Source organism: Cinclus cinclus, chromosome Z (assembly GCF_963662255.1).
Source record: "Cinclus cinclus chromosome Z, bCinCin1.1, whole genome shotgun sequence".
Taxonomy (NCBI): Eukaryota; Metazoa; Chordata; class Aves; order Passeriformes; family Cinclidae; genus Cinclus; species Cinclus cinclus.
In genome coordinates, this window is record NC_085084.1 from 10,179,550 (window position 1) to 10,251,638 (window position 72,089).

Sequence of the window (72,089 nt, forward strand, 5' to 3'; positions counted from 1 at the left end):
CAGAAAAAGGAAAATATCACCACTCATGGATCCCAGCAATGTTCCATTGCTTCTGTCATTGATGGTGAAGGTTCCCCCAAAAAGCACAGGATCCCATGGGTAGAGGAGATGAATCCCTCTGCAAACAGCCCTGTGACAGTTCCCTGGAACTTCCTTTGAGATAAGAAAAACTACTTGCTTAGAATGACTCATGTTAGAAAAATGCAAGTTCTTTTTTTTCTTTTTAGAATATTATTGGTTAGGTTTGGTTCTTTATAATTGGTTATCCCAAACAAAGAAAGATAATGTAGTTGGCCAAAATGTGTTAACCCTGTTTTCCATTGGTTTACTTGTAATCCCCCCAAACCCTATAAAAGTACATATGTGATCCCCCATCTTTGGATTTGTTACCTGACCCCTTCACAGACAATAATAAAGCCTGTGGAAAAAGTCTGAGCTGCTCTCCCGGTCTTTTTATGCTGGCTGTAAACTACAGGTTTCTGTGAGAAACCATGAAGCTGAGTGCCTGAAAGGCCAGCGCTCACAAACCTTGGAACTTTCCCCTGCCCGACAACAACTGGGCAGGGGACACAAGAAAAAGTTACACCCATGGGTTAATGTAAGCTCCAGCCAGGTAGGAAAATCCAGGCACCTCCGTTGCAGGGGGAGGAAGTTTGCCATTGTCTCTTGAAACAGACTCCACATTCGTTGCATCACACGTAGTCCTGTGGTGAAAGGCCTCAGGAATGATTCTGGGGGGCAGTCTGGATTAAGGCATCTTCTCCGCTGCCCCTCAGTGAATGTCCCTTGGATGTGGCATTCCTGGGGTTTGGGGGCTCATAGCCAGTTTGTCTAAGGAAGGATGGGTTCACTGGCCCTGAGCAGTGAAGTTACAAACACACCCAAACTACTTCCCCCCACCTCAGCTGGGGGGGAAATCTGTGCAAACCTGCTCCCAGCAAATGGGTCTGGGGGCTGTGGCCTTCCCCACCCCAAAGCAAGCCAAAGATGATTCTTAGCACCACTGCTGGGTTTGGCTCACACACTTTTCCTCATGTACTTCCTTGTTTCAGGTGATTGAAAAATAGGTTTTGCATTTATCTAATCTCAGCAGTTTGACTTTCAGTCCAGAGTCCTATACTGCTGCACCAGAGTTCCCCAGGCAGTTCCTGACGCTGGGCTGAGAGTGGCTGCTCCCTGACTAGACCAACAACGTAGGAGGGAAACAGGAGCAAACCGTTAAGGAAACACACCGCAACAAGCTTTTTTATGTGTTTTTTTCTTACAATGTGTATGATAATTGATAAAAGATTTGTGTTAATCATAAAAGCATTGGGGTTTGTATAAACCAGAATACTTAGGTCTGAAATTAAGCATGGACATTAGATAGAGGAAAATAGATATGATTAAATCATTCTGTTTAAACCCTTTGTTATGAATATTGTGTTTTTTAGTAAATTTTGTTTGATACTAGTTTGCAAAATGGGGGTTTACCACGGCCTGAAAAATATTGCAAAATCAGATTTCCTGCCTTTGTGTAATTAATTGCAGCCTGAAAGATTTTGCAATACCAAATTTCCTGCCTTGGTGGAATCAATTGCAACTTCTCTGTTAAGACAAGACCCCCCAGGTCTTCTGTTCCTTATCTACCAAAACCAGATGACAAACTGTCCAGAGACTACAAGGAAAACCATCCTATAAAAAGGAGCTGCAAACCAAGATTCGAGGGAGCATGGAACGGGCGGTAACACCTCACGTTCCCCAGTGCTGCGTGCTCCATCTATATCGAATAAAGCAATTTAAATTTTGCTAAATATCAAGACTTTGTTTCTCATTTATAACAATGAGCAGAACTTTTTATCAGTGTTTGAGGTATGAATTCTTTCAGCCTCTGACTGCTGCCCAGGGCATTGGTGGAGTCATCACCCTTGGAAGGATTGAAAATACATGTGGATGTAGCACCTAGGGACATGGCAATATTGGGGTAAGGGTTGGACTTTATGACCTTAGAGGGCTGTCCTGGTTTATAATACAAGATATATTTTCTATTACCATCTGAGAAGGGTGATCATCCTTATCTCTGTGGGAAGTATCTTCTGTTAATGGGCCATTGAGTCCTACTGTATAACTGATAACATTACATCATCCCATTGGGAGATGCTCCAGCCAGGTGGATGAGCCAAGCCTTTCCTCCCTAGATAAAAACTGAGGTTTAGAACGCCAAAGGCAGCCTTTTTCCACTGGATTCCAGAGGAAGACCAAGGCTTTTTCCACATCATCGCTGGACCCTTTGGAGGAAAACTGCACCTTCTACAAGACCACTGCTTCAACTGAACCACATCTGTAATCCAGGAGGACTGTAGCCACCATTTAATGGGACTGCACCAACACCCTGAGTGACAGGGTATCAGGTTGTATTCTGACTCTGTCAGTGGTTTTATTTTGTACTATTGCATGTATTTTATGTTTCCTTTTTCTTTTACCTGTTAAAAATTGTGTTACTACTTGAAGTCCAACTGGTTTTGCTTTTCAAACCAGTACAAAGGCTTTGCCAACCTAAATGATTTTATGATTCCTCCAGGGCATATCTACAGTATAGCAGAATGGGACTAGGGGAAGGAAGAGATTTTTCTCCTTTTCTCCCATCAGGAAAGTGGAGAGAGGGACAGCTAGAAGTTTATTACGGCATTGCTTTCACTGACTATGCCACTTATTGGAGCATGTTTTTCTGTGGCTTTCCTGTGGCTACTTTTCCCTAAAACAGAAATTCAGTTGTTTTAAAACCTGCTATTTGTCTCACAGGTTTCAAAGCAGAATTTTGTGTTCTCTGAGCCATATTGACATAAGATGGGTTTTGTCTGTATTTTTCAGTGTCCTGAATAATTCTTGAAATGAAAATAATTAAAAAGAGGTAATATTAGACATTTAATACCTTGACTCAGGAATTAGATTTCAGTGTGCATCTGTTGTTTAATAGATGTGAGGCTCAGAAAGGCCTGCGGTAGAGAGAAATTTCTATGAAAATATCAGGAGATGGTTGATAGGTATTTTTGCATGTTTGGAGAAGAAGAAAAGACCTGCAAATTGTACCAATCCATATTACACTTGAAGTCTTATCCACATTTCTTCCTGAAGATGTAGAGTGAATCAGCCCCAAACACTTGATTGGAGTAATTACCTGTGTTTTCAGGAGTTAGGGTGTGCAATTTCTGTGCTACATTCAGAAGTTTGCTGATTAGTCATTTTTGTTCTGAAAACTTGAAAACCTTAAGCCACTGTACTTCCTCCATTAAAGGTCTTCCTTTTTAAAAGGTCAAAACCTTTTGAATGGGGTTAGCAATCATTTCTGTGGTAACATTAATTGTTTTATCAGCAGGTTGATCTGGAGCTCTGCAAACTCCCAACCAATTCCTATTTGCACTTGTGAGGGACACCCACAAGTGTTCACAAAGACGTAAAAAATTCAATCAGTATTAATTTTACCTCTCTTTAAGTGTAATTTTACTTTTTGACCTTTCAAATTTAGGACAGCAGAAATTTCAAACAGATGTCAGAAAGAGGGCACTCTACATGCAGAGATACTAGAGGCAGGAGAAAAAAATCCAACAGCCTTTGATTTTGATTCATATAGTATATCTGTGGAATTTTGCAGGAGTTTCTGCACTTAGTGGTCTAATTCTGATTAAATACAGCTTATTCTTGTTAAGATGCTCAATCTAGATACTATAAAGAAAGCCTGCACAGGATGGTTAATCCAGAGTATCCATTTGCATGTTGGTCTGATGGGCTGCTTTCAAAAGCAATCTTAAGATCTGACATGAGTATACAGAGTTTATTTCCTGATAATGTAATTTTGTGAAATGTAACTGAGTACTCTGACAGTGAAAAAAGATTTCCGTATTTATTGACTGTATATGTGTTTTGTTAATTAAAGTTTGATGACTAATACTGACATATTTGGACATGCAAGCAGTTTTTATCCAGGTGGGAGCAGTCTTGTTGCATTAGCTGGCACTTTGCAGATAACTACAAATCCATTTTTTGAGCAAAGTTCTGGTATGTGGTTGAACAGTAGGTATGTGAAATTACAGACCAATATTTGCGTTCGTGTCATCACTGTTTTCACTTCCCCTCTCCATACTTACACACATATACTTTTTCATTCCTGCATATGCACGGTAGGTAGTTCTATCAATCATGCATCCTTACATGTACCCTTGTCTCTATAATTTATGCAGTTATTTATTTTTCCCTGGCTGTTGTGGAATAAATAAACTGCTCTATCTTTACACTTAAGTCAACTGGGTATATTGCACAATATTGGAAAAGTACAGAAGCACAGATTCATTTAGATTTGAAAAGGCCTCCAAGATAATTGAATCCAACCTTTGTGTGATCACCACCTTGTCAACTAAACCATACCAGTAAGTTCAGTCTTTTCTTGAACACCTTTAAGGATTGTGACTCCACCACCACCCTGGGCAGCCTGTTCCAATGTTTAATAACATTTCTCATGAAGAAAGTCTTCCTGATGACCAACTCAAATCTCCCCTGATGCAGCTTGAGGCCATTTCCTCTTGCTGGTTGCCTGGGAAAAGAGAACAAGGCCAACCAAGCTACAAGCTCCTTTCAGGGAAGTTGTGGAGAGTGATAAGGTCACTCCTGAGTCTCTTTTCCTCCAGGCTGAACAACCTCAGCTACTCCTCATATGAGTTACACTTTAGACCTTCTCCAGGTTCATTACCCTTCTCTGGATTCACTCCAGCACCACATGACTTAATTGAAGTGAAGGGTCCAGAGCTGGACGCAGCACTCAAGGTATGGCCTCACCAGTGCTGAATACAGGGGGACAGTCACTGTCTTGCTGCCCACACTGTTGCTGATACAAGCCAGGATGCCTTTGGCCTTCTTGGCCTCTTGAGTACAACACATTCTGTCCTGCTCACTGTTGAGCAGCACACCCAGGCCCTTTTCCATCAGGCAACTTCCCAGTCACTCTTTCCCCAGCATATAGCACTGCATGGGGTTATTGCAGCCAAATGAGCAGGACTTGTCACTTGGCCTTGTTTAATGTCATACCACTGGCCAAAGTCCATCAGTCCAGCCTGTCCAGACCCATCTGCAGAGCTTTCCTACCCTCCAGCAGATCAACACTCCCACCCAATTTAGTGTTGTACTTTCTGAGGGTGGACACTGTCCCCTTGTTCAGATAATATTGAGCAGGACTGGCCCCAGTGCTGAGACCTGGGGAACACCACTGGTGACTGATCCCCAGCTGGATGCAGCACCATTTACCACCATGCTCTAGGCCTGGCCATCCAGCCAGTTCTTAACCCAGCAAAGAGTGCTCCTGCCCAAGCCGTGGGCTGCTAGATTTCCCAGGAGAATGCAATCACAGACAGTTCAAAGGTTTTGCTATGTCCACATAGACAACATCCGTAACTTTCCCTGTGTCCACCAGGTAAGAGATCTGGTAATAAAAGGACATCAGGTTGGCAGGACCTGTCTTTCCTAAAATCCTGCTGCTGATCCCCTGGGTGTTCTGCAGGTGCCAAGTGACCACACTGAGGTGGTCTGCTCCATAACCCTGCTGGACACAGAGATCAGGCTCACAGGCCGGTAGTTCCTCAGATCTTCCCAGCCCTTCTTGGAGAGGTACATCACACTGGCCAACCTGCAGTTATCTGGGACCTCCGCAGTTAACCAGGACAGATGATAAATAATGGAGAGTGTCTTGGCAAAGCTTTTTTACCAGTTCCCTACATACCCTTGGACGAATCCTATCTGGTCCCATAGATTTATTAATGTCTAAATTGCTCAGCAAGTGACTGGCTACTTTCTCTTGTATTATAGGGCTGTCTATTCTCCCTGTCAGGGGCCTGGTTTCCCTAAGAATAACTGATCTTACTGCTAAAATTGGAGGCAGAGAAGACATTAAGCACCTCAGCCTTTGTCCTTGCTGACATGGTCCCCCTCTGTGTTCAGTAGTGTATAGAGATTTTCTTTGTCTCTCCTTTATTTGCTGATGCATTATAAAAACATTTTCAAAACATCTTTCACACTAGTGATTGACCAGATTGAATTCGAACTGAACTTTTTCCTTTCTAATTTTCTCTGTACATGACCTAACGACATCTTGTATTCTTCTTGAGTTGCCCGCCTCTTCTTCTAAAGGTCATAAATTCTCTTTTTTCTCCAGAGTTCCTCCAAAGGCAAACTCACGCTAAGTGACAGATTTAGCTCTTGGCTGATTATGTGTACTTCAAATGCTTAATTTGTACTGTATTAATTTCCAGCACTATAAAATAAATATGCATAATCTGAAAAAAAAGGGTTTGCAGGGAAAGTTAGGATGGTTATAGTATGTAATGTCTAGACACAAGAACTTCCATTTGGGATAAGAACAAAAGTCCACTTAGCTCATTATCTTTTTCCTGATAGTAGTCTTGGCATTTTCAGGGGGAAGTAAAATAAAATAAAAAGCATAAATGAATTGTTCCCTAGAATGCTTCTCATTTTCCAAAAAATAAACCATGGAAAATCTTCCTTTACTCCTGCTGGATACTGTAAACTTATCATCATGCTTAATAAGACAAATGCAGTTACACCCTTTTAACTTATCTAAACCATTATGAACTTACTGAGGATGTTTGCTTTCACAATCCTATATGGCCAAAAATCACGCTACTTAATTACACATAACATACTCATCATATGCCCTTGTGAACATGCTGTCTCATGGTTTCTTTTTGTATATAGCCTGTGCTTGCAATGCTTTTGAGTGAAAGAGAGCACAGGTATTTTCCTGCAGATCTGCTACCTCTGTATTATTCACACATAAGGATATAATCTCTCATTAATATATTTTCCAAGCTGAAAATTCGTATTTTATGTAGTTTCTCCTTTCAAGCTCCTCCTGCCCATCTTGTTCTGCAGTCAGAACAGGCAGACTAATATGTATTGCACTGTAAAAATGCAACTGTAAAGGATGTAATAATGATATTTTCTAGCTCTCACTTCCCTAAAAAATGCTACCAGAGCGTAACGGTACCATAGTTGCAAAAAAGTGACTTGGGCCTCACAGGATGCTGCATTTTCACTGTGAGATTGGAAACCCCATCCTGAGGAACTCTACAGAAAACAATTAGTTGTGCAATGTGCTGTAAAAACAAAATCATTATTTAGACCAATTATGTTTATCATGCAAACACACTACCTTTATCACTTCTAAGCTTTCCTGCACAGTTAAGTCTTCTATTGCATTATTTTGTGTCTTTGGTCAGAGAAGTAAAACCTACACAGCTAATGGTGATCAACCCCTGCTCCCAGAAGGAGGCAACATTTTGTAACCTAAAAACACTTACAGGTCATTGTCCAGGTAAGTACAGACAGATACTTGCAGCTGAAAACTTCGGGCAGACTATGAATCAAACACAGAAGCACAAGGAAGATAGAAAGGACAATTAGAACAGCACACTTTGCACCTTTCAGAAGCAATGAACTCAGTTCAAATTCAGCGTTCACACAAGTATTCTCATGTTAGCCTTCAAGTATCTTTAGCAATCAAAGGGTTGAAGAATGGATCCAAAACATTCTACCATACCTGCTGGAAGAGGAGGAAGAAGTACCAGCAATAGAAAGAATACTTTTAACCAAAATATCTGCTCACAACAGAGTTTTCTTGACTGTATCTACATGGACTGCAGAGAATGCAGCATAGATTTACCGATAGCAGGTGCTCTGAATACTTAGTGTGAAACATTAAGTAAACATGAATACAAAAAATGTAGCCCTATGACTAAGCAGTCTGAATGCCCCAAAATCAGGGACTCCAGGAAATTGGAGTTCTATGTATCAGTTTAGATGAAGCAGGTAAAACTTTGCTGCATTGGTAAATTTCCACTGAATTAAGGAGGAATAGGCTATGTCTGCCAATAGAGATGAACAATATCTTTTTTGCTGCTTATAGACTTAATGATCTGATTGTTTTAAAATCATTCCTCCTTGCTGTTCCTTGGGTTCTCTTACTCCAAGTATTTTACCTCAGGAAATATAGGCATTGTGTTTGAGAAAGGGTTAGGTATGAATGAGCCACATCGCTGGTTTGCTCTCCTTACTGTGACATGTGCATCAACTATGTCAGCATAGTTTCCCAGTTCTACAAAGATTTTATGTTGATTTTTGCTGAAGAAAAGAAAAAAAAACAATTTTCAGGGAAAGCAGACACTCTGGATGAAAAAGGTATGTGACTTAGTTATTATCTCAGACTGTAAACTTCACAATTGCTTTTTAGGATGACATATGTGAACCTAAAGTGAAAAAGCTTATTTAAAGAAGTGTTAACCCTCCCACTCCCATTGCAACATAGTCTTAAAAAATGTTTATAAATATAGCTCACAGAATTTAAAGCAAAGTAACCAATATGTTTATGCTTATTGTTTTCCAGAGAAACAAATAACAGAACAAAGTATATAACACTCTATTTTCTAAGTAATTTCTTTTCCAAAGCAGGTATAGCATTATCAGTATTAATTACAAAGATGGCTACAAGATGGAGGACTTCCAGATAAATTGTCTAGGACAATTGCATTTTCAGAAATATTTTGTTCATCCTGGCCAATGATGACAAAAAGCTACTTACTTGTACAAAACATATATTGTGTAGTAAAACCAATGACATTTAATCTTAGTTTTAGCATCTCATGCTAGGCTGTGTCCAATACTGCAATACTAGCAATATTTCTCTTAAAAGAAATTGTCATGAAAAGGAACAGTAGAGCATAGCTCTTTCCTTTCATAAATCTATTTAGAAACTAGACTTTATTAAGTTATTTTTGAAATTGTCACATTCACCAAGCACCTTAACTTCTTAATAGCTTGTCTGCTTCTGGTGTAAAAACGCATCTTTTTGGAATAAAGTGATTATTTTATTCTCAAACTCTGAAACTATTAATATTCGTTGGAAATCCCCCTGTAACTCTCAACAACCAAACAAACATTCTGAGCAAAAAGTATAGAAAGGTGAATAGATCCATTCTGACACAGCCCCTATGCAGTTTTGTTAGAGAATATAGATGGAGCATAGATCTAAAGATACATGATTTTGACACAGAACATGCATTTCTTGTAGGGTTTTGCATGATTGTCCCCATGGGTAGAATTCACAGGACATGTATATAGGGGAGTTAAAATTCCCTGTCCCTAACTGAGCACCTGAAAGCCAGGCATTATTTCACCTAGCTCCTCCTCTGCTAGGGACAGATTCAGATGGCTTCATTCCAAATGACACTGACTCCAGAGCAGTGATGGACTTTCCCTGACAGAATGTGCCAGAATATATTGCTTAGCTTTCAAAGCAAGCACAAATAATCAGTAAGGGACCTTGAGGCAGCTGCTGGTAGTTAAAACCCTGATTCTTTCATGTGTTACATTGTGGAATAGTGAAAACTGAACACTATTTAAACTAATAAAAAAATGCACAACAGACACTGTATCACTAAGAAAGCCAGTAACTTTACTGATTTCTCTGCAAAATACAAATTATACCTTATTTCCGCAGGAGAACATTTTGAAATTTTCCCATTTTTGTTCACTACAGACAGCTGAATTAAGTCCCTTGAGATACACAGATGTGATTTAACTTCGCTATAACATCTTGTCATCTAGTGGCGACAAAGTCCAGCTTATGCCGCTGTGAGCCTCTACTTTAATATTTGTTGCAAATGCTTGTATGCTCCCATTTACAAGCTATTTTGTTATCACCATTGTTTTATGGAAGCAAATCCCCATGAAAGAGAAGAAAAAAAGAAAAAAAGGATACAACAAACCATCTGAAGCAATCCAAGTGCAATGCCTGCAGTAACACAGATTTGATATTAAATACACTAAAGACTTCATTTACTGCATTTTCATTTTTAATTATTTTTAAAAATTTCTTAACTGAGCTTTTTTTTTATTTAAATCAAACTGAGGTATGGATCAGTCTGAGGTATGAGAAGGGAAGGTAGAAATGCAACATGTGATTATGAAAATAATCGAATGGTTACTTTTGATGCAGAAAGTCTGTAGCTCAAAGCTTGGATTGCTCCACATCTTTGGTTAAAATATATTAACAAAAGCCTTTTATTACATCTACAGTCTGAAGCATTCTAACAGACACCAGTGTTCCATCAGTCCTTCAAGAGACCTGTAGTGGCAGGAAATTAATGCCATATAACTGATGACATCACAGCAGATGGCACAAACAGGAACAGATGAAGTATGCCATGTTTAGGCAACAGCCTTTATTGAGGTTTCAAGTGGCTTTTAACAAACTACAAAGCATCTACCTTAAAGGTGAAGGAAGAAGGAAAACAAAACAGCTGTTAAACTACAGATGAAAGTGGGTTTATAGGATTGCAAATATAATACTAAAGGGTTGATGTCCTTGAAAGCAGCCTGTGAGTTCTATTCTTATGCTAGCTTTACCTGAAAAAGATCTGAGGATAACAGTTAATTTTTACACTTGTCATTAAAAATTGTGAAATCACTCTTCTGGGAAAAATATAAGCCATTTTGTTATAAAACACAGCTTTTGAGAGACACTGAAATGACCAAAGCTTTACTGTGAATGGCTCAATGCATACAATATATATGTTGTGCAGAGAGGGTATATCATATAATTGTTACCAGCAATTAAACACTAACTGAAAACATCTTTTAATAGAGATTAGCTAGCTATAACAATACTTGCGGGTGTCTAGAATGCCACTTCAGGTGTTTGAATTTACAATTAAGAATGTTGCCTAAGGCATCATATAGCATGGGTTAAGGTAAAGTAAATGTTAATACACTTTCAGGGCTCTGCCCCAAACTCCTTAAATACAAAGGAATCACACAATAAACCCAAGTTGACTTTTGCAAATACAATAAATGGTAAGATACAGATAAAGGAACAGGAAAGGTAGACAGTTATAATTTACAGAAAATGACTTCACAATCAAAGTTGTGCTTCTTATCATTAGATCAGTTTGCAAATATGCATTATCCCCCACAATTTTGCCAGTATAAGTTGGTTGCCCTCTGCAGCAGGAACAAAAGGGCTGACTGGCATTTATTTTCATGTGATTCTGTTCTACTCGTGTTTATATAAAAAAAATCACTCAGAGTTAATATAAATTGCCCAGGTAATACTTTTCATGCTACTTTCTGCTTTTAGTTACTTGCAGTAATGTATTACACTGCATTTTCCTTGTATGATATCTTTCATTTTTTTATCTGTTGCTGAGGCAAATCGCAAGGTAAACTATTAATATGGCTATTCTTAGTATATCAATAGACCTAATCCCCTTCCCCACAGAGAAGTTTCTACTATATTACTAATAAAATCATATTTTTTCTTGAAATGACAAGGTATATTTGTGATACATTTGCATATTTTTGACACATTAAAGTTTAAAATTCTCAGAAGAGAATATGAGTACAAGTTAATCTGAGGATGAAGAAAGTGGTTTAAAACACAGGGGTTTAGTGTTTTAGAATTGATCGTGGGCCCCATATTACCTGTTGTTTTGTTCTGAGTTTTTAAATTTATTTATTTAAATTTATTTTTAAACATGCGTATCTTTGTTTACCCTGAAGTTTGCTACACAACATAAGATTGATGCATTAGTAGCACAGTATTCTGCTTAATGGGTTTCCAGATTATGTACTAGCTCCTGCACGGCTGAAAATGCCTGTAAGGCAGGCTTCTGTAAAGTCATGGTGAGTGAAGAGCTTATGTCCAAACGCACACTGTAGTCTGACTATCATTCTCTACTACAGAGAGGTACACTCCAGCACTGAGCAGTGCGCAGCAACTGCATGCAGAGGTGGAAGAAAGAGTGTGGATTTCAATTCAAAGTACTTTGTGTTGATGTTCCACTGTCACAGCTATATACTTCATCATAATGTCAATGTATGTAATTGAGACCTAGAAGGACTCTTGAAGAAAGGAAAAATGTTACACTTTTACTATAGCACTAACATTTTGCTTAAATGCTTTTTTTCTCCAACAGAAAGATTAAACTGAAACACTTGAATATACCATTTTTTTCTCTAAGATACAAGAGGGACAAAGAGGGACTTGAAGAAAATGACACATTCCCTCTGATCAAGCTATCTTAGTCAAAGGAACAATATGAGGCTGGAGAAAATGCGGATGCTGTGTGCTGAAGCAAGTCCTGGTCTGGTGTAAACACACAGGGAGCGTTGCTCAACAACGTGCCGAGTGTGGGAAGATATGAGAAGCCCATGAGGACCAAGGACCACATGGCCAATATGGGCTGTGTAAAATCAGCTGATTTTCAACCACCCTTTAACTGATGATCTCTTTAAGAATTCCATGTCAGCGAGAGGGGAGGAATCTATATACAACAGGCACTTTTGTGCCGATCCCTCCCTTTGCCTTCCTCTGCTGCTTCGGCACATATTTACCTGCACTCATGTAGCTGACAGCCATTAGAGTTGCATGTTCAATTCTGACAGGCAGAATATCAGCTTCATTAATGAGAAGGGGCCAAGTTGCACCACTTTGTCATTTAACCCATGGAAAACTACAGGATATGCAGGACATTAAGTAATAGAAGGGCCCTTAACTTGTTACAATGCACCAAACAGCATGAAAGAACTAATCAGTATATACAATGGATGGCAGTTCACCCAACTGATTGTAAAATGATGTATTAAAAAGATTTAAGTTGTTACACCATGGGTAAAGTTTAATTGTTTACAGATCAGTCTTTCAACAGCTGACTTTGATCTGTAAAAAGCATACCCAGTAAAAGAAAACCAAAAAGAAAATAGTTAAATGTGCAACTGCACAAATATAATTCCCCACTATCAAGAGAACAAAAACTTTTGCTATTACCATAATTATTATATATATTAGAAAGCTATGCACAAGCATGTTAATTTCACAGATTTTTAAAAAAGATTCTTAATACTTTATATAATTAGAAATACACATTTCAAAAGCAAAACTTCTGCAAAGAGAAAACAGTTATGTTGGTTAGCAAAGCATGGAGTTTCTCAAGGCTTAGGGTAGTGCTTTCTATACAAAAAAAGTCCTTTCTGTTTGTTTCTTCAGGACTGTTTAAAAGATTAGCAAAGCTATCAAGCAAAAAAGAACACATTTTGGCTTAAGGAAACTACAAAAGCCACAAATGCTTTGCAAACTCTGTCTTACTTTTTAATATGAAAATAAGCAAAATGTAATGTACATTTTTTATACCTTTTTATTTAATAAGTGATGCAGACCCAGAATTTTTAAAATTAAGTATGTCAGCCCTCGAACTCAACATTTCTATAAGTATGGTCCTCTTGAAATGGTTAGATCCTTTTTAACTGAGTGCCATACTCCAACAAAATGCCTGCATGTTTGTGAGCAATTTCAGTATATTAGGTGACCCAGTCTGTTTCTAGCATCAATTCATGGCCACCCAACTGCTGGATCTGTCAAAACATCTGTACATTTCCTATATGTTGCATAACAGCTGCTTTCTCTCTCAGTAAAGATTGCCATTTCTGGCAACTGTTTTCATTTTGTCTATTTACATGTAAGTAACGTTGAACCTGCAACATGACACTATCTATTGCAACATACATTTTGCAAGGGAGCACAACAGTGAAAAGAAGTTAGCCATAAAATCTATTTTGTACAAGTGTTCTGTTGTACAACTCATATGCTAAGCTTATCTCAGCACTTCTGTTTATCCTTATGCTGCATCATTGAGGCAAGTTAAAAGTACTTTTACAAAACAGAGTACCTGACTTTTTTTTCCACACACGGCACATATAATGCATATCGACCCTTCCCCCCTCCCCCCTCCCATTAAGGTATAGCACACACACACTGCAAGAAAAAAAAAAATCTCAACTAATAGGTAATAATGTTATCATGTTGCCCATCCTTCAGAGAGCCTCATGCGCTTGACAGAGGGGCTTTCCCTTTCGTCCGGCGAAGGTCTGGTGAGTCCAACGGGGGAATGGAATTCATTCCGGTGATCTTCTCGGTCACTTCCATCGTAGGAACTGCTACAGCTGCTCAGACTGTCAACAGGAGATCTCCCCGCCTCATGGCGCGTGTGCTGTTGGTATCTCGATGGTGTGGTGGTACGGTCTCTAGGAGGAGAAACAGGTTCTGACTTGATGTTCAGGCTTTGAGTAGAAGGCAGGGAGAGATTTGTACTCTGAGATAAATGAGTGCTAGTGCAAGCTCTGTAGGAGGAAAGGAAACCCAGTTACAGACGGAGGAGGCATGGAGCCCCCAGATATGCACAAACACATGAAACACCAGTGTAAAGGCTTGCAGAGCACCAATGCATGCAGAGATCATGGGCACCGTTTGAGCAGAATTCATTAATTTCAGGAGATGACAGCACCACAACAGATGTGGTCAGCTTTAAGGGACAAGCCCTCAGTTTGGAGAGAGGTCTCACTTTCAGTCTCTCTCTCATTTTTAAAAAATCAAGTGTCATTACAAATTTGGGAAGGTGAGCCTATGCATTGTTGCAGCCACCTGCAGGTTTCTGTATAACTAATACTTGTGTGTGTGTTATGCATTGGCTGAGGCAGGGGAAGCATGGACTTTCTGCTGGGTTTAATTCAATAAAATAACTGGATTTATTCAAATAATGCATTAAAATAATTTGAATGGACCCAACTATTCTTATTGTGTTTTGTTTTGACATGTGACTTCAGATGCAAAACAGAAACAAAAAAATCTGGTCTGGTAATTTTTATGCTTTACAGAATCGATTTGAAATTACTGGTCCTAACATTGACATCAACAAAATAGCACAGGCAAGCAAAGATCTAGATATGATTTTAGGGTTTAAATTTGTGAATCCGTAATTCAATCCAGGATGCATTTGGATAAACTACAAAAGGGAACCTTAGGAATAGTGGAAGATGACAGAGGACTACACTGTTTGCCCATAGGAAAGCCAAGCTCAAGGGGTGCTACTAGCAGACAGACTGCTATGCTGAATCTTATTCAAAGGTAAGCTATATAAGTATTCTATGTTTTTGTATTGTTTTGTTTTGTTTTTTGTTTGGTTTTTTTTTTTTTGGAGGGGGGTGGTACGTGGTGGCAGAGGAAAGATGAAGCAGGCAGGGAGGAGAGTGAATGCTGAGAATACACTTTATGGGAGAAATGAGACTACTTTCATCTGCACATTTTGTACAAAAGCACCACCTCCTGGCAAATCCTGACTTCTAGTGACTTCTAGTTATTAAAACAGAATTCTCAACATGCTGTTCCCATTATGTTCTACTTCAGGGACCATTTGCTAAGTTAGTGTCTTATTCTAGAAACAGAATTTCAAAGTTTCTACTCTTTTATTTATACAGGGGTAGGAAGGCAGTAGGGGCAACAGACCGCCTGACTTCACAAGATTTTAAACCTGAAGGGATATGCATTTTTAATGCAAGAAGATGTAATATTGGGATTTGGAAGGAATTTCTAAGAATGTAGAAGACACAGGTACACAGCTGTAGACTTTTCACTTACTGAAATACTCTACTTCCCCTAGTGTCGCATCACCTGAGAGCTGAGTATTACTTAATATTTACTACTACTTTGATGAATGTTTTTTCTTCTGACAGGTTTAAAATAAAACTCTATGGCTTCAATATTGAATGGTATCATCTGCTTTTATCAGGAATTGCTGCAGCGTGTAATAATGCATGGATCTTGTTAGAAAACAAAAAAAGGTTGTTGTACCTCCAGTTTTTTCATCACCCTTCATTTCTGTACAGACAAATTTGTCAAGTAAGCAATGAGCCCTTTCCTAAATTACAGCGTTCATGAGTAATAGCCTTCACAGTAAAAAATGTAACCTTTTTTCTAAAAGGATATTTTCTTTATATTACTTCTTTAAATATTAAATTAACACATATAGGAAACTGTAAATATAAAACTCTTCCATTCGAACTGAGTGAAATATTCCACTCTTCCTGAAAACTTGGTTACAACAGTTCAAAGAGAATTAAATATACATTTATTTTCTCTTCCAGTGACTTTATTTTTGTGTTGCTTAGGAGATCCTAGGATTTCACATGAGTAAACAGTTTGTCAGTTTAATATAAAGACAAGATTACATAGGATTTTACATGCCAAGTTTTTAGGTAAGCCTGAAAGTTCTATAATGAAGGATGGTGGAGCCTCGGGATTTCATTTAGAAGTGTTTGATTTGGGCAAATGACATGCCATTTTGCAGAGCTGGGGATAATTAGAAAAGATTCAAATAGACAAAAATAACTACATTCAGTCAAATTTGTTCACATGGAACATACTGGCATTTTACTGTGCGACAGCACCCAAAGGAATAACTCTAGAGGGATAAACTGAATTTCAGTTGTACTGGAATATTACCTTTAAAATAGTGCCTCATGAGTGAGTGAGAATGCATCTCTTAAGACTTTTCTACAGATTCCTTGTGAATCAGCAGCAGTATTACATGATCACCTAGCATAAAAATTAGCAGCAGGTTTTTTGGGGTGTTTTTGGGTTTTTTTTGTGGTGCATTTAAAAAAGGATAAATAATTTTGGGAGGTTAAGACTGAATTTTTGAGGTTTAAAATAGTATTAAAATAATATAAACAAATTGTAGCACCTATTTTGATTTTTCTTTCTAAGCATTGCCTTTTGCTGCTGAAATTATTTATGAAATTTAATATCTTTTTATTTGATTATAATTTTCAATTTTTTATTAACTTTTTCTGAAACATTTTAATGAGAAGCTCCTCTTAGCTAAAATGGTCATCTACACCAGAAACATACGGTTACACATGCGTGTGAATGGTGAAATAATAGGTACTAAGATGCAGTCTTTAAATCTGTATTCTAAACAGACGATTGACCTCTATTTAGAATGGGAGGTGCACAATAAGAAATGATAATTCTGTCTGCTGTAAAGTTCCTGTATAGGTATGTGTGAGTGTAGAAGCAGCTTTTTGCACTTAAATGTATCAATGCATATTTCGCAGTGCTGCTTCATGTAATTACGTGAATTGGGCCCAAGAATGCCATATTGTAATCATGTGAAACCTTCACTAAATTCCCTGGTAGACAAACAGGTTTTGGATATGGAAAAACTATTGAGAAACTAGAGAAAATTATTCCAAGGTTTGTGTACAATTATGCGCACTAAATAGGGTGCCAGGCAGTCCACGTATGCAGACATCATAATCTTTTTCCACATATGTAGGAATCGAACTGGCTGACATCCCAAAGCCAGACCAGTGTTTTTTGGTGAGGAGTTGCCCCTCGGCCCCAGACCTTGGAGGGTATTTGTTTAAGTTTACAACAGGTCCTAAGAAAGTTGTCAAAGGTTTTAAAACTGTTCATGGTAAAGCTTTATAACCCTCATTTCCCATTGGTTCCTCTATTCCCAGTTATGTCATCCCTTTTCTCCTCCCAGTTCTGGAAAGTTCTTGTATCCTTGTACCCCCACTGGTTTATGTTCACTGCATTGTTCCACCCATCCTACCTTATTGGCCCCTGCCCTATATTGCTCCTCCCTTGCACCACTTTTCCCTTTACCCATTGGATTCTCACCCTGGACCCACCTCTCATCATCCCTTATAAATACCCTGGATTTTCCCTCAGCCTCGTCTTCTACCCTTAACTCTTACAGTGTCTGCGCGTGTTTTGGGCCTCGTCCCACATTTTCTTTTATGGTTATTAAAGTATTTAGTTCCAGAGCTGTGGTGTGGACCCGTTCCTCGTTTTGCCACCTTAGCCCTGATATCAGGGGACCCTTAGAGGTTGGTTGGGGAGACTGCCCTCGAGTCTTGAGCATTAAGTATTTAAAAACCCCGACACATGTATTGTATGGAAACACTTCATTGTACGGGGAAATGAAGAAATTGTATATTTTAACTTGGCATACCAGTCCCTGTTGAGGCCAGTGTAGTTAAAATCTGATGTTTATTCAGATTATGACATGGAGAAATGCTGGTTCCTATCTGGTTTCCACAGGAATATCTACACAGCTCTGCTGAAATACATATGATTTTTATTCAAAACAAGAAAATTAGCAGAACTGATACAAATTCATTAAACATGATGTAACTGTTTTCAAATTTTTCAGTAAAATTAGAGAATATTTTCCTATGTCTAGCTATAGTTATTATCCAATCAAAAGTAATTGTAGCTAAGCAACAAATTTGTTGTATAAGGGTCACAGAGCAAGACAACATTATGCATGGATTTGGACAACCTTTTATTCATGAGGGTAGAAGTTTGGAGAAACTTATCTCACATAAATAATTATCTAATACTGAAGCACCTTAATATTAAATATTGTTTCTCTCCCTGCATTAGTATTTTAGGAAAGCAAAAACTTGCCTTGTGGATGTTACTTTCAGACAAAAAGATTGTCTCTTAGGCTAGGAAATGTGAATGCAAGAGAACATATTCCATACTATGGATTTGTGCATTAAAAATTTTGATAATTTATTATGAAGTTTGGAAAGGACTTCCTTTCTGGTCATCAGCAGTTAACTTCTGGTAGCCTTTTTATTATGTGCTAAATAAGCACTAAGAGACATTCATTTACTATTCAGCCAAATCCCAGAGTTTTGGGACTGATATTCAATAGAATTTGTGCATGTATTTTTTTCAGATGTAGAGGCAATTAAAAGACCATGACAATACTATTCTGTATTTTAACCCAAAAAGTTGAAATGTCTGGCTTGTTTTAATGTCCCAGTCATGTCTAAACAGGCTCTACATTGTGGTGCTGTTCACCAGGCTTGACAGAAGGCCCAAAGCTGGACAGACAGGGAAAGTGAGCTACTTCCATGTCCTCATGTGTCTGCCCTCTAGTCTACCAGCACTAGTGTGGCTCCTAACTGCACAGTCAACTTGAAGAACTAAGAGCTAGGTTGCAGAGATCTCCAATTACCTGCAAGATGGTTCTGACAGTGCTACTGAAATCTCTGAGGACTTATCTGGAGCAAGAAAATACTTCCAACCCTATCTTATTCTACTACTAATCACATTCTTGTCATTGAGGAAGCAGAGCCGATTTTCACCTTTAGACTTTGTTGAAAAACAACACCTGAAGGAGACCTGGAATGTCTCTTCCATTAACTGTTTTCTTATAGCTTTTTATAGCCTACTGTAAACAACAAGCATCTCACAGCTGCCAAATCTTTTCAGTATATGGCATCAATAAGCACTGAGATTTACGTTGTCAAAACCTTTCTGGATGTGTTTTCTCAAGTATGTGAATATGACTGTAATTTTGTTTCATTTTTAAAATCTTTTTGCAAATTCTAAATCAGGTTGACACGGACTGAATATGTTCTGTAGAATTTCAAGTTTTTTAAGTAATCCAAAAGTTAAAACAGATGCTCTTGCATGTAGAACTAAGTGAGTAAAATAAAGGCTTATGATTTTCTGCAGTGATAGACTTCCCCAGAACTGTCTTTGAAGCAGCTTTCACAGCTGATTTCACTTACAAATTGCTGAAATAATAATAATGATGATAATGATAATAATGATGATAATGATGATAATGATGATGATGATGATGATGATGATACTACTACTACTACTACTACTACTACTACTACTACTACTACTACTACTACTACTACTACTACTAATAATTAGCAACTCAGAATGTATTCCACAGCCACAGCCATCACACTTTGACATTCTGTGATATGAATCAGAAAGAGATCACAATGTGTGACATATCTTATGTATAGTTAGTTCAGGAGTTAATTTATACCTTTTTTAAGGCTAACCAAATAGTTTTAACACATTCCTTGGTATGGTACCAACTGTTTATACAGTGATACCTGACAAGTGAGCTTCCAATTCATTAGAGAATTTATGACTTTAGTTGTACATTAAGTCCAAATGCAGCCCCAGGAATAGTGCAAACTCGAAAAGTGTAAGAGAAAGATATTAAGACTGTTTTTTCTTTCTAGCACAAGTATTTCAGTTGCATGTTTTAATGGCATTTGTACCTATATATACTTAGTTCTACAGAAATGAGGTTTAAAAAATTTGTTTCCTTTGAAATGTTTGTATAGCTTTCCTTGAAAGCCCAAATTATCAACATGGTAACGACATTAAAATAAGTTACAAAAAGTGGTCAGATAAAGTAGAAGAAGAATTTTGAAGTTTAAGCCACGTTTGGAGTATTAAATCGTTCCACACTATGTCAACAATATTGGAAAAAAAATTGCACGTGTAGAATGCCTCTTTCTGAAAAAAAGGTTTTCCTTTCAAATGCATATGAATTAAATTTTTTTCCTCATAAATACACTGCTACTGTTTTCAGGTTCTATTTTTATAATGAAATCTTTTAAAATTCCAACATGTCTAACTGTACATTAATCATACATTCTGTGGCTGTGCCACACAAATGCATGCCTATGGTCCTACTCAATAGAAGTCGCAGATACCAGAATATTTGAAAATTGTACACCTGTTCACTTAATTGAGCCAAGAGGTTGCTTGTTCTGGTGATTTCCCTGTGTGAATTTTCACACTTCTAAAGTTCCTGAGATGACTGAGCACCGCGTTTCTTCAAAATTTGAATAAATATTGTAAAATTAGCCACTATGCACTCCTCAGCGCAGGCGCATCACAAAGAGTTTTGAGAGCCCGCAGTTCTTCAGCCTCATCATGCTATTTTCTCATAGAAATAAACTCCAAATAAATGAAATTTGAATTTCAGAGTTGAGCAGAAGGGAGTATATGATTATTATATGAGGTTAAGGCTTAATCTTGGGTCAATTAATTATGTAAGTTTTACTTTATTAAAATTTTCTAGTTTATTGTAAATGTTTGTACAACTGTAATTGGAAATTAAAAGCATAAATAGTAAATATGGCATCAGTAAAATATAGGTGTTTGGTTTTAGTAGTGAAATAGAGCGCTATATAAAGAAATAAAACATAAACAATACACCACTGAGAAAATGTCATGAACACAGAATATTTCATTGCAGCTCACTAGCAAACTTTCCATGAATTATTATTTCCAGTTTTGCGAAATCTAGTTTTTACACACAGTAAATATGTTCTGGTATGTTATCTTGACATATTTCACATTTGAAGTTACTAGGGAGACTGAAGGTACTGTAGGACAGTAAAATTAAACAAATAAAAACATTGCTTACCCCAATTGACTGAGGGCAGCTGGTGGCATGTTGTGTAGGTGTTGCTGTTGCCAGCCAGTCACAGAACCCAGATGAAGAGCGCTGGCTGTATTAAAACCAGAGAGAGATGATATATCTGCACTACTCAGAGAATATTCTAGTTTTGAAAAGAGAAAGACAATAATTAAGAGAGAATTAAAGAGGAAGTAATTAAGCAACAACTAGCATTTTCAAATCATTTTGTGAGCCTTTTAATTTTAATTACACCAATCACAATAATTTGCAGCAGAAAAGGTAAATCTTCCTCTTCCCTGAACTCATTAACTTGGGACCAAATAATGCACTAATAATTATTCTGTAATCTAGCAGGGCTTTACTGAGTCTGGCAGATCTAAAGAATTCTTAGCCTATAAATTCACCATAACTACAAGTGGACTGTCAGAAAGACTTGAAAAATGCAATATTTTGGTTACAGTCTTTCTTGCAGGACCCAGCAGGCAGCCTGCTTTTGAACAGTATGTGTTCTCTAAATGTGCTGGATCTGTGTGTGGCTGTGTGCACTCTGTTCAGCAGCAATACACAGCAGGAACTGTGAAGACACCTTGAGGCTTCATTTCTGCACCCTACTATGTAGGGAGGTGTGATAACCAACAGAGTTACTGAATTCTGGTGTGGAGATAGTGAAGCTGCTTATTCCTACCACCGTCATGGCTTTGGCATGGTGCACTCAACTGCATAAAATTATATCCACGGAAAACTAAGTAAAATAGATAAGTCTGAAGTTTGTGACAGGTACAGAATAAGCAAATGTACTGCAAAGGCATAACAGCTATGAAATGTTCAGTTTCACCCAAAGAACATTAGCTAATTAATTAATACTGAGATAGACACTTGTCAGCACCTTGCTCCCTTCCCCATCCTTTGCATCCTGTGCCCATACTTACCAGTGCCATATGTTGTGGAGATGGCTGATGGGTATCCTCCCATCCCTTGCCCTGGTAGAGTAGGAGTTGCTACAGAAACCACTGGAGTAGCCAATGACTGAGCGGACTGGGAGTTATTTATCCTTTGATTCTTTTGAAATAAGTAAAATAAACGTATTATTGACCAGTTTTAAGTCAGTTGAGTGTGTTTGCTTTCTGGGAATATTTTGCACATGAGAAATACAGACTGTTACGAATATCTAGAAATTAATTGTTTAACATGTGGCTTTGATGGCAACCCTATCATTTACAAGCTTTCAAGAGACCAGTTGTCACCATAGCAACCCATTACATCAGTATCTCCTAGGTAACTCAACTAGTAAGATAGCTTTTATTGTGGGTAGAAGAACAGACCACGTGATAAACTAATGAAATATATAAGCTCCATTCCCATTGTTTTCCTTTTCACTCATATAAAACCCCAAAAAACAAAACAAAACAAATAAACAAACAAAAAAACAACAAAAAACAACCAAACCCACAAAGCAAAACAAAGCAAAACAAAAAGGTAAAAGAAAAACCCTCAAACCCATCTCTGCTGGGTTTTGAAAGTGAGGTGCACCCCCAGACTGCTGAACACTGAACTCTTACCAGGAGATGGAGCTCTGACTACTTTGTTTTTGTGCACTAAAACACCCTTCAAGGCTATTAGATTGCATAGCAGTCACACATTTATCTTTAACTCCAGGGCACTAGGTGTTGCACTGTAAAAATTACACTAGAGAACTCTAATTATGTGAGTGGAAGGAAAAACCAGCTAGAGAGCCACCAAAAAAGATGTCATAAGGCTGCACCATCTTCAACAATATAAGTTTACATGCTCTTCATGCACCACCAAAAAGAAAATTTAATTCTAGCATGCATAATTTGAATATGTGCAACAACTGCATCTGGCATTCTATTGCTACGTTTAAAAATTGCAGTGACCTTTTTTTTCACAACATAGTTATTACTGTAGTATTTTCCATTTTATTTCAACCAACCTTGTACCTACATCATAAAAAATAGCTGGTTTTCTTTTCTTTGTTATTAAGATGAACATCATTATCACTTACCAGAAGCAGATCAACATCCTCAGACTGATTGCATAGGAAAGGAGTATTAAAAATTAGTGAAGATAATTATTCACCAGGATGCACGTTTTAGCTTAGAGAATATTTTCATATCATAGGGGCAGCAAATTAAACACCTTCTGAGCATATCTTGGAAAAAATACACCTCATAGATCTCTTTTTTGTCCTCCTAATGGAAGGTTTGACTCAATTGTAGGAACAACCTACCCAATTTTCAGCACAAGAAATTTTTTCTTCCACAGTCCCATTGTTTGCAGACTGTCTTGCTCTACCTGACCACTTACAGAATGTCTAGGAAAATAACATTTTTAAGGGGCTTGGAATAAATAATTTGATGCAGATAACTTGTCACTGCCTTGATCAAGTATTGTCCTATAGGACTATTTGTCACTTTTTCACTTAAGATGTAGTATCACATTTATGGTCAATTTTAGTTTGATTATTATTTTTTTTTTGCATCAGCTGAAGAAGCCAACTTGGAAGCTGTTTTAATAATTCTTGTTACAAAATGGAAAACTGCATCACTCAAAGTACAATAATTTCAAATTATATTCACTTTTAATGTTAAGTCACTCAAAACACCTTTACTTGGAAACAGTAATGAACTTCTGAAAAGAAACTACAAAACATGGACATGATACCTTCCCAATTCAGCCTTCTAGTATAGTATATTGCCTATGTTTCACTACTCCTGGCAGGAGATACTGAAATTTCATACTCTTTTTTCTCTTGCTCTATTTACTCCCTCTTATCATTACAAAACTTGGACCTCACAGTGATAGAGCTCAAATTAATTTATTACTATTAATATGCCATCTGCTAAGAGCCTGTGTGGCTAAATATTTCAGAAAAACATAATAGGTTAGAAGTACTCAGGGTTGAATTCAGCCTTTAAAACAACTTCAGGAAAGACTCCACTGGGAAAGAGATTGCAGAAGGTTAGACTGTGCACAGTAAGGACACAGTTCCTATTTTGCAACTCAACAGACAAAAGGTAGGAAGTAAATAAGACTTCAAAAGCAATCAAAGAGGCTTAGCCTACATCCTCAGCTTGATGTCAAGCCCTAGTCAGAAAAAACAAACAATCAAGGATTTAGTTTCCTGAGCCAGCACTGAAATTCCTAAATAACTCTTATCCGAAGGAGATAAAAAGAAGAGCCTTGAAAATACATTACCACTGATGGCATGGTACTCTTGCTGCCAGGTGGAATAAGCACACGGAGGTCTGGTTTACGGTTGTTCATTCCTAAATTCATTGGAGGAGGAGATTTTGCTTGCATATTCTTGTTCAAGTTGCCAGGTGAGACCAGCAGACCTGGTGAGTTGCGGGGGTTGCCATATCCATTTCCTGTTAAGATAAAAAAGAGGAAAAAAAGAAAATAGAGAGAGAAGTTTAATAAAGTCCACTGTTTTTTTAAACCATTCTAAAATTGTGAAATCAAAAACTCATGGTAGATATCTGTGTCATGCATCTTTACAGGAAAATACAACATGTGCCATATTTGGAACAGCTGGTCTTCAGATGCTTTCTCTCATGGCTGCTGACATGTCAGTGATGTGCTGGAATTAACTCACTACAATTTTGTTTACAGCACTGTGGTATATAGCACAATGTGCTGTGCCCTTGTAGCAGCCAATGTCTGACATTTGCCTTACAAGAACCAGGAAAGGCAGATAATTTAAGTAATAAAAACTGTCAAAGCTATTTAATATTTTCTTGACAGCTGCAGAAGATTTGTGCCTTTCCTGACTCAGCCCTTTGCAGGTCATGATTTTGTTTTGCTTTTAAACAAAGGATGAGTATAGGAAGGTTATAATTTCCACAAAAGGTGAAGACCAGAAGGAGTCATAAGTTCTTTGGGCTCTTTTTCACTACACTTCTTGGACCTGGTTCTGTAAACACTAAAGCCAATGGGAGCAAGATTATAACCTTATTTGGAAAACACCACCATGCCTTTCACTAGCACCTCTGTTCTGCAGGCCCCAGGAGCAATTCTGACAAACAAATTCTTCCTTTATCTTTTTTAGAAAGGGGTGTTCTCTCACCACACTGCATTGACAACTATGTGTCTGTAAGCTTACTGACCTACTGTTCCACTATTTTGTTCACCTAATTTCACTTCTTACCCACATAAAATCTAGGGAAAAAGCTTACTATTTCATGTAATGTTGAAATTCTGTCTACAGAGTGGCGAGCCAGGTACAGAGACTGCCCAGTCATAGAGAGGACATATCATGAAAACTAGTATGGAAAGAGAAAACCTGCATGGATAAATAGCAAAGTAACAAACCCTAGGGAGGACTTTTCTGGGCTCAGCTTTTGTTCATGAGTTGCAACACACAGCCTGAAATTTGTGTGAGAAGGTAAACTAGACAGTGTGGCAGAGTCCTCTGGCCCAGAAACCCTGGATCTTCAAATTTCCTTTGTAGTCCCAAAATCAGTGAAGACCACAGTATCTCAGCCCTTCCCCCCTCAAACCCCAACATGAAACTGGGTTGTATCCAAAGTGAAATTGAGTTTATAGCCCTAAAGAACATTAAATGGATTATGGAACTAAATTTGATAATGCCTATGAGATGTGCATAAAAATGACAGTACATGACAGAGATTTGCTCCTCTGGTTAGGATAATGAAGTGTGTCCAAGCATGACTAAGATTTTCAAGCTTTTAATCCTCAAGTGCATCGGCTACTTGTATTTATCAAATCAGGAAATCCATGGAAATAGAATCTGTCAAAGGCTATTAAATATAAAAACATCACTTCTGGCTTTGGAAGACCCTGAACTGTGAACATTAGGATTATGGCACAGGAAAACGATCCAAAAGTGCTTGAATTCTGCATTTGTCAGGTGCCTTTAGTAACTGGTTTTGCTTGTCTTGTTTTTTCTCATGATTTTTATTATCACAATCTCCAAGCCTTTGCAATATAATGAAAATTTAAGAACATTCAAATCACTTCTAATATTCTCTGTTACAATGTCTTTGGAATTCTTGTACTAAAATATTTTTTCATAGTAAATCTTGCTTATTTCCTTAATAACATCATACAGTTAGGAAAACAAAATGAGTTACTGAAGTATATTTTTAGACTGACCAAGCAAACTCGGCAGAGTGCTGTCAAAAATTTGCTATTTTCTACCAGTAGTTTTTTTCTCAAAATGAGCAATTGTTCTCAACACAGAGCTGCTACCTATTCTGCTCTAATAATACTATATATAACTACAGGCAGTGAAATTAGTAGGGGTATTCCAAATATATAACAGTATTTTCTACCAGAAACCACACTGCATTTTAAAAAAGTTAATCTTCTACAGAATACTGAAAATCGACTCATGAAGTGATCAACAGAACAAATTGAAGCAAAAGTATGGTGTCAGTTTCATACAGGAGGTATTTCACCAGCAGGATGTAAACTGCCTATGAAATCTATCGTATGGCAAGGATTTGCTCAGAGAGTGGCAATGGAGCTGTTTGAAGCAGAAGTGAGTTTTTTTTCAGTTCTACAATATAGGACCTAAGATATATATAGCAAAAAAGGAACATGCTGTACGCTATATGCTTGTTTCTAGTTATGATTTTTGGAGAATAAATCACCTTACAAGAAAGAATTTCCATTTCCTATATAAGATTTACTTAATATTATATACTATTAAATGTTAGGGGAATGAGTGCTTCTGTATAAAACTTTATTATTCAGAAACATTCATCTGACCTTTACTGATGTAAAATTGTTTGAGCTGTGATTACATTTATATTTTAAAAACATCAAATTCTTTTTAAGAATCACTACAATCTTTTATTTGCTAACAGATTTCTGCTGTTCATGGCATATTATGCCTGCTGCTAGCATTTTGGAGCCATATAATAACAGTTCCTCTTTCTAGTGACCAAAGTGTTACTCTTTTGGTATAATGAGGATTCAGGAATGTAAGACTGTGGACCTTAAACCAATAGTAGAGAAACCCATCATTTGGAAATCAGTGATGAATGCATGCATGTGGCTCAAAGTTAAGAAGAGTCTGCTTGTAAACCAGGTCTTTAAACTGTATAAATTTTTAACTCAAGATGGCTGTGGCCTGCTCTGAGGCAGCTGTCCCACCTGCAGACAAATTGACCAAAGAGATTGGACTCATTTACATTCAGAGGCAAAAACAAATGTATAAGACTTCTAAAGTACAAATGAAATCTTCTTTCACGCTATACTTTAAAATTACACTCTGGACAATTATCAATTTAGATGTTACCAAATGCAGAACATCTCATTCTGCTATCCACCTGAAAGCACAAAAATTATATGTTGTATATGAATGGATTTCCTGATTATAGATCAAAAGGAAATGAAAACCAAGATGGATTTTAAAGCAAGTTGGCTTTACATTTTTATTTGGTTAAAAGCCATATTTTTTATGGACTGGAACATTTTAAAATATAACAAATATATTCTGCAAGGCATAATGAAAATAATGAAAATAAAAACAGTGGGTATACAAATTTTAAAGGGCACATGTCAGAATTTTAAAATTTACAGCATTTTTAATTCAACAAGTTTTTCATAAAAAATATTTTTCCTTATACTGTTTGTTATACTGACTTATAAGAGTAAAAATATTTTATGCAGAAAAGAACTTGTTTCTAGACAAGCTGGTGGAGCAGCACATGTCATGAAATGCAGTGCCAGACTTTGTATTTGGACTAATGGTAGAACATAAAGACAAGTGCTTTTTGAGCACAGAGCACTCCTCTTAGGCATACTCTCACATTTTTCATTTATGCACAGGTGCCATTGACTGTAGAGCAAATTCCATCCAAGTACAGACTGCATGATTAATCCCTGTAATATCACTTTTCAAAAAATGTGGAGAAGTTGTTTTTGCGCACCAATAGTTATTTAATCAAGAATAATTATTTTTAAAATCAATTTAATAATGAAAAACTACAATTTTAGCTGCTCATCAAATTCATGTAATACCATCTTAAATATCTTAATATTAAATTTTAAGATTTTAAGGATACCAGAAGGGCGTAAGCTTAACCAGGACAGAACAGAGAGCAAAGTTTACTTCTCTCCTTTCATCGCCTATTAGTAACACCCATACCTTTAGAGGAGTTTAGTGTTGGTGTTACAGGGGTTGCAAAGTGGCTGTTTTTATTAATATTCTGAGTCAGGACAATAAATCTATATTGAGTATTTCAGCCAGGAAATTTTCCACATGTTAAGGTAACACGAATAGGAAAAGAGTGACCTTTTTTTCCTTAGCTATCAACATTCTTGAACATAATTTTAATAATTCAAAGTCTTTAAGTCTTGTAAAATTAGAAAATTTTAGGATTTTGATTTCTTGAACTTTTGAAACTTCATGTTCCTGTTTATTCTATTTCCCCCCCTTGTTGTGATTTCAAAGGTGTGAAGATACACTGAATGAAAAATCCTCTATGGTAGTCTGAAGAAAAAAAGAGGAAGAGTGAAGAACAAGACACACGATTTGTGTGTCCTTTATTTGATCTCTCATTGGTTTATTCTAGTGCTTTTCACTGACCATATGGGTTGACAATTTGCAAGGTCCTTAGGAACTTGGGATTAATTTTAAGACAAAACGAACTTGTGAAATCTTGATGAAGGTTTAATATGTATTAATGCTTATTTCAAGTTTCCAATAAGTGTATGCGTGTACTTGTGAAAACTTTAATATTTCCTCCAAGGGGCATTTGTACATTGGATTTCATGGAGGATTTCTGCATCTTATTATTGGTTATATTAAATGCATATCTCATATATATGACATTTTGATTGACCATCAAAACCTCTCAAAAAGAATTGTAAATGCAGAATTAATATGTACAAACACAAGAGCAAACTATTCCACAAATTATCTGCACTTCAAAATATATGTGTATGTATGAAAGAATCAATAGAAATTTTGCTAATTTGCACCCAGTTTTTCACTGTTCGCTCAGTTTACTTTCCTATTTTCTGGAGGAATGGTAGTTGTTCTTAATAGTAATTAAAAGGTAATGAAAATTTTCTTTTCTCTGTTACATCTTGTCTTTTTAATTTTTTTGGCATACACACTGAAACAAGCTATGGTTTATTACCTGAAATAAAAAGATACCAACCACAAAAAATTAATAGGAAGCTGTACTGTTGTTCACCTAAAGATAACTGAAAAAAGAGGTAACTTAAAATTCTTACTCATGTGTCATGTTTCTCGCATTCCACAGTGCACAACTGTTACTAACTGCAAATGGGAGAAGAAAACCAATCTGCTGCTACCTTCACCCAGAAAAAAAAGAAATCTTCACTTTAAAATAGCTGCCTATGCCCACAACACTCAACCAATAGACCTTCTTTACTGAATTGTGGGGAGCAAACTCATGCAGATGTGGCAAAAAAAAAACCCCAATGACTTTGTGTGGAAGAATTCTTCAATATCCTGTGAAAGCATCAGCCACTTTTTGGGGGTGGGGGGGCTGAAATAGGATGGCAGTTCAGAGAACACAGAGACTTTTGAAAGAATGGGAGGAGCATGAGATGAAAACTGTCTCAACAGCTCTTCGTTAGTTTTAAAACTAACCACTTGGAAATAATATAAATAAATGGTAGGGATTTCTGCATCAACAGAACTCTAAGCCATCCCTTCTTAACTCAGCCATTCTTGCTATGCAGGTTCTATAAGTGTCAATGGGAACTTGCTCTTTAAGTCTAAATAGAAGAAAAGAGCTCTGATGGAGCTCCAGTTGTCCTGCAGGTAGGATGAAAGACCATGAGTTTGCACCTCATCACACCTCATGCAAACAATTAACTGCCAAGTCAAGCGCATGGCAAGCTAACCTGATCACCAGCACTGTGGTTATGTTTTATTGCTATAATAAGAGCCGTATTTAAATGTTTCTATATTAGTACTTCCCATAAATACTCCCACTTTAGAAGTTCGCACCTTAATAAAATAAATGTAAAGGTGTCACCTAACTGTTCGAATTAGCCTGTGATTAGCCACACAACTGTGGAAAACCCTTCAAAACAATTCTCACTGCAATTAGTCTTCCCAAGTGGCAGGCAGCTATTTCAGGCCATGGACTCCCTCCTTGCCACCCTTAGAAATAAGGGCACATATCATAGACAATGAGGGTCTTTGTTAAGTTAGACACTCAGGGAAGTGGAAATATGTTTTCTTATTCAAAGGTGATCATCCTTATTCCTCTTATTTTTATTTTCTCTTAATTTTTTTTAACTGAGCAGAAAAGAAAGAAACAGAGCAATAGATGATCCAAGTCAAAGTCCTTTTAGTGTTTTTTTAGTGTTGCACTACAATTACTACTGCCAGTGTGCTTATAATGTAATGTCTGATAGTAGCATCTTATTATCTGCTTTCAAAATTATTTAATGGCATCTCATTTCAGAAATCTCGGATCACACAGCTTTCATACAGAAACACTATCTTTATGATATCTTTACTTCTGATTGTATTGATTAATTTATTACCATTTCCACTATTTTGTTCTAACACCTTTATCAATAGTTATGCTCTTTTCAGAACCCAGAATGTACATTTCACATTTTCTTGTTCTGATTGAAGCTTCAGCTGATCAAAACAGCGACTAAGTTGAAACTATTGAGAAAAATCACTTAATTATACAGTTGTCTTCAGTTTTGTGCTTTATAAATAGTACACGTATGTAGTTTAAGAATGTGGGCACTACACTATGAGCAACAGAAATGTACTTTTTGCATCACAGAATGGTTTGGGTTGGAAAAAAACCTTAAAGACACCCAGATCCAAACCCCCTGCTAAGAGCAGCGGCCCCTTTCTCTAGAAATTACTCAGAACTTCAAGGTGGCATTGAGCATGTCCAGGGATGGGGGGGTACCCACAGCCTTTCTGGGCAGGCCGTGCCAGACCATACAATCCTCAGTCAATAATTCCTTCTGAATACCTAATCTAAATCTGCCCGGTTTCAGTTTGAAGCCATGACCCCTTTGCCAATCACCTGCTTCTAACAAATTATTTGTTGATGACAAATTATTTCCTTTTTGGGCAGTTTGAAATCAATTATAATTTTGAGGAAACTGCTTTTCAATGAAAAATATTTCAGGACAAGTGTAATTCCAATTATAAACAGGATTCCTTATTTGAAAAGATAACTAACCCATCCCTGTTTCCTTTGACTTCTGTTACTGGGAGACTATTGCAACTGTTCACACAGGAAAAATCACCTTGTAAGAGATTTGGAAGACAAATGGAACTGTTGGATTCAATATCTTAATTTGTGAATCATGTTAAAAATTAAAGGACAGGGCCATGCTAACATAATACTGTTAGAAACCACCATGTGGGGCTGCAGTCACAGCTTCAGGATATTAAAAACATTTCTTTTTTTTCTTTCTCACATCAAAGTCATTGCTGTAGTTCAGACCCAAGAGGCATCAGCTATCCTTTTCATGACTCAGGACAGGCATGAAATCCAGACATTTTCTAATTTTCAATGCCTTCTTCTATTTTATGAATTAGAAGAAGAATATGCATTGCAATGTGTAACAGAAGACAGTGTTGTGTCTTAGTAAGCAAGACTGAAGACAGAAAAAACAGTGAAATCCCTATCTAATTTAAAGAAAGCATAAAATTCCCCCAGACTTCACTAGGAAAGGGATTTTATCTAAAGAACCCAAATTAGTCTCAAAGAACGTTTGAGAGTTCTCATAATAAAAGAAGTCAATCATGCCTATCTTTAAGATCTCATTTACAAAGAAACAGTTTGTATGACTCACTTAATTGTTCATTACATGTGAACTTAGGGCTCTTTCCTTTTCAAACCTTTCAAGCTTTTTTTTTATAAACACAAAGATTGAGACATTGCTATCAGAGAGATGAAGAGACAGAGAATAACTGAATAAATTACAAAGTCAACACTTACCCAACTGGTGAAAACATAATAAAGGCCAAATTTTTACAGATTTTCACTGATTTCTAATGAGAATGGGCTTGATGGGTCTCTTCATTGGTAAGAGATCACATGAGTTTGCTGGACAGACACATCCAACTTTAGCATATGACTCTCATTGCAAGATTTTTTTTAATATGAACAGCAGCATCTAGCCTTTCAGACTTATTCTGAAAGTTTAATTGATGTGAGCTGCATGTGTTATTTGTTACATGGAATTAGAGTTGAAAAGGCCTGTGTTGACTGCCTACATAGGTATGAAATTCAGTAGATAGACTATTTCCATCATACTATGTATTAGACCTGTCAAACAAGTTTTAGTGTTCTGCCTGCTTTGACAAAATTGCCTACCTCTAGGTACTTTCCTTAAAACAATGAACAAAAAAAGTGTGAATCCATCCATCCATCCATCCATCCATCCATCCATCCATCCACCCATCCATCATCCATCCATCCATCCATCCATCCATCCATCCATCCATCCATCCATCCATCCCTCCATCCATCCATCCATCCATCCATGTAGATATATATTCTTCTTACATGGAGAAAACCTTGGAAGAGGAGCACTTAAAGGCATAATACAAGTAGAAGAGGAAAACCAGAGTGGTTACATTTTTCATCTCTTATCCCCCTCCATAGTTTTAAGTAATTCAATTTATGAATTCTTATTGTTTGGATTTGGCACTGTTGCATCACAAACTCTGTTATGAATGACTGTGTGTCCTTTCTTTTATATGGTGACATTCCTTGGACTAGAATTATTGTTAAATTCTGTACCAAATTTTGCCCAGTTTTTGGATCAGAAGTCTGTGAGTTATTGCACTCATCAAGTCACAAGGACAGACAACAACTTACCATGCTCTCCCTGGCAAACACAGTTACTGTTTCACTAACGGGTTGACCATAAACTGGTTTGAGAAATGTTTCCCCAAGCTCATTTGTTTATTTAACATATTCCACATTTGTAGTCTAAGAAATACCTTCTGTTGACTATACCAAGCATGATTTCAGGGTAGAGTGAAGAATATTTATGTAACATTTTAATTTTTTAAAAAAATAAAATTAGTTCATTTATTTATATTTATAATTCCAAAAGTCTTTAAGACAGATGTCTTTGAAATCCTTCCTTATTTTTGGTACTTCTGGTCAGCTTAACTGGGTAGATTGCGCTTCTTTTTACTACTTTTGAAGATATACCATCCAGGTTGCCACTATCCTGAGGGAATATAAATTAAAAATTGTACCATTACACATATTACCATGTGGCTAGAAATACTGGTAGACTATATAATAAATTAAACCATAGTCAGTACACCACCCAGAAAAGGAAAAAGAGAACGAAAGCACTAGAAAATTATGATACTGGCATGCACTTCTGTACCTCAGCCTTCAGAAGATGAGAAGGTAATTGTTGGTCTGCAGCTAATTTCCAGAAGGAAATGACTTGCTGCTGATTTATAGGTAAATACAGGATATGGTTATTTAAAAAAATGGGATAAATTTTTCAAAATGCAATGCTGATCTATTCAGTTTCTAGTGTTTTTAACAACAGGTTTAAAGGTAGTTTGAAGATGTTAGATTGAAAGACAGCAGGTGCTTAGTTGCTCTGACAGCTTTTGCAGAGCCCCAAGAAGTTTTGAATAATTTTCTCCTTTACTTTAATATTAATGTCAAGATGGGGGCAGTGCAGAAGTTGAATAGAGAAACAAACAAATTACAGAAATAAATAGTTGAAGCAAGTCTATATTTTATTATACCCATCGCAAATTTAAAACTTGAGATGGAAATTTTCCTTTGATTTTATTTTTTATAGTTGTTTTAGGTCTATAGAAATCCTGTTGATTTAAATGGGCTCATTCCATTCAAAGGAAAACTTTCTTACAAAATACAAAATGTCTTTCTCTGAAAGCCATTCAAAAGGAAAAATAAAACTCAGTCTAAAAGTAGAACTCACTTCGAAAATTAAAAGTTCAAAGTACAGATGCAAAGAAAGACATCTCTCAATACTGTTCTATTTTAAAACTTCAAAAATATTTTATAAATTTTAGTTTTCTATCAAACTTTCAACATAAACAATAAACCACTGAATAAAAATTGAGTGCAAATAATTGACATTACTAAAACTATGCAGACATAATTTATTTCTGTTCAAGTTACCTTTAAGAGGTTTTGTTAAAGACTACAGTCTGTTAAAATTAAAAGAATTTCACATAGTCTATCATGTAAACAGGTAAACAACCTTAGTTTACCTTAAAAATATCATACATGGTAATTAGCTCTGTAAGATAATAAAGAAGTAGTCAGCTTTCTAAATTCTATTTATGTCTTGGATTGAGTCCCAAGGGAAATTGTGGACGATTCCATGGTTATTACTTGAAATAATCCAAACCAATGAAACAACATACATAAAACACCACCTCAAATACTCTTTCCCTCCTTTTGATATGGCAGTAATAATGCAATTTATTTTGATGCAATTTATTGAAGAAGTGTAGAAACTGGGGCCTGGTGCTAGTCACAAAAAACAGTTTCATTTTATAGTGGCAGAAATAAAACTGTTTAGACTCTTCTTCTTGGAGTACATTATTTTGAATATATTCTATTTTTTGACATTGTGGATAAAGGCAAATTCAGAAGGTTCTAATTTGGCCAGAAATGTGAACCCAAACATGATTGTGCTACCAGCTTCTCAGATGCCAAACAGAAGAAAACACAGAGGTTTCTGTTTCTTGTGAAAAATGATGAACAAAGAGAACTTTTGATGTTTATTCTTCTGCACCCTAAAGAAAGATGCTGTCCAAAATAGCGCCATTGTGGAATGATGCAACTAAGATAGAGGATTCAACCTTATAGTGACCTTTCCATTTTCCTTCAGCCCTTTGTCTAATTCTTCCTACTGTTCTGCTTTGAAGAGATTTAGGAAACACTTCTTTAATGATCTTTAAAGGTTTTATTGTCCAATAAAGAACAAATACTATTTCTGTAATTAAATATTTATGATGCATTCTTAGCAATATTCCTCATATATCTGCCCCTCAAATCAATTGCTAACTCCAAAGATACATTGCTCGAGAGCTTAAAGCAAATCCTTAATTTTTGATGAAGGATAATCAAACCACTGTTTTCCTATGCTTATGTACGTTTTTAATATATTTCCCAATCCCCCCTCATATTTAGAAAGAATATAGATTTTCAGCTGGTGTAATAATATACAGATTTTTTTAAGTGCAAGGACTATTATGAGAAACACACACGCAGATGAATTTTAATTTTAGCATGCCCGTATTTTAAATGAAAACACTGCCCTCTTTATTATTTGCTTTTCAGCATCTCTATAAAGGCGCGGGAGACCAGTAATGGGGTGATGCTATTTCTAAATGCGCCAGGAGAGGGAGCCCCTTAATAGGATGATCAATTCCTATTCCCGCTCCTCTGCTGCTGCTCTTGAAGTTCTGCTCAAGTTCAAAAGTAAGATGAAATGCAAAATGAATCTTTCTTTAGCTCTGTTTCACAGGTTAGGAGAAGACAATGAACAAAATTATAATTTTCTCTCATGCTTTCTTTTTTCTTTTCTCTATCTTTTTTCTTTCTTTTTTTTTTTTTTTTGAGAACAAAGGAGATTGATAGTGAAGTTTCGATGGTCTGCCTTCCCTACTGCAAAATTAATACAAAACGACTCCTGAAAGCTTTAGTATGTGTTTAAAATGCCTTTTTGGAAAAGTGCTGAACAGCTCTAATTGTACTATGAATGCATCACGCAAATATCTGTGATTTATCTATGTGCAAAGATAAAAAGGGGAGTGGAGGTCCCTAATTCAGGCTGAGAATAGACAAGGGAGAAAAAAACCCAAACTATTATATCCAAAATTTCTTAATAGGTAATTTTAAAAGACAATCTTGGGATTGCCATATATGAGCCCTGATTTATAGTCTACAAAATGGATCTTGCAACTATTTTTCCATACAGTTCTCCCTGAGAGTAGTTACTCCAGCAAAATATCATGTTTTACCACTCAGTTGTTTTCTGTCAATATATGTGTTTACTTCTCAAACTGCAAAAGCAGTTTTGCCATTGTGTTTCGTTATCCATATTTGTCATAATGCAACATTGCTGATATTGGTAACAAATCACTGAGTTTACTGAGCAAAGGGGACTACTCTGACAACATTGCTTTGGTAACACAGACCTCAGCAAGTACAGTTCTCATTAGTTCTAAGGACTAAATGGCTTATCTTTTTCTCTGCCTAGGTATTTTGAAAATCCTTTACCTGTTGTGTATCAAAGCAGTTGAGCAAGTACATATAACAAAGCTTAAGTTAATTACTGAGTATTTAAGTAAATGCTAACAGATTTTGCTGACTAGCAATGACCTTAGAACAGAGGTTTGAAATACAATTTACACACAGTACATTGAAGTACAATGAGCAACTCACTATTGAAATCTTTATTCAAGCTTAAATTCATAAAATGAAACCCCAGTTTTACTCAAGTGAATGGCAAGCCTTCCCAGGATGCAAAAAGGATCAGAGTTTCTGACACTTATTCCACTAGGAGATTTTCTTGAACAAGGAAAAGCAATGTACTTTAAAGTTTTTTTATGGAAAGGCTAATGTGAAGGAAGCCTGACATTTGGTTCTCTGGAAATTGTTGAGGTGCAAGATTTTTGATGCTGCTGGAAAAGAAGCCTCTTTCTACTAAGAGAAACACAAATATCAGAGATACACCCTCCACAATATCCCTCCACAACCAGGTGAGGGAATCAAAAACATGCTAATCAACTTTTGCAATCCCCCCTCTAGAAGGGAGCTATTTTAGAGTTCAGCTTTTGAAGTAAGTCCTTTATTCATTTGGAAAGATAAATATAAATTCTCTTCTCTTTACCTGCACTGGTGCCTGCACCAGTTGTGAGGTCCCCACCCATCAGGCCACCTAGGGGATTGAAATGAAATATTGTAAACAAGCACAATAAATTACAACACTCAAACATTGAAATATTTTCTTTACCTTCAATCAGCAAGCCTGCTGTAGTACCCACTATTTTTTTCCTCTGACTTCAATAGGCAGTTGAATCAGACCATAAATATAAAATCATGATGTTTAATGTTACCTGTATGAGGTGCCTTTCAAGGACAAACAAAATATGGAGTACCCATAATTTCCTTATTTTAGTTTCATACTTCCACAGCATGTGAAAAATTATGTTTGAAAGTTATATATAGTAGACCTTCATTTGAAAACTATCTTTAGCTGAAAGTTAGTCAGAAAAGCAAAGGACTGGGAGGAAGAGGCTGAAGATTCCTGGAGAAGAATATGACTCAGAATATATTTATATATACATATATATATATATATACACACATATACACACACACACACATATATATATATATATATATATACATAGTTTATAATTTCCTCAGCCTTTCATAGACATTCACAGCAAGGATTTTTAAAACTTCTCTTTGCACATTGAGACCTCAAGTGATCCTTTGAACTGGTATAGTTAAGGATCTTGATGTTGCTGGAGCCAGACAGATTGAAACAACCTAATGCCCACTTATCCTATTCAGAGATGAGCTCTCACCATCACCATAACAAACCACAATCCCTTGCTATGTAAGGCACTAAAGTACAGAGCTCAACTAACATTAACCCATCAAAGGACTTGTGAATGAATCAATAAAATACATTCTGCATTTTGACTGTAGGCTGATTATTTAAGTAATGAGTGTTCTAATATACTTGCTTCAAATTGTTTGCCTTGGCTACATTTTTTCCTCTGCTTTATGTTATAGTGAGTATTTGTATGAATTAAGTAGATAAGTTGCCATTTTATGAAAGAGCATGCTGTCAGCCCTTCTGTCCTTCATTGACTTCACTGATTTCCTTCAACCTTAGTCAGTTAGAAAAACAGTTTTGGTTTTGGTCTTCTGTTTGTTTGTTTTGTGCGTATTTTGATTTTTCAGCACAGCAATTTTGGAAAAACTCTTATGACTGTTAAAAATAGAGTTCTTATTTCTTCGAGTACAGTTTAAGTGACACAAGGCATGCAAGAAGCTGACAGTAGAGCATTTAAAGGGATGGGGTAGAACAGAGCCTACCTGCGTTACCTGCACTCGGAGGCCGATGTGTCACACCAGGAGACATGCTATTCCTTTGCAAAGAAGGATGAGCCAGTGGTAAAAGGTTGGGGTTTCCCAGTGAGCTGACTGGGTTACTGTATACCAAACTATTGTGGTTGGACACTGGGATAGAAACTGGCATCTCAAAGTTTGGTGGTGGAACAGCCTGTACAAGCAAAAAGGAAGATCAATATGAGAATAGCACAAAAGTGAAACAGCCTTCAAGTACAGTTACTCTATATTTAGTTCAAGTATTCTGTACTTGGTTGTTAAAATATCTGTGCTTTCCCCTAAGACTCAAGACAAGAGTTTCAAAAGAATTAACAAGGCTTTTAAATATGATTTTTAAAATAATGTTTCTATCTTCCTTTAATGAAGTTTGCACATTTATTTTGTAAGAACTGGAAAGACTTTTTCTTTCCTTTTTTTCCTACTTTTTTATTGTTTAAAAAAACCCACTGTCTAATGCAGCATAATTTTATATTTCTTTCATTCTGTGAAGTCATAATTGTTTACTTGTCATACCTTAATCTAGTATCATAGATTACTGCAAGATCAAGATTACATGACAAAGGTGACTTCATGGTGCAGAAAAAAAATTGGAAGGGACAGAATACAAAAGAATATTTTAATTTAAACTTGTGTTGCTTTAGCAACAGAATTATTCCAAGTTTCATAAAAGACATCAACTCAGTTAATCACTCTTTTTCTGAGTTTCTAACTTAGCTTGGAAAGGTTTTAAAAAATAAAGTTCTCCTCAGGGACAGCTAACAAATACAAGAAATTTAGATACACACTAGTCTTTGTGGTTGGTTTTTGAGGGGGCAGGGGTGTTATTTAGCGATGCCTTTTCAAATCCTGTTTTCATACCTAAAGGCAAGAACTTCTCCTGAGCCACTTCCCTTTGCAAGAATGCTTAACAAACCCCTAATCCAAACCCCAAATAATATACTACACTGACAGAAATTGTAAGGAGATGCGTCTCTTGTTATGTTCTTAGGAATCTCAGTTTCCTTGGTTGGTGAATTTGTTGGTTGGGGTTTCTTGGGTAGCAGTTGCTTGAATTTTCATAAAAGTTATGACTCCATTAGAAATCCATATTTAAATTACTTGTTTTTAAAAGTTTTAGTTTCTTGCCTTTTTGATCAGGAAAACCTTTTCAGAATTTCCTGACAGCAATTTTGGTATTCAATATGTGAATACAGACCAAGTACCCCTTAATTTGCAATTTAGAAATCTTATAAGCTTCAAGAGATTAAACACATTAAAAAAACTCTGTAAGGTTGACTAGTAACATATTCTGAGGGAGGAAATCAAAGTTTTAAATTTTATTGTTGGCAGATGACAGTATTGGTATGTCTTCAAGGACCTAGGAGGAATACATGGAGAGCTGGACATATCAATTGCTTGTCAGGCAACTGAGGCACTCTGACCTTGTGCCACCCATGTGTTCTCTCTAGCTGAAGCTGTTGGCTATGCCCTACGTATTACAGCACTATCCATCAAATTAGTTATCCCTTAAGGCTTTTTTTTTTTCTTGGTCCTCTCTAGGGACAGAGAAAATTTTACTCTAAATATAGAGGAATTATTTTGCCTAACCACTGAAACACAGAGCAAGATTTTCAAGGTATGATGTTAAGGATACTTTACACAAATGCCTTTGAACTATACTGAAGTGTTAATTTAGCTCTGATACCCTCTCTGTAGCCTGTGGTCTCCTTTTTACAAGAGATGGCCACAGCAAAAGTAGTTGAATAGATGGAGTTGATGGCATTGCTCCCCAGCCTGGGGGCACATGGGAATTTGCTTCCTTTTGCTAAGAAGCTGAACTGTACTCCAAGGGCTATATTTCTCATAGAGCTGATTGATTTAAATAGAGGTAGGAAAGGAAGGTGAGGTGTTTAGAGAATCCACATGTTCTACATATAATCAACAGATGTAAGAATCTACATTTAATCTGCACCCTTATGACTCAGGTCTAAGTTCCTTGGAAATAGGGTCACATTGCATAATCTGAAACATTTTATCAGCTTGAAGGTATGTTTTGAAGCAAGTAATTCTTTTTAGTGGCCACCGAAAGACCCAAAATGTTCCTAAATGCCATGTTAGTCAGAAGCACATGACTGTGGAGCTCAAAGCTGGTGTTTGAACACTCCATGTTTCAGTGGCAATTACAGCCTGATAAATGAATAAATGGACATTAACAAGCCAACATGGAGTTTCTGGTTATTGCAACATCCAGGACTGTGATGAAGTCCTCTCCACCTGGTGGCTTTGAGCCCTTGGTCCTGCCTGCTTGAGTGCCAGTCCATGTTGCATTGACTGTCACCCACGGGGGAACACTTTGCATAAGGCTTTCTCACCCTGTGTCACAAGATCTTTGAAGTCTGCCCTCTGAATCTGGGTAGAGACTATTATTGCCTCTATTTTCTTAATATCTTTTCCTAATCTAAATCTCTGTTATCTAAACTAAAACACCAGTACAAATGCAAAACTGAATGTCTTCTCAGAATTCTAAAAGCTTATTTACTTTAACCACTATGCTCTCCCTTTTTTTATTTATTTTTTAATTTATTTTTTATTTTTTATTTATTTTTTGTACAGCACAAAAGAGCTCCAATCTTGGTTGCTCTTCGGGCTGCCAGTCACCCTAGTCATGTGAAACTGTTATTTAGCTTTCATTTCTTCATTTTAAAATATATTTTTAAATGATTTGTTTAATTTCTGTACTAACAGTCTAGTTTTTTTGTCATTTTACCTACTATCTGGATCTACCTACATCTATTTGCAGAGCGCTTCATAGTCAATGTTATCAGGGCAAAGTCAGTTTACTCTCTGCTTTTCAGCACAACATACTGTATCTGAAATACAGTAGTTTTTCTTGTTCTCCACAGTCAAAAGTTAGAGAAAGAAGTTTGGCTGGATAAACATCAATCTTAAAACACTACATCTTTAGCTACAGTTTTCTTTGTTTGTCTAACTTTATTAAAGTGTTACATATTCCTAACCAAGAACTGCAACATCCTGCACATTCCCTCATTCCTGGTGGTAAGCCAGGGTCATATTGATTCCATTCCATCCTGATGAACTATTGCAGGTTGGTTCTTTCCCTTTTTCCTCTGTGGAATTTTCCCCATTGTCATGCTAAGATACCTGTTGACTGGGCCCTGGTGGCAAGAGAGAGGAGAGAGAGAGAGAAGGGAAACCCCTCGATATCCAAACATCCAGAAGAGCAGACAGAAGGCTCTGGCTTGGCCCCATTTCCCCCACGGAGTTTGGACGAGAAGGACGATCGCTGCCTCAGCCCCATCACCACCATCCCAGCGCCAGGAGCCATCCTCACTGCTGTCAGACCCTGCCCTGCTGCCTTCTCACTTTAACCTGCCACCATCCAGCACTCTGCTGAGCACTAGGACCCACACCGTGAGCGGAGAGCTCTCTCTCCATCTCTCTCTCTTTCCCCTGGGACAGCTCTGCCATCACCCCCAGCCCTCCTGCAGCTCTGCGGGACCCGCCCGCCCCCAGCACCGGGAACTGCAGCTCAGGGAAAAGGTGCCTGCAGCCAGAAAGGGACTGGGACTGAGTTACTGTTCTGTTTGTGGGTAATTTCATAGCTGTTGTTGTTCTTGTTTGTCTTGTTAGATATACTAGCAAAGAACTGTTATTGCTATCCCCATATCTTTGCCTGAGAGCTCCCTTAATTTCAAAATCATAATAATCTGTAGGAAGGAAGGATCACATTTTTCAGTTCAAAGGGAGGCTTCTGCTTTCGTTAACAAACATCTGTCTTTCAAACCAGGACATCTCCTTTCAGACAACATCCAGATCATTAAAAAAATCTTAAAGATCTGGAGTAAACTAAGTATGTATACCAACATACTCAGGAGTAAATTTTCACTGACCCTTAAGACAGGTCTTCATCCTTCCATTATGTTTTTAATTGAAACCATTATATCAGTCATGTGCTTCAAAATCAGAAGTTCTATAGGTGAACTTAGCCCAGCTATCATAGAGCCAAGGACAGCAGACCAATTAGCATATTTGCTTGTTTGCTTAGCCAATTACTGTGTTGAAGAAATAAGGCTTTGTGGATGCTTAAGCTGTGGAGACCAGTATCATCATGCATGGGTGCTGATACATTGTGGGGGTTGTGGTCGAGACACTTGGGTACATCAACAGGCAACAGGTGGGAGATTGTGGTGTTTTTTGTGTCGGGGAGCCTGGAGAAATAAGACTCATCGACAGGCACTTGAGGAAAACACAGGATTACCCTTCCACCAAGCGTTTCTCTTATATGAGAGCCCTGAGCAAAAAGCTCTGGCATATGCCCGTTGGGAGCTTCAACGCTCAGTAGAGAGGGCTAGAGCAATACATAACTCTCACATAGTACAGAAGCAGTGTGACGTGTATTACAGAATCCCTCGACAGTGGGTAGTCCACCCCCAAGAGTGGGAAGCACTCTGTAACAGATATCAGCGGTTGAGAGTTAAAAAGCAAGCACAAAAGAATAGAAAGAAAGATCAGCAATGAGGAAAAGCGAGTTAAAGCTAGTGTTAACTACTGTAACATCATTTTACCTATGTGCTTCTGCTGCTATTTGGGTCCCTCCGCAGCCAAAAGAGAACGTATGGGTGATGTTAGCTAACAAGACAGGGCAAGAAGCTATATGCCTGGCACTGTCGTCACCGGAAAATCCCTTTTCAACGTGCCTGGTAGGAGTGCCACTGAATTCATGGCCAAGCCCAAAAGGAGTATCCTCCTGTAATGCCAGCAGTCCTAGTAACAACGTGGACAGCTGGGACACAATTATATCCCATTTTCCACAAGTTCCATTAGAACCTCAAGAACTTGAAATATTAGGCTCAATTAAAGTAGATGCATGTGTCCAATTTAATTGGACAAGTGTGTATCGTGCAGGCCCTGGTAAGCAGGGTGCTAATCTCTTATTTCCTATGGTTGTTAATGCTACCCAGCCGGTATACCACAACGTCTCTAGGTGGTGCAATTATACAACTAACAAATTGTCGCTGTCCTCTAACTCGCCAGTTAGTTTGCCTCCAGGAGTATTCCTTATATGCGGAGATTGTGCCTGGGCAGGAATCCCCTCCAAATTAGTAGGAGGACCCTGTACACTTGGGCGACTAACATTGCTTACACCAAATATGTCCATGATTTTACAACGACATAAAAGATATTTTAGAAGCAAAAGGATGGCGCATGCTTTCACATCCGAATGTGATGATAAAGCCACCTTCTGGTCCCGTGGAAAGATTTTTGGGGCATCATTAGTCCCAAATATAGGTACCGCGCAAGCCTTAACCACCTTAAGAAAACTAGGATGCTGGCTTGCAAAACAAACTAATGCCACATTGATTGCACTGTCACAATTGTTAACAGACGTTAATTCAGTGAGACACGCTACCTTACAGAATCGAGCTGCCATCGACTTTTTGTTATTAGCCCAAGGCCACGGGTGTGAAGACTTTGAAGGTATGTGTTGCATGAATTTATCAGACCACTCTGTTTCCATACACGCACAATTGCAGCAATTACATACACTAACCACACACTTACAACAAAACTCTGGGTTTGGGCTTGAAGACTGGATAAAAAGTCTTAGTTTAAGTCCCTGGCTGTTGTCCGTATTGCAACATTTGATTACAATTGCAATTGTAATTTTTAGTGTGCTTATTATAGTGCCATGCCTTTTTAAATGCTTGCAAAGCGCAATAATGCGAGCTATAAATCAAAAAGGGAATACATCCCTATTAGCACAAAAAGAAAACGGGGGAAGTGTGGAGAGCATAACAGAAGAATGGCTGCGTTGCAAAGGCCACGATACAATCAGGCTAGTCAAAGTGTAGCTGTGGCCTACGTGACTGCCTGCAGGGACACAGTATCCTTGAGCACAGATATTATACAAAAACAAGGTTGTTGAAAGCAGAAGGAGTGCAGAAAAGTATCTAAAATAGAGGAACTAGCAACTGCAAGGTTTACTGCGAAGGTCATATGCGTCATGAACTATAGAACCAATGAAGAGCTATAAGTTAGCAATATGTATGAGCTAATTATTGCATGTATAAAAGTAATTATCTAGCACATAATAAACGAGGCTTGTTGATCATGATAGCATGGGACTCGTCTCCCGTGTTTTCCGCCGACACTTTCCTAGGTGCCATAGGCTTTTGGAGAATGCAGATTCCTGAGTACAGCCAGATCGTGAGCCCTCTCTACCTGGTCACCCGGAAGAACGAATTCCACTGGGGCCCTGAGCAGCAGCAAGCCTTTGCCAGATCAAGCAGGAGATCGCTCATGCTGTAGCCCTCAGCCCAGTCAGGACGGGACCAGAGGTGAAGAATGTGCTCTACTCTGCAGCCGGGAACAAGGGCTTGTCCTGGAGCCTTTGGCAGAAGGTACCTGGTGAGACCCGAGGCCGACCTCTGGGATTCTGGAGCCAAAGTTACAGAGGGTCTGAAGCCAACTACACCCCAACAGAGAAGGAGATCTTGGCTGCTTATGAAGGAGTTCAAGCTGCCTCAGAGGTGATTGGCACAGAAGCACAGCTCCTCCTGGCACCCCGACTACCAGTGCTGGGGTGGATGTTTAAAGGGAAGGTCCCCTCTACCCACCACGCCACCGATGCCACATGGAGCAAGTGGATTGCCCTCATCACACAGCGCGCCCGTATCGGAAACCCAAATCGCCCTGGGATTTTGGAAATAATTACAAACTGGCCAGAAGGTGAAAATTTTGGTCTTGCTGATGAAGAGGAGCAAGAACAAGTGACCCGGGCTGATGAAGCCCCACCATACAACCAACTGCCAGCAGATGAAACTCACTACTCTCTTTTCACTGACGGTTCCTGTCGCATCGTGGGGATGAACCGGAAGTGGAAAGCAGCCGTATGGAGCCCCACACGACAGGTTGCACAAGCTACCGAAGGAGAAGGTGGATCAAGTCAACTTGCTGAACTCAAAGCCGTTCAGCTGGCCCTGGACATTGCTGAAAGAGAGAAGTGGCCAAAGCTTTACCTTTACACTGATTCATGGATGGTAGCCAATGCTCTGTGGGGCTGGCTGGAAAGATGGAAAAAAGCTAACTGGCAATGTAGGGGAAAACCAATCTGGGCTGCTGATGAGTGGAAAGACATTGCCAGTCGGGTAGAGAAGCAACCCGTAAAGGTCCGTCATGTAGATGCCCATGTCCCCAAGAGTCGGGCTAATGAGGAGCACCAACACAATGAGCAAGTAGATCAGGCTGCAAGGATAGAGGTGGTTCTTTCCCTTTTCCCTCTGTGGAATTTTCCCCATTGTCATGCTAAGATACCTGTTGACTGGGCCCTGGTGGCAAGGGGGAGGGGAGATAAGAGGGAAACCCCTCAATATCCAAACATCCAGAAGAGCAGACGGAAGGCTCTGGCTCTCCCCATTTCCCCCGTGGAGTTCGGACGAGAAGGATGATTGCCGCCTCCTGCCTCTCTGCTCCATCCCAGCGCCAGGAGCCATCCTCACTGCTGTGGGACCCTGCCCTGCTGCCTTCTCACTGTAACCTGCCACCATCCAGCACTCTGCTGAGCACCAGGACCCACACCGTGAGCGGAGGGCTCTCTCCATCTCTCTCTCTCTCCCCCCCTGGGACAGCGCTGCCATCACCCCCAGCCCTCCTGCAGCTCTGCGGGACCTGCCCGCCCCCAGCACCGGGAACTGCAGCTCAGGGAAAAGGTGCCTGCAGCCAGAAAGGGACTGGGACTGAGTTACTGTTCTGTTTGTGGCTAATTTCATAGCTTGTTTTATTTATTATTTTTTTTGTCTTGTTAGACATACCAGTAAAGAACTGTTATTGCTATCCCCATATCTTTGCCTGAGAGCTCCCTTTAATCCAAAATTATAACAATTTGGCGGCAGGGGGGATCACATTTTTTCAGTTCATAGGGAGGCTTCTGCTTTTCTTAGCAAACACCTGTCTTTCAAACTAGGACATGGGTTTAAAAGCTTCTGATGCACTTGTGTAGTATCCATATTAGTAGGAACTAGGGAGGAACTGAGGCCATCTGAGGCCACAAAGCAGCTCAGGTCCATACCACTAAGCTTTCTCAATGTCAAAAAAATCATGACTCTATATGACTGACAACTGGGAGTTGCTCCTGGCCTGGACTAATGACAAAAGAAAATTAAGAAATTGTCTGGGAGAATGTTATTTGTCATCAAAAGTTGTCAAAAGCTTGCCAGGGACTGTTCAAAGAATTCACCTCAGAGGTAAGCACACTTCACACTTCTTCAGTGTGTTTTTTGCTTTTTTGCTAATTCTAATATAGGCAAAACCTTATTTTCATGTATATAAAGTTTGCCACATTTTGCCTTTTTTCACCCTCCCTTTGTCTTTTCTCCTTTGGACACTACTGAAAAAGAGGGCAGAGGGCTCACCAGAGACAATGCTGCCATTGTACAGCACACAGTGTTAGATGCTCACTCCACAAGCTGTGATATGTGATGCCAAACGAAGTGTTGAACACTCAACCCCCTTGGAACTTAGTAGACCAAACAGTCTGTGTTAAATATTGGTTTCATCCCTCCCATGTTCAATCAGGCCTTCATTTATTTAGAGACAGAGATACTTATATCTTTCTTCTAGTGGGCTATTTCTGTCTCCTCGGCTTTCATCACTCTTACGAAATTTACAAATAAATGTCTAATTATTATCAGATGGTTTAGAACAATATGAAGACTTATCCCCAGAGAATTATCTGAGGAAACATTATTTGGCTAAGTTACTAGGAGCAAAACACAATGTTGTTTTCATTTGGCAGCAACTTTCTTAATGTTATAAAACCATGCAGAGGCAATGCATTGTTTTATATATTCTGTAAGTAGTGATTTAAAGACTTGACTTGGTGACTTTATGGTTAATTTTGCTTTCTTCTCCCCTCTTTTCTTGGCTACCTTTGATGATCACAAGTAAATGAATATATTTTTCCTAACTTAGTTATTCTGATTTGTCCATTTAAGGATACTACTGTATACAATATAGAATATTTATATACAAAACCAGATAGTTACAAATTTCCATTATATACTAGTTGTGAACTCTATCTTGCCCATTACATCTTGGCTTATGCCAAGAGAAGGTGCTGCTGTTGGATTAGCAGAGAATATCTACTGTTTCTTCCTATTGTGATAAGCAGCTTGATAGAGGGGACAGACCCTGAGCTCTGCATGTGATGTATTCAGAGAATGGCTATTTGGTCTTATACGAAAAATGCTAACATTTTGTGGTTCTGTATCTCTGAAGTGTCACTGAAGTAACTGTGCAAAAAGATAAATACACTGCAGATCATAACATCCCAAAAGTTAGGAAGTTATACCCTAAATAACCAAATAATTGCTGAAATAGGACTATATTTGACGTCAAAAGTTCATGTTTAATGAAAGCAATCAGAGGGAAATTCTATTAAATTTGGAGAAAAAAAATGTCATGCACCATGCTCAGATTAACTTTCTGGTTTCCAAATCTTATACATTTCCTGAGTGTACCACAAAGACAATTTTCCCAAATGCTTATGGAGGTAAAGAAAGAGATAGAACTCACTACTACAAGAATGAAGTTTTTTCCCCAAGGTTATTTTTTTAATGTCTTAAGATTTCAGATTATTAAAACATGACCTGTTTTGTGAGGAAAGAAAAAAAAAAAAGATAGATGAGATAAACAGAGGTTTTGAAGGATCATCCCAAATACATTTTTAAGGGAAAAAGTGGATTGGTGAAAATTCTGTCAGTTTGATTTGAAAAAGCCAGAAGTCATCTTTGAAAGAGAAACAGTATGAAAAAATAACAATGGTGAGATTTTCATGTGAAAAAGGATTAAGTATTCTGGGTTTTAATAGTCTCCCTAAATTCTGCAGTCATCATTCGTAAAGCTGTGTTGCATCTGGAGAAACCAAATTCATGGTGACAGCTTTAAAGCTTTTTTGTTCTGAGAAAAATGGCTTTTCAAAAGGAGCAAATAAAAAGGGAGGTAAAAAATTTGATATATCTGTATTCTTCCCTGATATTCTACATACACATTGGACACCCTTAGTCAGTCATTTTAAATATTACTTTATCAAATTTGGTGCCTTTCTGGTCCCTGGGAAAGTACTATCTAGTCTCCTTATATTTTTCCAAAATATTTTTGGCCTGATGTAAGAACTTCTTCAAATTTTAATTACCTTGAGTGATAAATCCTTCAACTGAGAATTAATGGAAAGAACACTTAGAGGGCTTGAGACAGAATCTAAGCCTTCTTAAGAAGTGTCCTCATCTTAGGTGTCAGATTTTGTGTGCACAATTGACTAACACTACAGAAGACACTGCACATTCTGGGTATCCAGACAATGTTTTTGGTAGATAACCATGCCACCTTTGTGTGGAGATGACCAATGAACAAATAATCTCTTGTCTTTTAGAAGTAAGCAGTTACCTATGCAAATTCAAATGCTTCTTTGGAGTTGAATAAATACTTGGTTTCTTACTTTGTTTTCCACAGACACTTGGAAAACCAACCAAATATAGCCTGCAAACCTCCATATTCTTTTTGTTGTCTTTATAAATGTAATATCAAACATAATGACAAAGTATTGATCCTTTGTATATCTTGTGCAAATCAAATAGCACATGCAGAGTTATTTCTCTTAGATATCTGGCTAGGCATATGACTTATTGTTAGAAATTTTGACTTGGTTAAAACAAAATTGATCTCACATTAAAGCATTAAAGTAATGCTGATGATGCCAAAGCAGATTCTCTGATAAAGCTGTAAAGTCACCCCACACACAAACATGTGTAAATCCTGTCATTAGGCTCTCATGCAGTCTGTTTCTCTTCAGCGAGCAAGTAGCTGTAACCCTTCAGTGCTGTAACTGAGTTTAGCAGACACAATGGAGAATTGAAGCACTAAACATGCTAATTACAATATATAAAGGAATTTCAGTTCCACATCATGTTTTCTATATTGCCACAGAAAGTATTCTGTGGATTTGTTAGCCTCTCCACAAAGAAAGATTTTCACTGTTATTTTTTAAGTGTAATTTGGGCAAGTGGCATGGTAAAACACTTCTGTAAATCAAGTGAATATAGTTCATATATTTCACTTCCTTCTGTAGGTTTCACTCATAATAGGCTTTTTCTGTGTGTCAGACTTAGAAACTTGAAAGAAAAATACACCGTGAATTTTTCTGACCACAGTGGCTATTAAAGCCTCTTTCTAGCTGAATTTGTTTCCTTAAGAAGCCAGAACTGAAAGGGTTATGGTTTGTTACTGCAGCAGTTATCAGCAGACAGCCATCTAACCTTTGGTACTTACAGGTATTTTATGGCTCTTGATCATATTATCAAATTCTTCATTAATTTTTTTGTATTTTTCTTCAGTGCGTGGGGTGAGAGCATAAGAGGAGTCAGGATCAGGGCTTTCACAACCTTTGTTTTCTTTCTTGTGCAATGCCTGCCAGGTTCAGAGAAATATCAGAAAGTAAAAAAAAAAACGAAAAGAAGCTCAGAGTACTTACACATAATCTCTGCCTGCTGATCATAAGATCAATATCTTCATTAAGTTTTCTGTACTTGTCCTCAGACTCAGGGCTGTGACCTACTGAATCGTCTGCATCAGGGTCTGGACTGTCACAGCCATTAAGTCCTTTCTTTCTCAATGTCTGAAATACATAATTTGGAAAGTTCAGTCCTTGGCATGGGTTATAAGAAAGCCTCAGCAGTGTTAAAGAAACACAAACTGCTCATCATAGAAAAGTTCTACATTATGCTCTAAGGAAAGAAAGTGACTAGTGATCCACCACACTGATGCTGTAGGTTTTCAATTATGAGCACCAAGGGAGGACCATACAAGACCTCTTTCTTCTGGAGCTGGAACCAATCAATAAAGAATGAATCTGGCAACTAACAAAGTGCCTATGCTAGTATCTCCCCTGCCTCGTGATTCCCATCTCCCATAGCATTAGGGGTTTAAGCTAAAAACAGAATACAATATGTTTTCACATAAACTGAACTTAACATATTCATCTATACTGTTTACAGCGGCATACACCAATGTTCTTCTTTTCTTTTAAGGAAAATGCAGGAGGAGTAAGGACTGACCCAGGAATCCAGGAGGAACAGGACTGAACTTGCAATACATTTAGGAGTCCATTTCTTCACAGAGGAAGAATAATTACCCAAATTGAAATCAAGGAATTACTTTAGCAATGCTGTTCCTGTGTTTTTGACAGGACAAGAGGGAGGACAGAGTTGATAACATGGCTATGAAAGAATGATTAAGAGCTTCTACATACAGTATGTACTTTTTACTGACAACACAGTGCTACAAATGCATGGAGCTGAAGCTTAATGCAGAGAAAAAAGCACTGCTAAAACAGATGCTTAGTTGGAAAAAAATGAAAGAATTTCAGGGTCAGCTACTCAAATACTCACAACCAACTATGATTATCATCACTAAGATAAGAGAGTTGAAAAATCTTAAAAACAATGAAATCTGTAGCTTGCAAGTCAGATTTAATTGGCTTTAAAAGGGTTTTAACTAATCTATCATTAGAGAACACCAAAGAACAGCAATAGGCTATATTGAAGTAAAAAATATATATGAGAAGAAAGTGTGGATTACTCAAGTATAAGCAGTAGTACATAAAGCAAATATATTCAAAATTCCTCATATTTAGCTTCAAGAATGTCTCACTCAAAAACTCTTCAAAGTCCACTTGGCTGTCTACAAGCTTTTCAAGTCAGCTTGCAGTCCATTCTGTGTTGAAACCTAGCTAAGCAATCTTAATTGCAAGGAAATATCACATTCTGTGTTATTTTCATAAACAAGACTTGTTACCTTTATACAAGTCATTATATATAACAATATATAATATTGTTATATATAATATATATAGTATTGTTATATTGTTATAGTTTCATAGAATAACTTATGTTAATAAGTGGCTAATGCAGGATGTCTGACAGAGTAGGATACTTTGGCTTCTTTTTGCCTTCTCAGAATGGTTGTGTATCAGCTTTTTATTGCTTCAGGAATAGTACATTTCATAATTATTTCATTGATGATGATGTTCAGCTTACTACTGTTACTACCCTTAGGTATTATAATGTCATACCTTGTTCTCATGCTATGGAAAAACCCAGAACCTTCCATTTCCACCAACTAAGCAAAGTGATGATGATCTGCCCTACAAGATCTGAACCTTCTAATCTCACATTTTAGACCTCTGAGGTCCACAGATTTAGGAATTTGTGAAAAGCTCAATGTAGATCTTTCTTTTCAAACTTCACATCTATAAAGACTTCAAGTCAATTCCATGAGCTACTTCTGAAACACCAACAAAATTATAATCTGTTGGAATAAAAACTTGAGATGCTGAAACAACCTGAATGACTACCTATACCTTTTCCACTCTCTCATCTTGCTCTTTTATCTTTTAAATATTAATGTTCAGTTAGCAGAACAGACATAATCATAGATAATATCTACTGCTAGTATCTCAAAAAAAGCCAATTAAAAAGAGGTTTTTACAATCAGCTGCTGTTTGTTAGATTTAATAGACACAACAATATATAGTAAAAACAAAATGTCTCATTGCAATCTCAACATTCTTCTCTTCACATAAGAACAAAACAATTGTCCCCTGAATACATAAAATACTCTGTTTCAAGATTAGATCGAGCTGTCCAGACATGAAAACAAGATCAGCACACATGGGACTGTTTCCTGAGCTCATATGACTCACTGATGGAGTCTTTCTGATTCCTATGGAGTCCCTGAGGACTGATGTGGTTGTGAGCTCGACTAAATGGCTTCCTGAACTTCAGGCTTTGAGATGATATACAAAAAGAAGTATGAAAAGAGAAAAAGATGAGGAATACTTTGTAGTCTTTATGTGGTTTTTTTCCCTCTGTGGAATTTTCCCCATTGTCATGCTAAGATACCTGTTGACTGGGCCCTGGTGGCAAGGGGGAGGGGAGAGAAGAGGGAAACCCCTCGATATCCAAACATCCAGAAGAGCAGACAGAAGGCTCTGGCTCTCCCCATTTCCCCCGTGGAGTTCGGACGAGAAGGACGATCGGCGCCTCAGCCCCATCCCTGCCATCCCAGCTCCAGGAGCCATCCTCACTGCTGTCAGACCCTGCCCTGCTGCCTTCTCACTGTAACCTGCCACCATCCAGCACTCTGCTGAGCACTGGGACCCACACCGTGAGCGGAGGGCTCTCTCTCCATCTCTCTCTCTCCCCCTGGGACAGCTCTGCCATCACCCCCAGCCCTCCTGCAGCTCTGCGCGACCCGCCCGCCCCCAGCACCGGGAACTGCAGCTCAGGGAAAAGGTGCCTCCAGCCAAAAAGGACTGGGACTGAGTTACTGTTCTGTTTGTGGGTAATTTCATTGCTGGTGTTGTTCTTGTCTTGTTAGTTCTACTAGTAAAGAACTGTTATTCCTATCCCCATATCTTTGCCTGAGAGCTCCCTTTAATCCAAAATTATAATAATTTGGAGGGAGGAGGGATCACACTCTTCAGTTCAAAGGGAGGCTTCTGCCTTTCTTAGTAAATTCCTGTCTTTCAAACTAGGAAGCCTCTTTGAATATTTTCCCCTCCCATCATTCACAAATCCATGTCTCCTGCGTTCACAAGAGTGTCTTGTGTGAAGTAAATGAATCTTGCTCTCAGCATACTCACACTGCCCTAAAGTTCTGCAAATGATTACTTAGCACTCATGTGAAACAGTAGAGGTTCAGGGATGCACTGCACCTTTCAGATGCTCTGAAGAGGAAAGGCAATGTGAGCCAACATATACCTTGCAACAGTCTCCAAACACAACGGGTTCCCTCCCAGAACAGAAGCGTTTTTACTGCATATTTATTTTTACATTATTTTCATACCTTTAGAAAGCAGGTGTCTTGCCACATGAGACAGAGTAAAAGCAATCTCTATTTTCACCAGAAAAGCCAAGGACAAAATTTAATAAATGGTGTCAATATTCTACTCAAAATTAACTTCAGCTCTGAAGAAAAGAGGCAAACCTTTTCCCTGCAAAAAATCATCAGTTGAGTGTTTTTGGCTGGTACCTTGGCTGATCACAGAATTCACAGAACTCATAGAATTCACAGAATGCCCAGGTTGGAAGAGACCTTCAAGATCCTCAAGTCCAGCCCATGCCCTAACACCTCAACTAGACCATGGCACCAAGTGCCACATCCAGTCTTTTTTTAAACACATCCAGGGATGGTGACTCCACCACCTCCCCAGGTAGACCACTCCAGTACTTTATCACTCTTTCCATGAAAACCTTTTTCCTAATATCCAACCTAATTTTCCCTTGACGCAGTTTGAGACTGTGTCCTTTTGTTCTGTCGGCTGCTGCCTGGTGAAAGAGACCAACCCCCACCTGACCACAACCACCTTTCAGGGAGTTGTAGAGAGTGATGAGGTCACCCCTGAGTCTCCTTTTCTCCAGGCTGAACACCCGCAGCTGCCTCAGCTGTTCCTCATGAGATTTGTGTTCCAGTCCCTCACCAAGCCTCATTGCCCTTGTTGCCTCCTCTGGATGCGCTCAAGCATCTCAATGTCCTTCCTAAACTGAGGGGCCCAGAACTGGACACAGTACTCGGGTGTGGCCTCACCAGCGATGCAAATCAAGCCCAGTAATGCAGACCACTTGCTCCCTGTCCACATCTCAAAAAAATCAAATTAAGTCAAATCAAATTAAGTCAAATCAAATAAATCAACAAAGAAACAGAGAAACACAAACACAACCCCTTACCTAAAAAACACCACAAAAATTCCAAACAAAAACAAGAACATATTTCAATGAGATGGGTTAAGGCTAGGAAACAGGAATTTGTGCATATATGCTGGAGTCAGAGGCACAGCTCCTAACTTTCTGGGTGCTGGAACTAACACCTGGTTCCCTGCGAATTGCATTTTGGGGTAAAATGCAATATGCAGAGAAGATCTCCTGTGGCAGGGTCTTTGGGGATTTCTCTTCTCAGTACCCATCCTTCTCCCAACTCTTTGCTGCTTCTGTCTATCACGACTCAGGTTGCAATGCTGCCTTCATCTGGAAGTCTTTCTGGGAGTAATTTCTGGTTCTCTTTTTTTGCATAAGAACATAATTTCCTGAAACTTGTTCAAATTTCACTGTCTTTGAGACTCCTCCCTTTGTACTAGATTTGCTTGGCACTGAATAAAAAATGAAGCTGTAAGGGAAAAAGAGAAGAACAGATTGATAGATTACGCAGGGACAGGGGCACACATGCTTACATCACCATCCCCCTCCGGAGAGGAGAGCAGGGTGGAAGTGACCACTTAAACTCTGCACTAAGGCAATGAGTTGTATCAAGGACAGAAATAATGTTCCTGAACATCTTTGGCTCCTCAACATGCTGGCTACAGTTTTCCTTATCTTATTTGTTATTTTACTCTCCTTTACATCATTAACTACCATATTAAACCTCTCATTTTTTCCTTCACTTTTTTCCATTATTGGTGTGCTTCAACACAACTCAAGTTTTTACAGCACAAGTAAAATTGGTGCTGACCAATATCAAACTGATTAACCCTTTTTCACAAGCTCTCTGGACTTTGTGTCAAGTTTTCCTCTTCTCCTCTATTTTGTGTCACCTCTTGAAAGCAGAGGCTGGTTCTGGAGTCTTTGATCCAGTCTTGGATTTAGAAACAATTTTTCTTACCGTGTTGAGTTTTCATAAATTCTTGCAAACATTGAAAAATAGCCAGACCTATCACATCCTCCTGGAGATTAGCTGGTTTCCAAAGATTTAATGATTATTCAGGGAATTTTTGAAAAGATAAAATAACACAATTGTATAATTCATTGCATTCTAGAGAAGCCTAAGCCAGATTTCAGCTATTTTTAAAGAAAATAAGCTATTTTTCAACTACACAAACTCCCTTCTTCCAAGCAATTAAGCAAGTAATTATATTGGACTCCAATAACCTAAAATCAGACAAGGCATATGAAAAACAAAATGGTTAAAGGAAAGCAACCTTTGGCTGAAATCTATCGTGCCAGCAATTAGCCCAAATACTAATTTGTAGATCTCAGAGAAGTGCTAACTTAGTGACATGCTGACTGCTGTAAAATGAAGTATAAACAACTACTTGCTTGCATTTTATGCAAAACTTTTCATCATTATGGAAGCTCAAAAGAAAATATAGCACTAACACCCAGGCCTGATTTTATCAAGGCAATGAAAATCATTATAATTTTGAAGAGGAAAAGCCTTTAATTTTCCTAATCTAGTCTCTGTTTCTGCAGTTTTAGCCTCCAGGTTTTTTGTTTGTTTGTTTTTGTTATTTTTAAACATTTCTTTAACATAATGACTGGAAAAGATTAGAAATTGCTTTATTTTTTCCTTACTGTCAACTTAGTTTGTTAATCTTTCTTTTTAATAGGTTTATCTCCTGTACAACTGCTTCTCATAGCACTCCAGGACTTGGAAATGCTCACAGTAGAGGTGCCAAATTAAAAAGACTAGGTCAGTTGATGAGGCTCCCAAAAGATTCAGACCAGCCCAATATGTTCCTTTTTGATATCCTTGGCAACAAAGACCTAACAAGGTTAGGTTAATCACTATCTTCATTTGTGTAATGGAAAGTGTGATCTCACTGGGTCTTCATCTTTAATCAAATTTTACAGTATGGAAAAATTCAGAACTAAATGTCTACTAAAAATTCCTGTATCTTTTATGCTGTGTAGAAGCTACCACAATGGTCTTTAACTGACAGACCCACTAGTGACAATCAACAGAGTTGTGATTTGGTAAATTGTATTTCACTGTCAGAAAAAAACTTTCAAGTGCCATCTGTTTTCAGTAGCACTTTCTTCCCTGTATCTGGATGGAACAAATCTTTTAGCCACAAATTAAAAATGTTTTTGTCTCTTCTTTTCACTGGACCTACATATTTACGTGATAAGATAGACAACAGCCAATTTCAAAGGAATTATATGATACTGTGTTCAACTGCTTTATAATTAATAGTCGTTCTATGTATGATTCCAAAGAACCAGCCAAATTTATGGAGGATTTATTTCCCTGAAAGAGCAGAAAATATTTAGACATGGGCCTGATTCACCTGAGCATCAGTTTTCTCTCAGTTTTCTGCAACAGAAAAATTAAAGTTATAAAGTGTTGAATGAAGAAAACCTTCACTCTCTTATCTGATCTTCTCAGTTATTTTATGATACAACTTTATGTTGAAATTACATGATACAATGTATGGTGTAAACAACTAATGAAAGATTCTACTGAAATGAAAAACACAGAGGAAGAGAAAGGTTGCTATGGGAACCATCCATCTGAATTTCATAACTTATATGTAACTAAAGTCTCAAATTTTATGCTTCATTAACATAAAGTTCTTAAATTTTTACATTTAATAATGGATATAAACTATTATGCTGGTACTAATGTACTTTAATTGTATATTTAGGAGAGTCACATAAAACATTATTACACTTATACTACCCAACAAATTCCATAAACACAAAAACGGAATATATATAGCAATGTATAGCATTAACACAGAAAAATGGAACGTTTCTTACCTGTTTTTCAAAAATAATAAAATGCTTTTGTGGTTTGTACTCCTTTTGAAACAAGCTACAGAGCTTATATAAAGCTGAACTTTTATAACACCATGGTAACTTTTTCGATACTACTTCATCTTTACTGAAGTTTCAAAGAAAAAAAATATTCCATTCTCTGGTACTAAACGTCAGTCTTCTTCAAATGAATACACATAAATGTGCTTTTCACAACCTTACATCAAACCCTCTGCTTGGATTTGCCTTTCATTTTCACATGCTAAGTGATTATTCTCCCCACCTTCAAGTACCTTCTCTAATCACACCTCTTGTGAAACCAAACAGACCGACACCCTTTGACAGTAGCACCTGCTTCTCTCTGCTGACAGCTGATCAAACAGTGGATTTGACAGTATGCAGTACATGTGTGCAGATCGTTACCTGATTAGAGTTCAGTCCATCCTCTTCCTCTCACACTTCTTATGAGCCAAGGCATCTCTACAATAATTTGCAGTGTCAGTACAAAAAGAGTTTTTTCAAAAAGGAACTGGGATAGTGGGATTTTTGCTTCTTTGTTACCTATAACTCTGCTACCTAACTTGGGTATGGGGAAGCTTTGGAAGGCAGTACACCTGGTGCAGCCCCAGACCCCCAGAACTTGTCTATTTGTGCTCAACTTGTGGCCTGAAGCAGACTGGTCAGCACCACCACATCTCCTGCAGTGCCTCTCCTGCATTTGTATGAGAGAGCACACCTTGCTTTGCTGCTGTGCCTACATCTCTCCTCTGGAGAGTAGATGAGGCTGGAGATGGGAAGATTCCAGAGGTTTGTCTGCTCTCTAAAAGAGAGTATGTGAGATCTCTTTCTTTAATGCTCAATCTTGCCTGCTTGCCAATGCCTTTCTGTTTAGTATTGACTTAAATTACACTGGGAAATTTTTTGGCTTTTGAAGTATAAGAATACACCAGATTCAGAGATTTCACAGTATCTAAACTAAACCACATACCTTTTGGTGATTTTTCTCTGAAATAACCAAAAGCAAATCACCTGAGAACTCCAGCATTCAAGTGCTATATAAAAAAATCTGCTAATGCATGGTCACTTGTTCAGCTGGAGAAGAGGAGACTGAGGGGAGACATCATTGCAGTCTAAGCTTCCTCATGAGGGAAGAAGAGGGGCAGACACTAATCTCTTCTCTGTGGTGCTCAGTGGCAGGACTTGAGTAACTGGCATGAAGTTCTGTCATGAGAGACTTAGTTTGGATTATGTTCCAAAAAAGGTTCTTCACCCAGAGGGTGGTTGGGCACTGGAACAGACTCCTCAGGTGAGTAGTCACAGCACCAAACCCGACAGACTACAAGAACAATATGCTTGGGTACAATATGTAGGGCCAGCAGTTAGACTTGATGACCCAACTCAGCTTATTCTGTGTAAACTGACATTCCCCTGCATTCACAATTACTTCAGGGGGCATGAAAAACACTTCTGTCCTTCACCTGTAAACCGTTTTTAAAAGAAGAATTTAGATCTGAATAATTCCTGAGGTTCTAATTAAAGATATTTTCTCATTCTTTGGGCTGAATCCCATCCATCATGCTGGTGCAAATGGTCTGAAAACCCACAAATCCCCTGGGCATCTGATGTAAGATTCCTATGCTAGCCCTCAATGCAGGGGATCACATTTCCCGGGCTCTGAAAGAGGAGATGATAGCCAACCACCCAGGAATACATGGCGGGAAAGGAGCATCAAGTGACCAGTGGCTTTGGCTGGCATGATGTGGTTACAGGCAGCAGGGAGTGGGCCCCCAGCAATGTCACACATCCCAGCCATCTGCACCTGTCAGTGCCAGCACCTGCTGCCCCGTGGCCATAGATGGCCATAGATGGCCAGGGCCACAGTGCTGATTGGGGACATGCTGCACCCGGCTACTTGGTGTTTTTGTCTTTTCTTCACTCATGCTACTGTTGCAATGCTCAGTATTCATGTGGTCACAGCTACAGGAGTGCAGTGTTTGAATATATATACACATAAATATGCAAATATGCATATCTGTATCTATACATTGATATATATATATATATATGCACATAAAAATCACATCACATCACATCACATCACATCACATCACATCACATCACATCACCTTTTTATTCAAATCTAGACAGATTTTTTAGAAGTATTTACACTTGCCATGACCAGCTTCCATTTGCTATGGTGCAGTATAATACCACCTTAATATTGTTGGTGTGCTGCATTACTGGAGTTTAGAAAAAGGATATGTTTCTTCAGACAAGGTTGGCATTTTCTAAATTTTGAATTCACATGTGAGATTAATTGGAGAGGTGTTAAGATTAGTGACATAAATGTAATGCTGACCTAGTTGTCATTACAGCTTCTGATGAAATCCTCTCTACTATATCTGAGGTTTTGAAAAAAAACCAAAACCCATCTTTAAATGAACAAAATTCCTCATAAATGTTAGTAAAAATTTACTGTTAAATGCAGTCTTTACGTGCAAAGTCTGTATTCAAATGAAAATTCTGTGCAGATATTTTTTCGACTTGTTGAAAAAATTTTTGAAAAGAAACTTAAATTCTATTCAATTCTGCTCTGTTGTATTAAAACACCCAACAACAGTCCAGAGACTGGCTGTCAGTGTGTTAGGCATAAAATGAGCAGATTATCTACCTTATTGTTGGGGATTGGTTTTTTCCCTTTTCCCTCTGTGGAATTTTCCCCATTGTCATGCTAAGATACCTGTTGACTGGGCCCTGGTGACAAGGGGGGGGTGGGGGAGGGGGAGGACAGAGAGAGAGAAGAGGGAAACCCCGTGAGATTCAAACAGCCAGAAGAGGAAGCGGAAGGCTCTGGCTCTCCCCATTTCCCCCGCGGAGTTCAGACAAGAAGGACGATCGCCGTCTGTGTCCCATCCCTGCCATCCCAGCGCCAGGAGCCATCCTCACTGCTGTCAGACCCTGCCCTGCTGCCTTCTCGCTGTAACCTGCCACCATCCAGCACTCTGCTGAGCACTGGGACCCACACCGTGAGCGGAGAGCTCTCTCTCCATCTCTCTCTCCCCCTGGGACAGCTCTGCCATCACCCCCAGCCCTCCTGCAGCTCTGCGGGACCCGCCCGCCCCCAGCACCGGGAACTGCAGCTCAGGGAAAAGGTGCCTGCAGCCAAAAAACACTGGGACTGAGTTACTGTTCTGTTTGTGGGTAATTTCATAGCTCTTGTTGTTCTTGTTTGTCTTGTTAGATATACTAGTGAAGAACTGTTATTCCTACCCCCATATCATTACCTGAGAGCTCCCTTAATTCCAAAATTATAATAATCAGAAGAATCACATTTTTTTTTTCAGTCCAAAGGGAGGCTTCTGCTTTCCTCAGCAAACACCTGTCTTTCAAACTAAGACACTTATATTAGAGATATTCTGAGAATATTTTTATTTTATTGATGGAATATTTACCAGCGCCTTTTGAGTACCCTAACTATTCTAACTCCTTACTGAGTGCTCAAAGTCACAAGCACTACTTTTGAGTTATGGAAACATGGAAGATTTAGATAAAGGTAAAAATCATGAGGTTACTCTCCTGTATTTCCCACCATTCCTTCTGCTTGCTGTCCTCCTATGAATGTGTGCTTTCTGCAGAATGAAGGCTACCACCACAGTCTAGCAGCAAACACCTCACCTTGCATACCCTATCTTTTTACAGAAAATAGACTCACGCTTTTGAGACAAACTGTTTGCAGAACAACTAACTCCATGAAAACAAAGCTTCTATATTTTGGCTGCTTCATTAGTTCACTGGCTTGAGCATCACCATTCCACAGCCAGACCTGGAAGCTAAGGGGTGAAAAGATAAACTAAAACCAGAACAGTTGCACCCCTGACTCAGCTTTTCCCGTTGACTACAGCAAAATATCAGTCTGCCTTATTTTTCAAACCTATTGAAGTTTTCAAATGGCCACATTTTCTCAAAGCTTTGTTGAGCATCTTTGAAAGAGAATAAGAGATTGGTGAGATATAGCACATTTTATTTGTATGAGATTTTGCTGTTAGACACAGGAAGTTTAAGATTGGAAAAATAAACTTTACAGTAGGGCAGAAGAATACGTTCAGTTTCTTTAGTGAATATGAGGCCCCTTAAAAGTAAACACTGTAATCATGAACAGGTTGCTGTTTCACTCTTTCTTTTTTAACTTGTCAGTTTATAATCCTCCTCTGGCTCCAGCCCTTCCAGATGGAGCACCATCCTCAACATTTTCATTTAGTGTCTAATTTAGTGTTTAATTTAGTCAGACAAATACACAAATACAAGGCTCAAGTCAGATCTCACTTACACTAGTGTAAATCTGTAGTGGATTTGGAACAGCTGTAAAGACACCAGTCAAGACATTCTAGATGTACAGTGGTATTACCAAGTCTGTTACATCGTTGTTGTTCTTGAAGTATAGAATATTTAAAATATGCAGGGCTCAATATAAATGACTGCAGAAAAACTTAACTATTTCAAAGCTGGCTGGTTGTTGGGGGTTGGTTCTCTCCCTTTTCCCTCTGTGGAATTTTCCCCATTGTCATGCTAAGATACCTGTTGACTGGGCCCTGGTGAAAAGGGGGAGGGGAGACAAGAGAGAACCCCACGAGATTCAAACAGCCAGAAGAGGAAGCGGAAGGCTGGGCCTCGGCCCATTTTTCCTGCGGAGTTTGGACGAGAAGGACGATCGCCGCCTCCTGCCTCTCTGCCCCATCCCAGTGCCAGGAAACCACTATCAGACCCTGCCCTGCTGCCTTCTCACTGTAACCTGCCACCATCCAGCACTCTGCTGAGCACTGGGACCCACACCGTGAGCGGAGGGCTCTCTCCATCTCTCTCTCCCCCTGGGACAGCGCTGCCATCACCCCCAGCCCTCCTGCGGCTCTGCAGGACCCGCCCGCCCCCAGCACCGGGAACTGCAGCTCAGGGAAAAGGTGCCTGCAGCCAAACAACACTGGGACTGAGTTACTGTTCTGTTTGTGGGTAATTTCATAGCTCTTGTTCTTGTTTGTCTTGTTAGATATACTAGTGAAGAACTGTTATTCCTACCCCCATATCTTTGCCTGAGAGCTCTCTTAATTCCAAAATTATAATAATCGGAAGAATCACGTTTTTTTTCTGTCCAAAGGGAAGCTACTGCTTTCCTTAGCAATCACCTGTCTTTCAAACTAAGACAGATTTTGGCCACCCAACGTGGGACCCGAGGGCATTGAGAGAAAAGGGTGAAAAAGGAATAACAGTTCTTGAGTTACCTCAGTTTTGTGTTAGGTGGCATCATGTTGTCCAGCTTACCGTGGTTTGGGCTCCATGTGGCCACAGCTTTATCTCTCCCATTTGCAATCCCTTACTTGAACATGGGTCCTATAACTCAGGCTGCTGTAACTATTATCCAGTTCCTTTTGTGGGCTGATAACGTGAGAAATTCATGGATTTTTAACTTCCTCTGGAAGGTGGGCACATGGATTCAGAGCTATCACACTCTAACTGTATGTTTTTGGGGTTACTTTAATAATGGTACATACTGTGAGGATATGACACCAGGGAAAATTTTGTCCCAACCCCTTACACAGTTTTTTGGTTCTGCTCCACCAGCTTTTGAGGGGTTCAAATCTCTTCTAAGAGGTAATGATATCATACAGTGGCTGACATTGCTAATAGGCCTTGTAAACCTGTTCTATTTAACATTCCGAGATGAAGGGAGATTGACTTGGATGACAACCCTGATACGTCCCCCAAGAAATAAAGATTCTGCCCCAGAGCCTGGCTCTGCCCCAGAGACTAAGGATTCTGCCCCAGAGCCTGACCCTTACCCTGCCACAGAGACTAAGGATTCTGCCCCAGAGGCTAAGGATGTTGCCCCTGAGCCTGACTCTGCCCCAGAGCTCACCTCAGAAAGGAACCATCCAGAGTGGGTGGGGTTTCTAGTGAAGGAGATAGGCCAAATGCTGAAGGAGTACCTTTCCCCAGCCCTTGAGAAACTCTCCCCCTGCCTTAAAGAGGGAGAACCTGATGGTGCAGCAGTGGAACCCACAGATGTTACATCTCTCCAGGTTCCAGCTGAACTGCAAGGGCACTCACAGCCAGCAGTAGTTGCCCCCGTGGAAACTAGAAAGTCTAAGGTGAAAACAAAGCACCTGGATAATAAGGATCAGAAAGCAGGGCCCTCACAACCAGCAGGAGAGACAGAGGTTGAGATCGTCACAGAGTCCCTGTCATATGAGAGTCTCCGTACTCTGCGTAAAGATGTTGTACGAAGGGGCCATGAGGCTTTTACAACGTGGTTACTGCGGGTCTGGGAGCTTATGGGTACAGGTGTGCAGCTGGATGGTACTGAGGCAAGGAATTTGGGACCCCTGACCCAGAACTCAGGTGTGGATCACATTTTCGTAAGGGAACCAGGCCCCTTTCCCTCTGGGAGCGGCTTTTAATGAGTGTAAGAGAGAGGTTTTTCCATAGAGAGAGAATGCAGGAGCACCACCATAGAATGCGCTGGAAGACCGCTGAGGAGGGGATCCAACAGCTGAGAGAAGTGGCAGTACTGGAGATACTCTTTGGGAGGGGTGGACAACATGACAATGACCCCGACAAGGTCAGGTGCACAGGGCAGATGTTGTGGAATCTGGCACACCTGGGGCCATCTCAATACACCACATTCATTGCAGCCATTAATGCTGACACCAACCACGAGACAGTGGGTTCTGTTGCCAATAAGCTCAGAAATTTTGAGAGTATAATGAATGGCCCAATGCAGGCTCAGGTCTCTGCCATGATTAGGGAACTCAAAGAGGAGATAAGAAGGATGAGGGAGGAGATAAGGAAGGTCAGTGCAGCACCAGTGCGAGTCACAGATGCCAGAGTTAGAGCCCAATGTCCCCCAGCTAGGGAGAGAGGATACACCCCACGAGCTGACCTGTGGTTCTTTCTGTGTGACCATGGAGAAGATATGAAAAGGTGGGATGGGAAACCCACTTCTGCCCTGGCAGCACGGGTGCGTCAACTCAGGGAAGGAAACACTAATCAAAGGAGCTCCACTAAAGTGAAGGTAGCCTCAACTTCCCATAACCAAGATGCAGGGTACTACAAAAGGGAGGATGATTTGTCAGATCCCCTTGAGGGAACCTCCAACATGTATGCCCAGGAAGGAAATAATAACCAGTGCTAGAGGGGCCCTGCCTCTAGCCAGGGAGAGGCACGGGAAAACCGGGTCTTTTGGACGGTGTGGATCCGATGGCCTGGCACATCAGAGCCGCAGAAACATAGGGCATTAGTTGACACTGGTTCACAGGTCACCCTAATACCATCAGAACATGTTGGGGAAGAGCCTGTTTCTATTGCTGGGGTGACAGGGGGATCACAGGAATTGACTTTGCTGGAGGCTGAGGTGAGCCTGACTGGGAAGGAGTGGCAGAAGCATCCAATTGTGACTGGCCCAGAGGCACCGTGTATTCTAGGCATAGACTTCCTCAGGAATGGCTATTACAAAGACCCAAAGGGACTCAGGTGGGCTTTTGGAATAGCTGCTGTAGAGGCAGAAAACATTAAGCAATTGAACACCTTGCTTGGACTGTCAGAGAACCCGTCTGCAGTGGGACTCCTGAAGGTGAAGGAGCAGCAAGTGCCAATTGCCACCTCAACAGTGCACCGCAGGCAGTACAGGACAAATTGAGATGCCGTGATCCCCATCCACAAGATGATCCGTGAGCTGGAGGGCCAAGGGGTGGTCAGCAAAACCCACTCACCCTTCAACAGCCCCATATGGCCTGTGCGCAAGTCTGATGGAGAATGGAGATTGACTGTGGACTATCGTGCATTGAATGAAGTGACTCCACCGCTGAGCGCTGCCGTGCCGGACATGCTGGAACTCCAGTACGAGCTGGAGTCCAAGGCAGCAAAGTGGTACGCCACCATTGACATTGCCAATGCATTTTTCTCCATTCCTCTGGCAGCAGAATGCAGGCCTCAGTTTGCTTTCACCTGGAGGGTCGTGCAGTACACCTGGAACCGACTGCCCCAGGGGTGGAAACACAGTCCCACCATCTGCCATGGACTGATCCAGGCTGCACTGGAAAAGGGTGAAGCTCCAGAGCATCTGCAATACATCGATGACATCATTGTGTGGGGGAACACGGCAATGGAAGTATTTGAGAAAGAAGATCATCCAGATTCTGCTGGGAGCCGGTTTCGCCGTCAAGAGGAGCAAAATCACAGGTCCTGCCCGAGAGATCCAATTCCTGGGAGTAAAGTGGCACGACGGGCAGCGCCAGATCCCCACTGAGGTCATCAATAAGATCACTGCGATGTCTCCACCAACCAACAAGAAGGAAACACAAGCTTTCCTAGGTGCCATAGGCTTTTGGAGAATGCAGATTCCTGAGTACAGCCCGATCGTGAGCCCTCTCTACCTGGTCACCCGGAAGAAGAACGAATTCCACTGGGGTCCTGAGCAGCAGCAAGCCTTTGTCCAAATCAAGCAGGAGATCGCTCATGCTGTAGCCCTCGGCCCAGTCAGGACGGGACCAGAGGTGAAGAATGTGCTCTACTCTGCAGCCGGGAACAAGGGCTTGTCCTGGAGCCTTTGGCAGAAGGTACCTGGTGAGACCCGAGGCCGACCTCTGGGATTCTGGAGCCGAAGTTACAGAGGGTCTGAAGCCAACTACACCCCAACAGAGAAGGAGATCTTGGCTGCTTATGAAGGAGTTCAAGCTGCCTCAGAGGTGATTGGCACAGAAGCACAGCTCCTCCTGGCACCTCGACTACCAGTGCTGGGGTGGATGTTTAAAGGGAAGGTCCCCTCTACCCACCACGCCACCGATGCCACATGGAGCAAGTGGATTGCCCTCATCACACAGCGCGCCCGTATCGGAAACCCAAATCGCCCTGGGATTTTGGAAATAATTACAAACTGGCCAGAAGGTGAAAATTTTGGTTTTGCCGATGAAGAGGAGCAAGAACAAGTGACCCGGGCTGATGAAGCCCCGCCATACAACCAACTGCCAGCAGATGAAACTCACTACTCTCTTTTCACTGACGGTTCCTGTCGCATCGTGGGGATGAACCGGAAGTGGAAAGCAGCCGTATGGAGCCCCACACGACAGGTTGCACAAGCTACCGAAGGAGAAGGTGGATCAAGTCAACTTGCTGAACTCAAAGCCGTTCAGCTGGCCCTGGACATTGCTGAAAGAGAGAAGTGGCCAAAGCTTTACCTTTACACTGATTCATGGATGGTAGCCAATGCTCTGTGGGGCTGGCTGGAAAGATGGAAAAAAGCTAACTGGCAACGTAGGGGAAAACCAATCTGGGCTGCTGATGAGTGGAAAGACATTGCCAGTCGGGTAGAGAAGCAACCCGTAAAGGTCCGTCATGTAGATGCCCATGTCCTCAAGAGTCGGGCTAATGAGGAGCACCAACACAATGAGCAAGTAGATCAGGCTGCAAGGATAGAGGTGTCACAGATAGACTTAGACTGGCAACACAAGGGAGAGTTGTTCCTGGCTCGATGGGCCCACGATGCCTCAGGTCATCAAGGCAGAGATGCTACCTATAATTGGGCACGAGACCGAGGGGTGGATCTCACCATGGACAGTATTTCCCAGGTTATCCATGACTGTGAGACGTGTGCTGCCATCAAGCAAGCCAAGCGAGTGAAGCCCCTCTGGTATGGGGGGCGGTGGTCCAAATATAAGTATGGGGAGGCCTGGCGGATTGACTACATCACACTGCCTCAGACACGCCAAGGCAAGCGCTACGTGCTGACCATGGTGGAAGCCACCACTGGATGGTTGGAGACCTACCCTGTGCCTCATGCCACTGCCCGCAACACCATCCTGGGCCTGGAAAAACAAGTCCTTTGGAGACATGGTACCCCTGAGAGAATTGAGTCAGACAATGGGACTCATTTCAAGAACAGCCTCATAAACACCTGGGCCAGAGAACACGGCATCGAGTGGGTGTACCACATTCCTTATCACTCACCAGCGGCTGGGAAAGTGGAACGGTGCAATGGGCTGCTTAAAACCACCTTGAAGGCACTGGGTGGGGGGACTTTCAAAAACTGGGAGATTCATCTACCAAAGGCCACATGGTTAGTGAACACCCGAGGTTCCACTAATCGAGCAGGCCCTGCCCAGTCTGAGCCCTTGAGAACACCAGATGGGGACAAGGTTCCAGTGGTGCATATGAGAGGTATGCTAGGAAAAACTGTTTGGGTGAACTCTGCCTCCAGCAAAGACAATCCAATTCGTGGGGTGGTCTTTGCTCAAGGGCCAGGTTGTACCTGGTAGGTCATGCAAAGGGATGGAAAGACCCAATGCATACCCCAAGGAGACCTTGTTTTAGGGTGAACTACCTACAATATTGTGCCTGTATCTGTAACTGTATGGATGTCTATAATTCGAAGATTTTAATTTGATTTGGCATGATGGTAGGGGAAAATTCGGGGTGGACAATGTTGGGGGTTGGTTCTCTCCCTTTTTCCTCTGTGGAATTTTCCCCATTGTCATGCTAAGATACCTGTTGACTGGGCCCTGGTGACAAGGGGGAGGAGAGAGAGAGAGAGAGGAGAGGGAACCCCGCGAGATTCAAGCAGCCAGAAGAGGAAGCGGAAGGCTGGGCCTCGGCCCATTTCCCCCGCGGAGTTCGGACAAGAAGGACGATTGCCGCCTGTGTCCCATCCCTGCCATCCCAGCGTCGGGAAACCACCATCGGACCCTACCCTGCTGTCTTCTCGCTGTGAACTACCACCATCCAGCACTCTGCTGAGCACCAGAACCCACACCGTGAGCGGAGAGCTCTCTCTCCATCTCTCTCTCCCCCTGGGACAGCTCTGCCATCACCCCCAGCCCTCCTGCGGCTCTGCGGGACCCGCCCGCCCCCAGCACTGGGAACTGCAGCTCAGGGAAAAGGTGCCTGCAGCCAGAAAGGGACTGGGACTGACTTACTGTTCTGTTTGTGGGTAATTTCATAGCTCTTGTTGTTCTTGTTTGTCGTGTTAGATATACTAGTAAAGAACTGTTATTCCTACCCCCATATCTTTGCCTGAGAGCTCTCTTAATTCCAAAATTATAATAATCAGAAGAATCACATTTTTTTTTCAGTTCAAAGGGAAGCTTCTGCTTTCCTCAGCAAACACCTGTCTTTCAAACCAGGACACTTCAGCACCTGGGTTTTCTTTGGATGTCTCCCATAAAAATCTTGAATAAATCAATGTTCTTAACAGTTTTGTTTTTCCTCTCAGAAACAGAACATTTATTTTATAGCGGCTCAAATGACAAGGTATTATAACAGAAAAAAAGTACCATTATGACAATGAGCAAATGTTGCTGAATAGCAGTTCCTTGTATAGGAAACAGAACATTTCCTTTTATTTTCATAGTATTATAATTGCTTATCCATTGGTAAAAATGCCAAAAGTAATATATTTTTCAAAAATTGTGAATTACAATAGAGGCTAGATCCCTGAAACTCTAGCCTTCCGCTTCTCTGCAGCATGGAGGCCTTAACCAGAAAGTAACAAACATCAACTAAGTGATCTGCTGAAAGAGCTGTCACCAAGGAGAAAGAGAAGGAAGGTTCTTCACTAAGTTTAGAGATAGCAAGTTATAGTGTTTGACAATCCAAATTGGCCCATAATTTTAACTATGGAAACAAATAACTCAAATGATGCAGAATTTAATTTTTAAGATGGCTTTTTTTCCTGTATGAAAGTTCTGTTATTTACCAGCAGCATTTGTGGAAACTGTATCTATCTTTAAACAGTTGGTAAAATCTCTAGAGTACGCATTTATCAGTTTACGGAAGTGTCATGTTCTTGAAAATAAGAAGTGGGGTTTTATTCCCCATGGAAAATCTGACAGGAGTGGTAAGATGCAGACAGAAACTTTACAAGCTGCAATTTGCAGATAAATCAACTAAACAATAGCCAGGGAAAGGAGTGAGAAAGTGCAGTCAGGAGTATGGAGAAGCTCGATGAAACTCCAGAACCAGATGATTATCTTCAAAAGCTGGTCCTTCAAAACAACTGCCCACCTCAATCATAACTTCTTTAAAAGTCATACTACTCTGATCACTCTGCTATTCCCTTGAAATGAGTAAGTACTACGCACAAAAGGACAGAATCAGAAATTACAAAGTCAGCAAAATTATTCAGATTATGAAAAGGTTTTTGATAATTTCCTGAAAACAGAAATTCTAAATTTCTTTTATAGCAAACTCTGCCATCATGGAGGCAGAAGTTGCATTACACAAGATTATCCAAGGGTTAAGCTGTTCTTGTACAACCCAAATAGATGCCCAACTCCCGCATCTCTTAATGACTTCCAGCATGAGCTTTGTCAATTCATTTTTCCATAGTTCTCCCTCTCTAAAAAGGTGAATGACCGCTACCATAATTGGGGTGTTATAAGAAGGAAAACCCAAACAAGTGGTAACACACTCAGAGGTATAAATTTGGTATAGGGAAACAGAACAACCCTCACATATACCAGCAAAACGTGGCTTTACATGCTGCTCTCTGGAGCAGTTAAATTAACAACATGATGGTGAGCATCAGTGCTCTACTTGAGAAAGAAGAAAGTGTTAGAACCAGAGAACCGTTTATTTCTTAACACTGCTTTAGAAAACAGAAAAGCCAGAGGACAACTAGAAATCTAGTCAGGGATTTTGTCAAGGAAACGGTTTACAAAGGTAATAAAAAAACCAAGGCTGGGTAGATATAATAGCCAAAGGCAAAGAAAAAGGCAGAGGCAATGGAATGGAAGTCCCAGGAGGGAAGGTCTGGGAAGAGAAGTTCCGGGAAATTCTGGGAATGGAAGGGAAGGGAAATGCAGGGAAGGGAAGTTCTGAGAAGTTCTGGGAGAAGAAGAAAAGTTTAGGAAAGGAAAGTCTAGGAAAGGAAAGATAAGGAAAGAAAAGCTCCAGGAAGGCAAGCTCTGGGAAGGGAAGCTCCAGGAAGGGAAAGCAAGGTCAGGGAAGGTGAGGGAAGGGAAGCTCAGGGATGGGAAGGGAAGGGAAGTTCTGGGAAGGAAAGGGAAGTTCTGGGAAGGGAAGGGAAGTTCCGGGAAGGGAAGTTCTGGGAAGGGAAGGGAAGTTCCGGGAAGGGAAGTTCCGGGAAGGGAAGTTCCGGGAAGGGAAGTTCCGGGAAGGGAAGAACCAGGAAGTTCCAGGAAGTTCCGGGAAGGGAAGTTCCGGGAAGGGAAGTTCCGGGAAGGGAAGTTCTGGGAAGGGAAGGGAAGTTCCGGGAAGGGAAGTTCCGGGAAGGGAAGTTCCGGGAAGGGAAGAACCAGGAAGTTCCAGGAAGTTCCGGGAAGGGAAGTTCCGGGAAGGGAAGTTCCGGGAAGGGAAGTTCCGGGAAGGGAAGGGAAGGGAAGTTCTGGGAAGGGAAGTTCTGGGAAGTTCTGGGAAGTTCTGGGAAGGGAAGGGAAGGGAAGGGAAGGGAAGGGAAGGGAAGGGAAGGGAAGGGAAGGGAAGGGAAGGGAAGTTCCAGGAAGGGAAGGGAAGGGAAGGGAAGTTCTGGGAAGGGAAGGGAAGTTCTGGGAAGTTCTGGGAAGTTCTGGGAAATTCTGGGAAGTTCTGGGAAGGGAAGTTCCGGGAAGTTCCGGGAAGTTCCGGGAAGTTCCGGGAAGGGAAGGGAAGGGAAGGGAAGGGAAGGGAAGGGAAGGGAAGGGAAGGGAAAGGAAGGGAAGGGAAAGGAAGGGAAGGGAAGGGAAAGGAAGGGAAGGGAAGTTCCGGGAAGTTCCGGGAAGTTCCGGGAAGTTCCGGGAAGGGAAGGGAAGGGAAGGGAAGGGAAGGGAAGGGAAGGGAAGGGAAGGGAAGGGAAGGGAAGGGAAGGGAAGGGAAGGGAAGTTCCGGGAAGGGAAGGGAAGGGAAGGGAAGGGAAGGGAAGGGAAGGGAAGGGAAGGGAAGGGAAGTTCCGGGAAGGGAAGTTCCGGGAAGGGAAGGGAAGGGAAGGGAAGGGAAGGGAAGGGAAGGGAAGGGAAGGGAAGGGAAGGGAAGTTCCGGAAAGTTCCGGGAAGGGAAGGGAAGGGAAGGGAAGGGAAGGGAAGGGAAGGGAAGGGAAGGGAAGGGAAGGGAAGGGAAGGGAAGGGAAGGGAAGGGAAGGGAAGGGAAGGGAAGGGAAGGGAAGGGAAGGGAAGGGAAGGGAAGGGAAGGGAAGGGAAGGGAAGGGAAGGGAAGGGAAGGGAAGGGAAGGGAAGGGAAGTTCCGGGAAGGGAAGGGAAGTTCCGGGAAGGGAAGGGAAGTTCCGGGAAGGGAAGGGAAGGGAAGGGAAGGGAAGTTCCGGGAAGGGAAGGGAAGAGAAGGGAAGGGAAGGGAAGTTCCGGGAAGTTCCGGGAAGTTCCGGGAAGGGAAGGGAAGGGAAGGGAAGGGAAGGGAAGGGAAGGGAAGGGAAGGGAAGGGAAGGGAAGGGAAGGGAAGGGAAGGGAAGGGAAGGGAAGGGAAGGGAAGGGAAGGGAAGGGAAGGGAAATTCTGGGAAGTTCCGGGAAGTTCTGGGAAGTTCCGGGAAGTTCCGGGAAGTTCCGGGAAGGGAAGTTCCGGGAAGGGAAGGGAAGGGAAGGGAAGTTCCGGGAAGGGAAGGGAAGTTCCGGGAAGTTCCGGGAAGTTCTGGGAAGTTCCGGGAAGGGAAGGGAAGTTCCGGGAAGTTCCGGGAAGTTCCGGGAAGGGAAGTTCCGGGAAGGGAAGTTCCGGGAAGGGAAGTTCCGGGAAGGGAAGGGAAGGGAAGTTCTGGGAAGGGAAGTTCTGGGAAGGGAAGTTCTGGGAAGGGAAAGGAAGGGAAGGGAAGTGAAGGGAAGGGAAGGGAAGGGAAGGGAAGGGAAGGGAAGGGAAGTTCCGGGAAGTTCCGGGAAGGGAAGGGAAGGGAAGGGAAGGGAAGGGAAGGGAAGTTCCGGGAAGGGAAGGGAAGGGAAGTTCCGGGAAGGGAAGTTCCGGGAAGGGAAGTTCCGGGAAGGGAAGTTCCGGGAAGGGAAGTTCCGGGAAGGGAAGTTCTGGGAAGGGAAGGGAAGTTCTGGGAAGTTCAGGGAAGTTCTGGGAAATTCTGGGAAGTTCTGGGAAGGGAAGGTCCGGGAAGTTCCGGGAAGTTCCGGGCAGTTCCGGGAAGTTCCGGGAAGTTCCGGGAAGGGAAGGGAAGGGAAGGGAAGGGAAGGGAAGGGAAGGGAAGGGAAGGGAAAGGAAGGGAAGGGAAAGGAAGGGAAGGGAAAGGAAGGGAAGGGAAGTTCCGGGAAGTTCCGGGAAGGGAAGT

The 72,089-nt window shown here is 40.0% G+C and overlaps 1 protein-coding gene across 7 annotated transcripts; it reads right to left on the reverse strand.

The window, feature by feature from the left end:
• Window positions 1-13,892: 13,892 nt before the first annotated feature.
• MEF2C (myocyte enhancer factor 2C) lies at window positions 13,893-49,922 on the reverse strand. 7 transcript variants are annotated; one of them, XM_062512656.1, is made up of 8 exons: window positions 49,866-49,922; window positions 49,580-49,717; window positions 38,222-38,408; window positions 37,002-37,049; window positions 24,354-24,526; window positions 22,067-22,196; window positions 21,144-21,279; window positions 13,893-14,214 (listed from the first exon to the last, which is right to left on the reverse strand). In XM_062512656.1, exons 2-8 carry the CDS (start codon window positions 49,601-49,603, stop codon window positions 13,893-13,895), a joined length of 1,020 nt encoding a protein of 339 aa, XP_062368640.1. In that variant the 5' UTR covers window positions 49,604-49,717; window positions 49,866-49,922. The 7 variants fall into 7 exon arrangements, with proteins under 7 accessions (XP_062368640.1, XP_062368643.1, XP_062368641.1 ...); XM_062512659.1 differs by lacking the exon at window positions 49,580-49,717 and adding an exon at window positions 23,161-23,184 and having other exon boundaries at window positions 13,893-14,118; window positions 49,782-49,922; XM_062512657.1 differs by lacking the exon at window positions 49,580-49,717 and adding an exon at window positions 23,161-23,184 and having other exon boundaries at window positions 49,782-49,922.
• Window positions 49,923-72,089: the final 22,167 nt, after the last annotated feature.

What these genes read in the sequence shown, in the direction of transcription:
- MEF2C (XM_062512654.1), bottom strand. Translation starts at nt 44,367, where the DNA reads ATGATCAACAAGCCTCGTTTATTATGT. An exon ending in TCCGAGTGCAGGTAACGCAG is followed by an intron (nt 37,050 to 38,221) that starts GTAGGCTCTGTT and finishes TCAATCCCCTAG; the next exon opens with GTGGCCTGATGGGTGGGGAC. An exon ending in AGGATGTTGATCTGCTTCTG is followed by an intron (nt 22,197 to 23,160) that starts GTAAGTGATAAT and finishes TTATTTCAAAAG; the next exon opens with AATCAAAGGATAAATAACTC.